Source organism: Amblyomma maculatum, chromosome 5 (genome assembly GCF_055883805.1).
Source record: "Amblyomma maculatum isolate TAMU_Amacu chromosome 5, ASM5588380v1, whole genome shotgun sequence".
NCBI classification, from domain to species: Eukaryota; Metazoa; Arthropoda; class Arachnida; order Ixodida; family Ixodidae; genus Amblyomma; species Amblyomma maculatum.
Genome location: NC_139348.1, coordinates 84,057,165 through 84,129,253, shown reverse-complemented (window position 1 = coordinate 84,129,253; position 72,089 = coordinate 84,057,165). Strand labels below are relative to the sequence as shown.

General features: G+C 43.9%; 1 protein-coding gene across 1 annotated transcript; it reads right to left on the bottom strand.

Moving 5' to 3' along the window:
• Positions 1 to 28,877: 28,877 nt before the first annotated feature.
• On the bottom strand, positions 28,878 to 61,080 carry LOC146188614 (uncharacterized). Its single transcript, XM_084605090.1, has 2 exons — positions 60,002 to 61,080; positions 28,878 to 29,021 (listed from the first exon to the last, which is right to left on the bottom strand). Exons 1-2 carry the CDS (start codon positions 61,076 to 61,078, stop codon positions 28,878 to 28,880), a joined length of 1,221 nt encoding a protein of 406 aa, XP_084461216.1. The 5' UTR covers positions 61,079 to 61,080.
• Positions 61,081 to 72,089: the final 11,009 nt, after the last annotated feature.

Below are 72,089 nucleotides of genomic sequence, written 5' to 3'. Positions count from 1 at the left end.
TCTACAGCTGGAAAAAAAGGTACACATGAGGTTTCTAACCGCAAATATTGAAACAGGGGTTTCCGAACGTGCTCACCGACTCTGTAAGTCCTATTTATTGTCTAAAGTGAATATTTAGTACTTGAAGCGAATAACCTCACTTCTCCACGTACAAAATAAAAATTTTCTGCGCTGTCCTAAGTGGCTGCCAGCAATGCACCACCGGTTTCCATCGTCTGTTTCTAATGGTTTATTTATAACCCTTGGCTCAAGCTATGGGGCGCAGCAGGTGTAATGTAGCTTGAATAAAACCTGCAAGAGATCATATATATGGGTAGATTTGTAAGGTTTACAGATTTCACTTACAAATTCTACAGGAATCGCGTCACTGCGGCCTTTCTTTAAAATTGACACGTAATAGCGCTATATTCGTGGCTAAAATAAAGTAATCAACGCATTAATTCAGCTTAGCAAATGCAGCTGTAACAGAAAGTGAGGGCTGGCTACACCTAAGGTGTGCCTAGCTTTCTAATTTTCTTAGATGGCACAACCGTTTGAAATATGGAATATTAAAAAAAGCCCTTGATATTCGCTTTCTCACAGCGTATTATGGCTGCCTTAGATAAGAAACATAATCCAGGTCCCATGGCCATCTTTCGTTTCCAATGAAATTCTTATATGTGGTGGGCAAGTATCTAGACACAAAAGAATTAACCTTAGTTTTTCAAGATACGCGTAGTTTCCTCGAAAAAAAAAAACAATTGTATGGTATATCTCTAGAGGTAGAAAACGCTGTTTTTGCCATTTCAAAATGTTGCAAGTTTGGATACCATGAGTTTGTCATCTGCTCTTTTTTACTCACTAAATATATGCAGGTTTTATATTTACAAACACTATTAGAAACCTATTTTGTTTTTGCAGTTGTGTTATTAAAAAATCGCAAACTTTTCTTCAGGAGCGATACGCTGCAAAAATATTAATTTTTAACCTTATGTACTGGCATATGATGCATTAGGTTGGTTGCACTAAATATGTTTTCACTTCCTGACGCATGTTCTTAATTCCAGGCAGTATCTGGAGCTCCAGACCACTAGGTGTGTTCTCCACAACGCATCAAAATTGCTCAGAATTCGAAAACAGCAGTAAATGGCAAATTTGCTGCATTTAAAAAAAGATTATCTTCGATTTTCATTCAAATCGCTCTCAAAAATCTTCAGTACCTCAAAAATATCACGGACTAAAAAGTGTTGCGTTATACTGTTTAAAAATATAACATTAAATATTAAACCGAGTGCTTGTGCTGATAATGGCCAAACTCAGCCTGCATTCTTGCAAGATCCAATAATATCTTGGCACAGAAACTATTTTTCTACATTATCTAGGTTCCATTCTTTATTTCTGAAAAAATTTGAAGCTCTAGATTTGTGTGTGTATCTGCATATTTTTTTGAAATTGGACAAAAGTAAGAAAATGGTAAAATAAGGAAAACTGATTAGAATTGAAGAAACGGCCGCAACATCAATTTTTATCAAAATCTGTGCAAACAATGCAAAGTACTTTGTTATTTTGAGTCAGTAAATATATTGAATTCTGCAAAATGTAATATTAGAAATATAAAAATGCTTGTTTTTGTTCTATAGATGTGCTTATATGGCTCCCCCTTATGGAATAGGCATCAAAACTTCAATTTAGTATTTGCTTAATTTAGTTACATTTTACCTTAAGTAAAATTTAAAACATTGTCAGCGCTTAACACCGTTTTTCTGCTTCTGGGACAAATACTTAATGTAGCTTAAAATGGTATTAATTCACTATTTCTGTCAATTTCATGGCAGAACGCAAGTGAAGGCTGAACTTTTTCTCTGTCCTGCATTCTTTTTTATTGCTAGGTGCAATAGTATTCAATCTAGGTTATTAATATATTATTCCATTTGTCAGCTTTGACCACCACTAACAATACTATATTTTTGAAGATGATTTTTCAATGTGTAATTTTTATAATTACAATCTTAAGCAAATCGCTTTCCAGCATAATACTTTTGGTGGCGTTACAGAGAACACACATAGCAGCTTAGAGCTCCAAATCCTGCCTTAAATTAACAATATGACCTGCGTAATAAACACACAATATTTTAGTGCAAACAACGCAATGCGTCACGCCAGTATGTAAGGTTGAGCATTAACATTTTTGTAGCGCGTTGGTCTTGAAGCAAAGTTTGCGATTTTTTACTAAATCAACTGCATCAATGAAACACACTTTTAATAGTTCTTATACAAGTAAACGTTACCCAAATGCGGTGAGTAAAAAACAGTGGATGACAAAATTTTACGCAACCAGCCGGCCTCCAAACGTGCAACTTTTTGAAACGACAAAAACGGCGTTTTCCAGCTTTAGTGATAGGCGTTTTTTTTTTTTTTCGAGAATACTACGCCGCATCTGGCAAACCTAAGGGTCATTCCTTTGTGTCGAGACATTACCCCACGACATATGAAAATTTAATTAAAAAAATGGTCATGGCACCACGATTACTGTTCCTGTCCGAGGACATCCATATTTGTTTTCATTTCGTCTCTTCAACAGGCTGGTTTAGCCAATGCGGTGAATAAAAATATCATCGCATATATTAAAGATTTTCGCGCTATATGTTATACCTAAAGCTACCTATATTGTCACAACTGTCATACATTATTTGTAGCTGAAACATCACAAAAGGGATTCGATTGCAAATTGTTCGCTAGTTAAATAGACGTGCGAGATGACACACGTATACTTTGTAGAATACAATTTAGGAAAGAGCAGATACAAACTACAGGCGAATAATGCTATGATATGGAGCATATGTATTACTCCGGTTAACAGTAAAAAAATCTACTTTTAACATATAATTATATTCGACAAACTATTGCATGCTCACATAGGAACACAATTAATGAGCTCATCCACGCATCTAATGTCTATGGGCATTAGACGTGTGGATGACTTCGTTTTATTCCAATTCGTGCGTCACTCAAAATAATTGAACGAGACAAAAATTAATGTCTACACAATTTTCAGTGAGTATACCACAAATTATACTAAGGTGCTTCATATATGTCACATCACCTAGCAAGTGAAATGGGATAACAGAAGTAATCAGACTCTAACCCTGATCAGCATTTCGCTTTTGCGCCATCTTTGTAAGTTTTTATAGGCAGGCTTTTCCACTGATTATCCTCTTATTTATACCCCTGCCACCCACAGGACACAAATCTTCTGGGGGTACCGAACTGTTGGTTTTCGCACCAGTGATACAACTTAATCGATCCATTTCTACGTAAAAAACACTCTCGATGCGCACCTAAAAAAAAAAAATGACAGCATATATGTGTAGGCGAAATCATTCACCGGCGATTTAATAATATGATTTGAACAATAAAATCAAAGGATCCCACTCGAAGTAACAAAAAAATGGTGGAGAGATAGGAATTGAAGCAATGAAAGGCGGTTGCTTTCTGCAAAAAGCCAATAGCAACAGGGCCACCGTCTATAAGAATAGGCAATAAAAATAAGGCATATTTAAAGGTGCATGCAGCAGTTACAGTGATGCAGTGCTACCTTGTTTTAGGCAGGCTTTTCCGCTGATTTTCTTTTCTTTATTGCCCTTCCAACCACAGGACACATATCTTCTGGGGGTTGTCGGTTTTCGCACCAGTGATACAACTCAATCGATCCACTTCTACGTAGAAAACGCTCCCGATGCGCATCTAAAAAAATGAAAGCATGTATGTGCAGGCTAAATCATTCACACATGATAAAACAATATGATTTGAACAATGAAATCAAATGATCACACCCAGAGCAACAAGAAAGTGGTGGAGAGATAGAAATTGAAGCAATGAAAGACGGTTGCTTACTGAACAAAGCCTATAGTAAGAGGTCCTGCGTCTATAAGAATAGGCAATAAATTAAGGCACGTTTATAGGTGCATGCAGCAGTTAAAGTGATGCAGTGTTACCTTTCTGTTTCACTGCAGTGATTGGTATAAATATTACAGCAATTGCTAGGCATCTCAGGTAACCCCATTGAAAACTTCATCCAAGGTACCGAGGAGCTGTGGCGTGTTATTTGCAGCTGTTAACGGAAAGACAGGCTATCCTATGAGTGCATGCGCATTCCCTCCTTTTTGTATACTTGAATAAAAGCGACTGAACAGTGAGTGTTGTAAGAGGTGCAGCGTCCCTAGGAATGGGGAACAAAATTAAGTTTTAGTAAACAGAGGTACAAAAAGAAGCAAATATGCCTGCAATAATAGCATGATGGCCTACCTTTTGATCAACAGCTGTAAACAACCTGTCACTGCCAGTCGGTTCTTTAGATAGGCTTATCAATGCCAGAGCTTAAAGCTAAGAGCAATATGAGTAATGTTTATTGCGGTCACGGCCGTAAACAATTCTAGCGGAACACTCCATTACTGTAACTATTCAACCGTCCATTTATACATATCGTTCATTAAAGAACCATGCACATCATATTAAGTTGCTCTTTTCTACTCCCAAATGATTTCCTATAGAATTAGAATACGTGGATCGCTGCTTCGGTTTCAGCATTCTTGCACGATGGCTATGGCGTGCACTTAATGCATACGGTACGGCACGTGAGGTAAAAAGAGCTGTAATTGACGAACAGGCGGACCTGACGTCCTGTCCCATTTCGCCTGAAAGTGCGCGCCGTCATCGAGCGCTTCGCGAGCAATATATTTCGGACGATATGGTTGCCTCATACCGGCCGTCAATGTTTTGTACATTGTGTCCCGCGTGCACGTTGTTTACTTTGCAGTGACAGGGACGCAGTGCACACACGGCTGATGTGCCTTTTTGCTTGTATTGTTATTTTCCCCCGCCCTCGAAGCGCGTCTGCGAAATCGCTCTCCTATTGTCGCCGCTTTCTGATAACGCCCTCACCTGAAGGCACGTGCTCAGAAGGGGGGCGTCGATTAAGAAAATTTTGAAAAGAGGCTCACTTGCGCTGTTCACGGCTTTCAATTCCTCAATATGATATTAACCATTATAAAAGTGGAGGTTCATTATGACTTAATTATAGCCTAGTCATCAAGCGGCATCACGCACATGTCTGCCCCACTGTAAAATTCGCTTGCACAGACGGCCCGAACAGTTTTCAAAACTTCGTCTGTACATCTGAAAAAAAAAAAACTGCCCTTAACTCTTAACAAAATCCAAAAACTGTGTGAACATGGCTTCCTGCGCGCAGAAGAGAGGCTGTCCAAAATATATGTACAAAGCCGGGCGCATAGTATCTGGTTACTAATTAATTGCGGCGCGCTGCACAGTCAAAAAACTGCGCAAATGGCTGCCTGCAGTGTTCTGTCACGTGTTGGTGGCATACACACCTGTTACGCACGGCTCCTCTATTTTCGGCGCAAATGCTATTCATATCGCAGCCAGAAAATAAGTCAACGCACTTGCTTGCATGTAACCCGGACGAAAATTCGCTTAGTTCTTGAAGTCATGCTTCGCGCAGTTGTTTCGAGGAGAATAAGGAAAGAGAACATTTGGGACTGGTAGGAGATTATATAGAACCAATTATGAAGCAATGGCATGCTGCAAAGATATATACTCACGGTCTAAGATGACGGCGTTCACTGAGTCCGATAATGCCGATGGTATCCCGCCGTTGCTGTAATCCGTACTCCGGCGACATTTCACAGCTCAGCTATTCATTGATATGTAGCAAGCACCAACCGGAGCACATGGACATGTATAGGCGCAAGAGAAAATTACGCACAGCACAATGAAAAAGAAAATTAATGAGGGAAGAAATTAAAGACAGGTTTAAGAAGCTGTCACAAGTCTTGTGGCGTCTCCAACAAGCTCTGAAATGAACGCTTCGGGAGGAGGCCGCACAGCAGCGCAGCTGGGAATGCTGTCTGTTGTGTCTTGCACGTAGACGCGTAGGCGAGGGGGAACAACGACCCGCTCAACCAGCGCGTGATTCCCGCCGCGGTGTTGTGTTCGCAAGGGCTGCGCGTGGGAACGAAGGACCAACGACCCTCTCAACATTCCATTCCTCCTTTACCCAGCCCTCTTCTGCTTGCACCGGCCAGCCGTGACTTCGGACCGTGCCGATGAGCGGCCGCCAGCGCGCACCGCTCGAGTCGAGTTCTAATAAATAGTTTTGTTTTGTGTGTTCGCAAACGCATTGTTTCTTCAAGCCAACCACGGACAAACATTTTCTAAAATAATAGAAAGCCTCCCCATCTACCATCCACATTCTTGCGTAAATCCATACAGCTGGTGCATCGACAAATGCGCACGTCCCCCCCCCCCCTTTCGCCACCTATGATCGAACAAAGGATGGTCGTTCGACCTTTCATATTTACTTCAAAATATTATATACTGTTGCGTGATGACTGATTAATAATGTCAAAGAGGCGGAGTTCCGAGCTTCTCTTCTATTCTGGCCAACTTTGGTTATAGATTATACAAATTATGCTCAAGTTAGCTAGCTGAAAATTATCCGACTAAATATATACATGTTTTTATTTGTATTCAGTTACTGTTCGCTTTTCGGGTATGAGTAGATGTTTTTATAAAAATTCTAAACATCGGCCCAGGAAACGAAAATTTTCCTAATTTGCAGGCCTTTATTTCCGAAAAGGTTCATGGTAGAGCAGCAATAATTCCACAATATGTTCTCAGCATAATTATCCGCAAACAGCTAAAGCTCATATTTTTATGACATTTGGATACAGAGATACGATCGCGCTAATTTACAGAAAACAGCGAACATTGAAAATTTTTAGGAAAACAAAAACAGTTTTCACATTGTTTAAACTTTTTCCACCTATTCTACACTACCTCAGCTTTCAAAACCATTAAAACACCTTGCATAATTTTGTTGCGCAAGTAATTATGGCCACATCGATAAAGCCTTTGTCCAATTATAGCGCACCGCGCTGTTCTGAACATTCTACGGAATTTGTGAATTGTTCAAGGTTTTTAAATTTTGCCATATAATTTTGTAACAGGGAGAAATATATTTACAAAAGAGGATTAAAGATATATACATTGAGGAGCAGCCAAGGAGCCAGGCTACGAGGGCCGCCCATTCGATGCACTTTTTTTTCTTAATCTTCCACACACGAGCGCGCCACTTCGTCCTCATCATTCTCCAGCTGTAACAATATTTCTTCGCTCATGTTTTGTCTCGACTTCGCAAATCGACGGTGACAGACACAGCAATGAATGATTCAGAATCAATTTTGTGCGCGTCGAGGTCCTGAAGCGCTGTGGCCTCAGGAAATACACAGACGTTTTTCGCAATCACCTTCACCTTAACGCGGATTGCACAAAAAGACGATAACGTTCAATGAGCAAGCAACGTATTCCAAATCATTTTAGTAGAATGAAAGAATTGGAAAGGGCATGGAAAACTGCCTCATTAAAACAGTGTTTGTAGGCTGCATTCGTTTTTTCGAATGACTCGACAGCGCACATTATTTTCATTCCTGTAGTTTTTTTTTATTCCTTTGCCACCGCCTAGCGCGGTTGGAATGGTCAAACTCTAAACTAATAGGCGGAAAAAACTTTTTTTTTGTTTATTGGCGATATATATGTTGTGCGCCATATAAATGTACCGGGGCCTTCATGCTCGCAGTCTGCACGAAAAACTGTCATTTTTTTTTACCACCGTGTGAATGCCCAAAACTAAAATGGTAACCTCGCGAGTCTTCCGGCTTTTCATTTTCCAGTGATTGCGTCTAGAAAGTACACACATCGTATTCGGTCCTTTCTCCAGGTAAACAGACGATGCTGCGGGTAGTTCCTTATGGATAATACAAAAGCACTAGAACAAAAACATCGCTGAGAAAATGGTCATTTGTTCCTTCAACTTGAGGCAACGTTTTCCTTCTCGGCAATGAAAAAGCTACCCTCTAATCACTAATTTAATGTTACATGAACATGCTATGGCGACACGATTTCGTTTTTATGCGGGTTCTCACTGACAACTGGATTTGTACTATAGGTTACGTATAGATGCAGGGATGTAATCGGCGTCCAATACAGGCATATTGGGTCGTGAGTGCTAGCCGGTCTGGGGTATACAAATATGGTCGCACGGTCGTGCTATCATTAGATATAATTGGGCGACAAACGTATGCGCCTGCGACGAAATCTGCATGCATGCCAATAGGCTAAAACCATAAACACATATAGCTGACCCCCAAAGGTGCGCCGCATATGAGCGCACCGAAAAGACGAATCCAGACAGTTGCAGCGGTACGTGCTTGAATGCGTTATAGTAATTGTCGTCCCGTACGTGGTACTTGGTGAGGTCCGAACGATCGGCTGAAATGTTGTCGGAATTAAATGCCGTGGTTTGGCGCCCAGCGCACGTGTATTCAACGATAAAAATGGAGAATTTGTTTTGATTGAATGGTCAACGGAAAATATTCACTTCGGCAGCCCATTAAAGCTGCGTTTTTAGGATGGCAATGACATTTGCGAGATCAGGGGAAAAAGTGGTCCATCGTGGGCAGTTTTCATACAGGGATAGCTAATACTGGAAAAACACAAGACAAATTGCAATGGTCCATTACAGCCAGTTTAAAACAACGGAACGGTCAACGTCGGAAGAACACAGGACACCTTGGTCCATTGTAGCCAGTTTTAAAAACTGAACGGGCAACGCCGGAAGAACACTGGACAACATGGTCCATCTTAGCCAGTTTTAAAAAGGAACGGCCAACGACGGCGGAACACAGGACAACTTGGTCCATTGTAGCCATCTTTAAAAAACTGAACATCCAATACTGGAAGAACAGAGGATAACATTGTCCATTGTAGCCATGTTTAAAAACCGGAACATCCAATGCCGGAAGAACACAGGACAACTTGGTCCATTGTAGCCAGTTTTAAAAAACGGAAAACCCAATGATGGAGGAAGGCAGGACAGCTTGGCCCATTATAGCCAGTTTTAAAACCCGTGCGACCATTATTGGAGGAACAACAGCAATCTCGGTCCAACATAGACATTCTGTATGTACGGCAGTGCCAATATCGGGAACTCACTGGACATCTTGGCCCAAGCTAGCCAGTGTTGGCTACTGGCAGCGCCAACACTGGGAGAGCACTGGCTAGACTGGGCCATTGTTGGACATTGTGTTGACTGGCATGTCCTATGTTGGGAGCATGCTGGTTAGGCTGGCCCAATGTAGGGCCACTGCTTGCCGTCGTACTTACAACATTGGCCCAATGCTTTGTGCTGCCTGGGTTATTGGTCGAAGATGCTATCGACCATGGAGGAAGGCATCTTGGATAAGCTCAGGCCCTCCGCCGCGGAGAAGAATGCTTTTATTGGTCGAAGATGCGATCGACCATTGACGGATATGTGACCAGTTGCGCACAATGTCAGCGCTACAAAAATATACAGCTGCTCCCGCTGGGCTGTTGCACCCTATGCCAACTCCCAGCGTGTCCTGTGACCAAGGTGGCAAACATCTGCTTTGGCAGCTTGCTGTATTGTCGTTTGCTTCAATTATCTTACTCGGTTCTGTTAACGGTGGCTATCCCATCAGCTACAACCCATTAAAGTTTCGCTGTTTCTGCTTCACTCAGTTATCTTGCGCCATGAACCACCGAGGATTCTGATAAGTAACTGGGGTCGTCAGTTCAAGGCGGGTGTAGTTCAGTTGCTGTAGAATCTATGTGACACGAATTTGCGTCACTTCACAACTTATCGCCCGCAAATACTCGGCCTAATAGAGCGCATAAACAGGGCGTTAGGAATTCGATTTTAATGTACGTAGCTACGGATCAGAAGAACTGGGACACCATCCTGCCTTTTGCCACATATACCTTTAATACAGCCACTCATGACACTACTGGTTATAGCCACTTCTTCTGTACGGCCGGCCACCACTCTACACTCTGAACACCATATCGCCGTTCTTCCTAAGCGATGAATCCTGCATCGCTTGAACCTTTTGTCTCGCTGAAGAATCTCCGCGACGGGCGCGCTTGCGGACCATTGCTTCGCAAGAACGCTTCATGGAACGCTGCGATAAACGCCATAGGCACGTTATCTACGCTCCAGGCGATGGTGCCTGGCTTTGGAGACCGCTATGACAGCGTGGCCTTAACCAGGAATTGTTGGCTCACTACGATGGGTCTTAAGTGATCAGTAACAGCATCATTGATGTGCCATACAAGCTTGCAAGCCTCACTGCGTAAGGCCGCCATTTAAAAAAGTCTGAACTATCACACGTTGCGAGCTTGAAGCCCTGCCACCCTCGCAACCTCGTAACTCGCCCGGCGGGCTTCGGCTGCACAGGAGGACATGTAACGTGCTGCAAAAAAAGAAGATGCTCTAGGGAAGAAGGAAGAAGTGGCACGGGGTGGGGTTGCCAGAGACGACTGACCGCTGACACGGTGTTCCCGACGCTCCGTTTTCCACAAAGACTTTCAGTGTAACAATATCATATAATGAATACAGTGCATCATTTTGTTAGATTGCACACTTTATTTAGGGACACCAGATTGTAGGACATCATTTACATCCAACCAAATTCCTTGAATGCCTTAAAAGCGAAAGCCCTGCTGTCCGTGACGGTCTCCAAGGATGCGTTTCCGAATCTTTCTCGAAAACATACCTGTTCCAATAAACATCCCAAATAAACGTTAGTGACAACGTACACATGGGCACCAAAGGACAAAAATTATATTCCAAGCTCAAAGCTCCGTTCACTAGATCAGTTCGTCTATATTATATGTAAATATTATATGTGCAGAATGACTCACTGCTTTTCATTCAAAGCTTATAGTTGCTGAAAGAAATCCAACCTAGTGTACCGAGGGATAAAGAAATGAGAGAATTACGATAATACAAGTATGCGCTTTGAGCAGAAAACGATTTTTTATTGGTCGTTTCGCCCCTAATTGTCCAGAGAATCACTGCGTTGCAAGGGCATGGCAAAATACCTCAGATCATTGACTCAATACGGTTTTCCTGAACAGAGTTCGCAGTTTCACTGGTTGGGCACGTTTGGAGAAAAAATTGTTGGAAGTGGATTTTCCGCTTATACTTGAATAGCATTGAATTCCGTCCCGTTAATGATCGTGGTTCTGTATCTTTTGAACGAAAATGATTAGAAGGCTGGGCCAAGATCAGTGGCTTTCCACGTACCGTACGTGTGAATGTTTCATGAATAAATGTCATCAGACAGTTGGAAATGTATTTATGAGGTATGAAGTTAAGAAACAGTTAAATATCAAGTCGGGCGGTGAAACTACATGAGCTAGTAAAGATGCTGGGAAAATTCATGTCGCTGCAGATCTGTTTAACAACTGCCTGCTCAAGGATCAATCTTTCTGCCATATACTGGATGTCTTCTAATGGTATACCTGCACTACGTTATCGTGCAGCCATCAGAGCACTACATATCGCTGTCAGTAAAAATACCCAGAAAAATGTAGTGCCGATTTTCTGCCGCGATATGGCTAGAAAACCGAAAGCTAATCTTGAAGAAATTGGATTTTTCCGATGCGTTATTAAAAGCTTGATTCGGGTCACAGCAAGTTGGGGCCTAACTTAAAACTCATTTTCACTTTGAACACGGAAGTTACAAATGGCAGCAAGCTACTAAAAGCAGAATGGTAATATTCTTCAAGAAGTCTCTAATTGTAGCTCGTTGCGTACAGGCCGTGCGCAGAGACCAAAGTCTACATTGGCTTGATAAAAAGATATGGAAAATACAGAATGTAAATTAAACAGAAAGGCCCAAGGCGTTAGTGAATTAAATGTTCACTCTCAGATTTATACATTTGACGATATGCCATTCGATCAGGAGTTTACATCGCATTTCAGAAACTCATCTCTTCTGTACTCGAAAAAATGTACTGCCAATTTCCTGCGGCAATATGACTAGAAAACTGAAAGCTAATCTTGATGAATTTTGGTTTTACCAACGCCTCATTAAACGCTTGATTCGATAACAAAAGATTCTGTTGCGATGTGTGAAGTTGAGTGAACACAACTGCTTCAGTTTCTTTCTCCCCCATATTCACAAACCACTATTTTTTGTTCACTTGTACAGAATCGCCAAAATGGAGCTCCGTGCTTGTACATTGTTAGGTAACCAGCAAAGGCAGCAATTGATCACAATTTTAAATCACCCTTTTGCAGGAGGATGTCGCTTGTGCTTTTGGGGACTGTTACATTGGTCACATAGCAGTATTACAACAGCAATTTTAGGCTCACTGACCTCTATACACTGCTTTGTCCTGCACGCGACCAAATAAACGTTTTCTGAGTGCTGTGAGCGGAGCGCAATCACTGTGTCAAATTGTCTTCAACAAAAGCCCCTCGTTTTTGTTCTACGCCCCTTTTAGCTGTGCGCAACCTGTTATGTCAGTACGTGTATTTAGGGCCCAGCCTTTCAAGCTGAAAAATATCTTAATTAGAAACGTTCTCTTCGGACTGCATAAATTAGAATAAAGGGGCATTTAAAATAACGGTTTGTTCTTTGCTAGAAGAAGCGATCCCTATGTATGATAATGGGAAACGTCGCTCAGAAAAGTCTGGGAAAAGTCTGAACGCTCGAAGAGCTCAACAATCTTGACCTTTTAGCATCAAACCATGGTCTCAAGACATTACAAGTATATTTCGTAAGCAACTGCACTGAACATACTGCGGTGGCATACAAGAGTGAATGTTTAAACTTTCCTAAATGTAGCTGAAAGTGTTTTTTAAATTTTTGTTTTAGTTCCCCAGAGTAGTTCAGGCAGCCAAGAAAATAAAAGATCTGTTTCATTCAAAAGAGGTAGTAAGCAAGCCCAAATATCTCGAGGAATGAGTGTTAGAGTGCCGTCGATCGGTGTTAGAAACCACCTATTGCTGAACATCTAATAGTTGCGTTATTCACAACTTATGCGCATAAATATTCTTTTCACCACAGTACAATAGCAGATTCATATAAAATTGAGGGCGTTGGGCCAGCACCGCAATTCTGCCTACCTCTATTGCATTTCAGGATGCGTTACAGGCTACATGCATCAATACTAATCATAGCTCAGCGAGACATGAACTTCGGACCCACAAAAAACTTACCCCTAAATTTCGAAGAAACTACGGCAAACAAACACTGACATACCAAGTTCCCACTCTTCTTAACATGCCCAATCATAATGTTGAATTCTCCGTTAGCAGCATCACGTTCAAACGCAACATTAAAGAATGCCAAATGGCAAACAATATTGAATTTTCGCCAAAGTAACAATTCAAGATTTCTGTATGTTTATCTTAATAGTTTGGTTGAGTTTTCTTGGTTGGAGAAAATGAATCAACCGCCTACGTTAGCAGCTTGTGACGGGATGGCCAATTATGATCCTATTGTATGTCTGCAACACGGTTTATTTTGGTTTTGTTGTGTACTTTTTTACTACTGTGGTTTCACGTCTGTTACAATTCTCTTGTGGCATATGAGTTTATTATTTTCGTTAGGTGGTATATGCCTAGATTGGTAATGTATTATTTCACTGGTCTGTCAAACTTTGCTTGGGCGCCAAGGCCAAGTCAGGTTTTTCAACATTTTGCCTCGGCTGCACCTTTCTGTACAAATAAAAGAAATAAAAAAAATATTACACAACCTTTAGTTCATACCATATTCCTTTACGCTTTTTCGCTCTGAATTTCATTATTGAGATATATAGTTATTCATGTATTGTCTGTGATTAAATTTGCACTTCGCGCTAATAATGACTTTAATGTGTCTTAACTGAGTCAATGCCAAAGGTATATAACACTCTTTAGGCAGTATATTTCTAGCGAATGGCGCACATTTAGGACCTGCACCTAGTATATAGCTACCTGTTGCTTCGTAAAATCACTGCCAATTGATTACTCTAAGACTGAATCTTATATGAACGTTTTCTACACAAAAGTGTTCTGCTTTGTAAAACATCGCAGGGCCATTCCAGTCAGTTTCCATGAAGTGTGAAGGATAGAAAAAGTAGGGAAGCGAGATGAATAAGAAGAATATTGAAATTAGAATATATTTGAATCAGAACTGGGAGTCCATAAAGTAGATTTGCTGTAATTACTCGATTGTCAAAGTCTCATATTTTATTCAGTATAACGAAAGAGATGACACACCACGTTAAGCTCTAAGCAGGTTAGTGGTGAAGACTGCGCCAAGTTTTGCATTTGTGCACAAGGGGTTTCATTCTCGTTTTCCTGGGCCTAATCATCCACACAAGAACCGCCTGACATCTTGTCAGGTCCGAAATGGTTAGCCGAACATGAATACATGTCTACGGGAGCTTTTTGTTCATGTATGTCAACTTCATAAAACGAGAATATTTTGCAGTGTATAGGGGGTTGCAGAGGCACGTATAATAAAGCGTACATGCTCAAGCTCTGCGAACCTGCCTGGGATATCCGTAATGTGCCTCTACGGCTGCTACCATTTTGATTGCTCAGAAGCATTCCATATGTACCTACCTAACAGTCGACGCCCTGAGAGCACATTTTCGACACATCACCCGGGTTACCTGTCATTATTTGGCCAGTCGTCCTATTAATGGGCCACATACATCGTTTACAGAGACCGTTGATGAGCATCGCGCTATTCTGCCGTCCCAGTTTACACCCGCATCTAGACCGTCCTCCCCACTATGGAACCTGCATCAACCATACGTGCTTCTTTCAATACAGCGCATCAGGAAGAAGGTCGAGCTATCGCCGACAGAACTAAAACAAATCACTCTTGAATACTTCCATGAGTACCATGTAAATCGTATGCACGTCTACACCGAAGGTTAAGTGAATGCCTTGAGCTCTTCAGGCTCCATGGTCATACCCGCAATTACTACATAAATAAAAGTTCGGAAAATTCGCCGTACTTCTTCAACAGCCGCAGAACTAACCTCTCTACGTGTCGCGATTAGGCATATTAGTCAGCAAAGCCCTCAACGATGGTCTATATTCAAAGATTCAAAAGCAGCTCTGCAAGCCTAAAAAGAGGCTTTTCGCCATGCAAACCATGAGCAACACGTCGCGGAAAGACGACGACTTCATCACTGTGCCATAAATGGATGACATGACATCACCTACCAATAGCTTCCAGGACACAGCGGCATAGCGGGCAATCTCCGGGCGGACGAGGTCGCACGAAGAGCCCAATAATACAGCGATTGTGTGTTGATTCCCTTTTCCAGGGCAGACGCAGCGGGCAGACTTCGCGCACTTGCGCGGGATCACACGCTCTCCTTGTGGAATTCTGACCAGTTTGCGAACAGCCGCTTAAAATCCCTGGACCCTGACCTGAAGCTCCCGCTTCCACCTGGCCTAACACGATGTGAAGGAACTTTGCTGTGCCGTCTGGTGGGTTGGTGTAGCATTTACAAACTCTTATTCTTTTGTGACAGGTATAGCAAATAGCCCTGCATGTACAAACTGAGGGTGCGACGAGACTATAGGCCACATTCCTTGTGAGTGCCCCATATAGAGCAAGGAAAGACAGTGTCTATTCCATGCGTTGGAGAGTCTAGATGGACGCTCACTGACTGAAATTAAGATCCTAGGTCCCTGGCCACGGCGATCATCTGCGGTGAGGGCCTCCCAGGCACTGCTCCGCTTTATGAAAAGCACAGGACTGATCGAAAGGCTATGATTTTTTATGTTACGTGATATGACTGCGACGTGACGTGATCTGACTGTACTGTCTTCACCCATCCCTCTCTCAACCACAACTTTCATACCTACGCCTCTCCCCCAGTGCAGGGTAGCAAACCAGTTTCTTTACCGGTTAACTTCCCTGCCTTTCCACCTCATCTTCCTTCTCCTCCTCCTTGCTGATACACGGTTACCTTAAAGCAGTTATTAAGTTTCTATCGTGTCTAGTAACTTTCACTTTCTTGATGCTGTAAATAAATATTTTGCGGAACATACACTCTTTGACCTGTCAACATCAGGACCATTCTACTTACCAATAGGTCGAGCATTGCGTTCTGAGCGACATCTGGAGCCTTTGCCACTGTGTACGTGTCATTGCTCTGTTGCAGAAGATAACGAACCATCCAGAAGCATTAAGTATTAGGTTCTGTCTTTGAAGAAGCTGTAACAGTTCACTTTAACTGGGCATGTAATGCATACCGACTAGTACATCTAAGGTCTGCGCTCTAAACTCTCTCATGTCGGCCTGGGGCTTCGATGACCTTTTTAAATTGTGTGACATGAACAAGCATGAGAAGTAATGCCTTACCCAAATATGTCCCTCTAATAAAGTTTGCGCACCAGTGAGTGATAATTAGGTGCTTCGAAGAAAACCGAGAAATAATGCAACTGGATAAAAGCGTGCCACTGCAATATTATATCTACACGAGATTTTGAACGAGTTTTTGGCAGTTTGGAAGTTCGGCAAACTACTGAGATGTCCTTCCCAATTCGAACCTTAGACCCTGTGCTCTTTTGCCTAGAACCTTTTACCAAGTGACAACACCTCCACTTGCTTTGCAAAGAACCTGATGCGTCTGTAAAGAGTTTTTATTTTTGCTTTTAAAATTTAAATATCCTATTCAGTAAAACAAACACACAGGCAACGCTTGGTGCACAGCGGTCGCTTTATCGCTGAGTTGACACACTGAAAGCCTGTAAAGGCATTTCAAACTTTCCCTGTATTACTAGAGCTCTGCCTTGAAGGTTCAATCGCCTGAGAGTTCAGATACAATAGCGAGCAAAGACTGTTTCCTACCTACTTTAAATTCACTTTCATAACAATGCATTTCTTATTTTAAGCTTTTGATAGTGTGCTTAAACAAGTAATGCAGCATGCTATAGTGTCATCTAAATACAGCTGGTGTGTACCGGTTATACACCTTTATCTTACCTTATTTCTAGCAGCTCTGTCGAGGCAGTCCAGAAGCTGAAAGATTTTGCAAACATGTTTTGGCATTAGCTTTCGATTATTACAAATTTTTGATGCATTAGTTTAAAATGCCACTAAGTATGCTCGCCATTATATACCTCCCATGTCATCCGCAATCACTCGCTTATATGTGAGCACTGCTGGATGGAAAGGACAGGGACGTCCATTTTGAACATTGAACGCGACATTCTTGATCGTTCTGATACGTCAATAGGATGTTACCAAGAAACTATCACCTGCCAGACGCAGACTCGATAATTATTGCTCACATTGCCAACACCGAAGCCCACAAAGTAAATGATTTAATTCTTGAAAAAGAGGGTCAATACGCAATCTCTTTCAACGAGTGTGCTAACATTTTACAAAAAGCCACTTTCGTACGTATTTTATTAGCTGAAAAAGAACGGCTGCCATATGGGTTAGCATTGAATCGCCCGTATCGTGTGCCGCGTCAAAAATAAACCTGGATCTTCAGTCCTCATGTAGTGCACATAGTACACGGTAGATTTTGTATATCTCTGGCTTCTTTAATAGGCCTGCAGATAAGTCTACGTAGATATTGCCCTTGCTGCAAAAAATATATTTTTAAGCAGATTTTATCCTGCCAAATTACTGGAGCGAATATTTTCTTGAAAATACCATGAATATTACCCCAATATAGTTTTATAATATTGATGAATATCGAATATCAACTTTGAACACACTGAAAAAGCAGCTCATGGTAATATTTCAAGGGTTCGTCCTCACGTTCTCAACGGCTACCAAATCCTCACCTGCGCATTCATTTTTTCAACTGTCATTCTTCACCACTTCCTATTTTTGACATGCTTAGGAACAAAGCAAATTCCGCTTTCGAAACACTGGCAGTTGATGGGGCCGTTTTACACCATCAAGGCACAGAGTTTTATGTAAACCTTGGAGCATGGACTAATTAGAAAATGTTGAAGTTTCGCATCATAATCTACCAGCAGTACTGACATTGATTAAGGTGGCTTCTCATATTTCACTAAATCCCTCTCCCGCTGTACTATTGTTCTGAGCGATGCTTACAAGTTTTATTTATTTTTGTTTCATTATGATCAGATAAACAGTCCTCAAAATGAGTAAAGATGCATTACGCAGAACAAATAAAAAATTACCAGTTCTCCAGCTTGGTTTGCCCTACGTAGAGCCATAGGCCTTTGCGTAATAGCGCAGGCATTCGACAGTGGCACTGTGAGTTTCACAATACGACTTTTTCGGCTCCAAGTCGATGACTAGCGAGAAGCTCTGCACTCTCTTTTTACAACGGAATCACTCGAGATCTAGACGTCACGCATCACGCAGATATCATTGTACTTAGTGTTTATCTGTACGAAACCACTTAATCTCAAGATTAAGAGAGAAGATGAAAAAAACAAGTCTGCTAAGCGCGGGCGCTGAATGATTCAAAACATATGAAAGATAACAGATAAAAAGTTTCATCAAACAACACCAGGACGTCACAGTTGCGTCTAATATACTAGTCGGCGCATAAATGTGACTCAAAAACGAGGGTCATGCGTCACAATATGGTGACATTGATTTTTCTTATGGTTCCTCTCTTAAGTGTTAGGTTCGCTTTGGCGCAAGGTGAAAAATTTGTGTGCATATGAAATTAGGTGTTCGCGTTCAATTGGGCTACGCACTCCAGAACGCGCTCTGCACATTCTCTAGCTATTTTTAAAATCCATCGAAAAAGACCATTTACATATTTTTAGATTGCCTTTCCAAGGCATTTATTCGTATGGCACTACCAAAGAGGTTAAAGTCTATATAACCTCCTTTAACAGAACGAGCAGTCTCCCGGCTGCGGTTGCCTGCCTGTGGGTCTTGGAGCAGATATTCGCTATTTAATTATCCCCCCCCCCCCCCCCGCCCCGGGCCCACCTCTCGTCGGGGGGCCGGGGGGAGGGGATTATTGGCTGCTAATGCATTACCAGCCAATAATCAACTGGAGCTTTTCGCCCTTTCTATCCATTCAGTAATGTTTGCTTCTCCAAAGACGGAGAGCGAGAATACCTTCTCCCTCTCCTAACAGTGGCGTAATGTGCGGGCTTATTCTCCATTTTCAATTCTACCTTGAAGATAGACGGTCCACCGTCCGAAACTGTTGGAATAAAATAGATAATCGGAAAAGTTGTGTGACATCCTGTTTGAATTCAACTCTGGCCTATTAGTAACAAGCAAACCATGTATATATATATATATATATATATATATATATATATATATATATATATATATATACTGAGAGAGAGAGAGAGAGAGCACAGCTGTGACGACAGTATCCATAATAGTCTACTTACCACCAATGTAGTGTTCGCTTGTATGCTTGACATGCACTTCTCACCAGTGGCGCAGATGTAGCGGAGGTACTGCTTGAAACATCATCGGAAAAAGTTTTCTTCGTGACAGCATTTTGCTTTAATAGGTTACTGTAGAGTTTTGGAACAAGATCTTAACCGCCTATCTGGTAAACACGAGCGATCCATGAGCAAGAGAAGCTTATTTCTGAAAGAGGCAACACGATGGTTTTTATGTGAAGAAACAACGAATGAGTGGGAGACGGATATCCTCAGATTAACTCACAGGTATTTGTAAAAAGAACACAATACTATTGGACATCTATCCTTAGTATTCACCAGCTAGGGGACTGTACGTGTACAAGTTTTGATAAATTGCTTGGTTGAATTTGTTCGAAGTCAAAATTTGAAGTTCCAGTTGAGCCAAAGCTTTTAGAAGCACTATAAATTTTGAAAATACAGATTTGCCTAAACTGAGATTATGTTCGGCACCAATTTTGGTCTAGTTCGAAAGAAGTTACGTCACATAATGCCCGCAGAGCGAAATATTATTGAGGCCCTTTTAATTCCGAAAGTAATTTGACACGAGTTAAATTAGGTTAACATTTTCTCAAATTTGGATGAAGTGAAATTTAGGAGATATAGAGGAGTAGAAATCCGAATGTGGCCAACGTAAAGTTCTAACTAGCAATCCGTTGTCCATAGTTAAATTGGATGGACCGATCTTGCTGAATAATAGAGGAAACCAAGTGTCAGGCCTTATGGCGGCCAAACATTTAAGGTAACCCACAATAATTTTGATGTAACCACTAAGTTTGTAATATTCGGATTGGGATGGATTAATTATTAGGTCAAATACGGACGAGCACAAATTCCCGAGTTCAAGGGGCAGTAAATTTTGACCATGACTCACTTAAATTTTGAAGCCACATTAGAATTGACAGTAACAAGGTTAAGTCATAGCATAATTTTGTACAAATTCAGACGAAGGTATACATATTGCCTTTTCAGTAGATAGGATAGGATAGGATAAGATAGGATAGGATAGGATAGGAAATACTTTAGTTCCTCTAGGAAGGTCTTGTGCTAGTAGCAAAAGAGGTCCATCTTCCGTCTTCTCACAGGGTCGGTGCCCCTAGTCCTGGGCTCCGCTGAGCATCGCTGCTCGCTGGGCGTGCTGTATTAGACCTAGTTGGCAATCCAAATCGCCGCAGGACAGCCGGCTCTCCCACTGTTCCGCACTCGGGTCTTTACGAAAGCTATCGTTATTTCTACATTGCCACGTGATGTGGTATAACGAAGGTTTGCAACCACACCATGGGCAGGTTTCCCATATTGTGACGGGTAAATTTTGCTTAGGATATGCAGGTTAGGGAATGTTCCTGTCTGCAGTCTTCGCCAGTACACTGCCTCTTGTTGTTTTAGATCCCGATGAGGCGGAGGATAGCGGATCCGCACCCCCTTATAGTAGTTCAGAATGTCTGAGTACGTAGGGCCGACTCGCTCGGGTAGATCGTCCGATTGGGAGGAAGCTCGGCTCGTGTACCCTCGAGCTACCTGATCGGCGCGTTCGTTCCCCGCTATGTCGGTGTGTCCTGGCACCCAGTAGATGTTGCGTTTGACTTTTGATGGGGTCGCGCTCTGGAGGAGCCTGAGCGCGGCGCGACCTATGCGGCCGTTCATGTAGTTACGGCACCCTTCTCTCGAATCTGTAAGAATGGTAAGGGACGTGTTGCTTCGATACCCGGCTACCACCGCAAGACTAACGGCCAGCTCCTCCCCTTCCGTTGCCGTGCATTCCCTGACTGAGGCGCTAGCTAGTTCCTTTAGGTTGGAATCAATAGCTACCGCCACTATGCTAATATGTGAGCTTCCTGTATACGGAGCCGCGTTCGTTTATACCGTTGTGGATCTTGTAGCCAAATTTATTTGTACATACTTCGCCCGGGCTGCTCTACGGGCCACATGCAAGTTGTGGTCCCTGTTCCGGGGAAGTGGGCTAATCTTTAGCGTCTGGCGTATTGCGTCCGATATGATCGCACTACGATTCTCGATTGCCGCAGTTGCATCTAGCCCCAGTCGCCTAAGAAGCGAGCGCCCCGTAGGAGTCTGCTGGAGCCTGACCATTTGCGCGACCAGTTGGGCTTCTTTTATCTCTTCGAAGGTGTTGTGAACGCCAAGAGCTAGTAGTTTTGCGTTAGAGGTGTTCATTGGTAGGTGCAGGGCTGTCTTGTAAGCTTTGCGGATGATGATATCTGCACTTTCCACTTCTCTTTTGTCGAGGTTGAAGTACGGGAGGACGTAGCCTACGCGACTGAGTACCAGGCTCTGAACCAGGCGCAGGGTATCCCCCTCTCGCATACCGCTCCGATTCTGCGACACACGCGTGATCATCCTGGCGACCTGAGTGGTGGATTGCTTGAGAAGGCCGAGCGTATGGCCGCATCGCTGATTGCTCTGAAGCTACATTCCTAAGACTCGTATCTTGTCTCGTTCGGGAAGTAGCTGTCCTTGAGGGAGACATTCAGGATCCCTTCTTTGTGTTTCCCTTTGTGTACTCGCAAGAGTTCGGATTTTTCTGTGGAGCATGCGAGACCTCGTGCACGGACATATTCTTCTACGCAGGTAGCCACTGCTTGCAGTCGTTCTTCTTTCTGGCCGAGCGACCCGGAGGTAACCCAAACCGCGAAGTCGTCAGCGTACATGGCGTGCTGTATGCCCCTTTTCAGTAGAGTCGAGTTCTGAATTTGCGAAGCTATATTTTTTACCACAGAGCTTGGAATATTCGTATATGTAAGACAGCGATTTTCGTCAAATATCCAAGAACTAAAATTTATGTCATTTAGTGGTGTCTAAGATATTGATTGGTGCACCTAAAATAGGAAGGCACCGCTTAGTGGTCAGATAAGTCTAGACCCAAATTTTTGGCTAATGCTAAAGAATTCTAAGCTCAAGGGTCAGAAGGGGACATCATTTGCGAGGGGCACACCTAAATCTTGATGTCAGCTCTGGTTTTTACTACAGTAAAGTTAGGTTGGAAACTAATTGTGCTCAAACGCGAAATAAGTCATATTACAGGGGGCCAGATGCCTTCATTTTTAGGACTGGATGGCTGAACTCTGAAATGGCCATAGTGATATTAGGTATGACTGCAATTTTGGGCAACTAGTATGACGCCAAGTTTTGATATTGCAAAGAAGGTGGCCACATAAGTTTTAGAAACACATTGACTGAGCTGCGAATAGTCAGATTTTATTGGGGCAAAGGTTTATATCTAATTCAAACTAAGTCAAATGCTGATACTCTATGCAGATCTAAATTTTATTCTGGTCTACCTATATTTCGAAGGAAGCGTTCAGTTAAAGGTAGGGAGAATATGTTGGAGGCCAGTTTTATTCAAATGCGGACGAACGATGTTTCGAAGCACCAAGTGAGCCATATTCTGAAAGTCGCCCATCAAAATTTCAGTCATCACAAATTTCCTGTTGTCAGATTTGTTAGACACCGATCTTCGTGAACTTTCGGCGCAGTTAAGTTTCAAGCGTCAAGGGCGGCAATATATTGGGACCGGTCAAACTAAATTTAGAAAACATCGAAGAATTGACAATAGGCGGATTAGGTTCGGCACGAAGTCTGGTCAAATAGGAAATAATTCCAATTTCAGCTCTCAGGAGGAGTGCAATTTCCTCGAAATCCAAGCATTTTTATTCACAGGTAAATTGATATAGTATTTAGATTGAACACCACTTCTGAGCAAGTGAAGACGTAATGAATTTTTGACGGTCCATGGAGTCAATTTTTGCATATTTCCCATTATACTAAGGTTACACTGAGTTGAGGATACTGAGATTAGCTTCTAGAAATTTTGGTTCAATTCTTAACAAGGCACTTTCGAGGTTGCAGGGGCAACATTTTCAGGAAAGCTTACCGAAGAGGTAGCTCACTTCTCAGTTAATGATCTGGAACTTGGTTACACACCAGTTTTGGTTAACATTCAATGAAGTGAAATTTGGTAGTCTAGGGGAACAGATTGAGGGTGTGGCCCGTTCCGATTTGGTGGTCACCATAGAGTTGGCAACGTCATAATAGAGTTACATCACATTTACTGAGATCAAATTTCAGGGTGCAGAGGGCAATATTTTGGGTGCCGTGACTGTCTGCGCACACCTGCGGACGCTTTCCGCAGTTGCTTTGTGCCCCAAATGCCTCACATGCTCCCGAAAAATAATTGCTACATCTGCTGTAGTGTCATATGACACCTGCGTTGGTTGATAAACGTAAAAAAAAGACAGGCAAACACTCCTTCGTTTTTCGAGGAAAGGAAAACAAGGATTGAATGTGGCGTCTGTGACAATTGCAGAATTTTTTTAAAGAGAATTTTTTGGTGAATGGCACCGTAGTGTGACACAATGGTAGGAAACTGATTTTGTTCACTATCTTGTTGATAAATGTTGATCTCTAACGATCTACACTTCTTTTTTCTATCTTTGATAAATTTCTGATGATTATTAGTAGCCAACAATGACCTATCAAAAGTAATGATGACGCAACAAGTGCGCCCGGTCCTCCTGAATTCCACTCACGTAACTTAGCGGAAGTCATAGCGCATTACTTAAAATGAAAGACCTCTTTATAATTTTAGGCGTGCGTTTGCTGCAGAGTGATACGTGCAAGCGAGCGTTGCTCTGACTCCGTGTTCTGTATGATACTTCACTGCACTGCCATTTGTAGCGAATATTGAGCCAAGTTCTTTATATTTGATTTACAGAAACTGTGAAAAATGCATATTATAGACTGACGTTGCGAATAACTTATTCTTTCTGCAAAACACCAGGTGTTTGGGATGATTGTTCACATAAGTGAACCGTGTGCATTGCCCTAATAACTGATATGCTCTGCATACCATTTTATCGATAATTGTTGACCTTGTGCGTCCTATCGCGCATTGCTTTGAGTTGAAACGTTTTCTAAATATTTGTAGGTAATTCTCGCATATTCAAGAATGTTTTAGTTGAATAAATATTATTATTATAGAACGCTTAGCCTGGCCTACTCGGCAGCACATCTGGCTCGCTATGAAACAGTCATGCGTTCGATTGCTTGCTGATATTTGAAAATGTGTTTTCTGTTATAGAAGGAAAAGTTTTTGGTATTACTGTAATTCCCTTGAAATATGCGGGCAGCCATTACTTCGCTTCATTTACTATTTCGACCCTCGTGTACATTTTCTTGAAACACATTGTGATTGAAATACACGTACGAGATCGCGAAGCGGAGAGCTCTAGCTGGTCCATCTGTATTTTTCTGACATGATAGCTGATGCCGACAGGCAATCGCTTTTTTTTCGCTTACTTGGAGCCTTGTGGTGTAGATTATGTGACGAAGCGTTAGATGTATTTGTATCGCGTTACGATAAGGCGTGGGCCAGCCTAAGCTACGTCACTCATGCCACTCAGCACAAGGCACGCCTCTTATCATTGCCTTCGCCGATCGCGCTGGCCGGGGCCTATATAACAGAGCACGGAATAACGGCTGGTGATTCGCCTTCCTGATGTCTGCCTGTCACTTCACCGTTCACAAAACTTTACAATATTTAGACAACAATTTCAAAAGAAGGAGAAAGCCTAATCGTTTATAAAAAAATTAGATTTAGTGACTTGAACAATATAGAGCTGAAGGAGTCGCCACCAAGAAAATATGATGCATCTTTGGTGCGCGAAAATTCCCGCATATTGAGCGCACAGCTGGTAGGTGGTCGCTGAGAAGGCCGAGCGCTAATTCTTCAATCGTTTGTGTAACCTAAGGAAATTGTATCAGAAAGTTAAATAGCTGGCGATTGGGGTGGCTCATTTTAGATGGGATGGTGGTATAAGAATCAACAACCCAAAGTTCATCGATTACGAGGGATGCACGCTGCTCCTACGCCAGGTGTGCAGGTAGATACGGCTTGTATAAAGTAGGGCTTTATATAGCGGGTGTAAATTAAGCAACAACTCGGTATCCTTAAAAGTGGAGCTTAAGAGTACGCATTGTTCGCAAAATGTTGTTTCCACCAAACAATACCTAAGTTTTGTGTTTTGGAGAAAGCAATAATTTAGGTATTACAAAATTAGAATTTTCGCAGTTATGTATTGAAACATTTGTTGCTATGAGTACAATGCCTTCTTCCCTTCCTTTCGGGCCAAAATAACTGTGCGACCTAGTAATTAAAAACTGTCATCTGTGTGAAAGAAAGGTATATTTGCGAAGTTAATATGTGTGAACTTTACAGTTTTTATTTTTATTCGGAATTGCTCGCTGAATGTATTTCTTCTGTAAACATTATTGGCGTTAGCCCCTTATATGTCAAAATACGTAACACAGAAGAGCGCAGAATATTTTACAAGCAGTAAAAAAAGTTGCTAACATAATCGGCACACTTTTTCTGCACTTGTATTTTACCTGCCAAATTTTTTTTCCTAACTTATTATTTAGTTTTGGTCATCCCTATTAGCCTATGTATTAGGTATAAGTCTGTAATCAATGTATTTTGTACCTACTTTTTTGACACTTCTACAGAGGCCCACTTTACCATTGGCAGTAATATGAAACCTCCTTGAGTGTTCAATAGGAAAAATTATCTTTTAAAAATTGGGAAAAGAGCCTAACGCAAATTTTAAAGCACGCAAAAGAGAGTGATAAGGAGACAACGGACGGGTGGTGGGCTTTATTGAGGGAAAATCATCTTCGAACTTTCGAATCTCCAGGTCGTTGTTTTCAAATCCTAATATTTACTTTTTGACTGCAAATGTTACTGGGTAGTATGCTCATGACAATGCAAAGCGATAAAGAATAAGCCTTGTTTATTTCTCGTTTTAAAATGTTTTATTCATGCATGAAAAGAAATAACGCCTTATTTGATTAGGGCCCGTATTCTGAGTTTGCGTCATTATCGAAAGTGTTGCTATATCACGTGACCTCGAGTCATCTCATTGGTCGAAACGAGGGAACTGCGTGTTGCCATTACGGACCGGAAGAGGTGGCTACATTATGCGGCGTTTCCACCAATCAGACGATACGAGGTCATGTGATATATCGACACACCGATAACGACGCAAACTCAGACTATGGACCTAGATATTTCGAGTGGCAGTTCAAAGCATTCAAGCTCTCAATTTAATATTTTTTTACGTAGATATTGAGAAATGATAGGGCATATAGTTTTAACACAGATTGTCAGCCTAGCGTAAACACAAAGGCCGCGCAGTAAAGTACACGAGCAGCCTCTGCCTCTACTATCGCACTTTGACGTCCACGTCGGGGATAGCAGGCTGCACCCATAAAATGGGCTTTTATGAACTTATTAATGTTTTTATATTACCCCCTTTTCAGGAACATGCTGTTTCTATTATATATTTATTATAGAGACTAGATAAGAACAAAATGACCTTTTTACCATTCTGAACTTTTTAGGGTCCACATTCTTGGCGATGGTAAATATTTCTTTATGGCAGTCCCTCATAACTGCACCAAATAATGCTTTGGCCCTCATCAGTCTCGGACCTTGAGCTGGAAAAGGAAAACGTGCAGAAATCCACTACACCATCAAATAACAGCAGGTGCCTTTTATATATATACGCGTGCTACATTGCGTCCTCAAACACAGGTTTATGGGTATAGCAAGCCGCTGTCAGCTGTGTTAACGGCATTTGCATTTCAGATTTAAAAACAGGGTAACTTTCGCTCTGAAGTAAACGTTTTACAGGCATGCATATCCCAGGCATACATCAACCTACGCATCTAACGCAAGATAATAATTCCCGCTGCTGCTCCCATTTAATTTTATTCCAATTAGGTAAGTCTATCAAATCAACAAACAGCGTTTTCATGCATAGCAGGAATTTGGTTGTCTTTGGGTAGTAGCGTGCCAAAATGGGACAGGCTACGTAAGACGCCATAGTGGAGTTTTCTGGAAATCCGAGCAGCTGGGATTATTTGACATGAGCTTAGGTTTCATATTATCGGCCGGCTTAGTTTTCTTCTGCACCGAAACGCGGTTATTGCGGCTTGTATAAACCACGCATCCTTGGGATCTTCAGACGAGTGTTTAGCGATTGGGACACGGTTTTGGTACTTAGAAGTTTCGAGCAGTAATAAAGAGAGAATGACATTTACCCACAGAAAAGAAAACTTGAGATTATGGATGATATTATCACGTGTTTGTGACCACATGCCGAAACTATCAAAAAAAGAGACTGGCTTGGACTGAATGAACTCGAGCTTATTTGCTACCGCAATAGATCTACGCTATTCGGCACCGGTTATAAGCGCACGCGTGCCCCTCGGTCGTCAATCTAAGAAAGACCGTCGCACTCATCAACTCTAAACTTAAAGGCGAGGAATAAACATCTAGATAAAGTTGCAGACAGTGACTTGCTTAACTTGAAACATTATATGAACACTCAAGTGGTAGGCATCTTCTAGACACATCTTAACGCATCGCGCGTGACACAGAGAATCATAAAGCCGCGTCTCGCGATTATGAGCATGAACAACGAATACAAAATTAATCCGTGCGCTAGAATCGCAATGATAGGACAGCATGCCGGCGGTTGCCGAAAAATAACAAGTAAACTATTCAAGAGTTCGTGGCATAACTGTCCGCTTGAAATGGCATCGGCTCAACTCCAACAAAACACAGAAAGGTAAACAAAAACCTCTAGTGCCTTTAGCGCGCGTAATAGAGTTTCAGTCGCACAATATGGCCGATGTCTCGGCACCACCAATGCCGCCGGTATAAGGTCTTGCCGTCGGAGAGGACTTCGTAATGAAGTTGTCTGAAGCGCCGAATGACTTTGTATGGGCTGAGGTACCACCGCATGCGTTTTGAAGCGACAAGCTTCACTACGAGGGTCGGAGCCGAGCTGCGCGTGAGCCGGAGCACAGACCTGATAGTTCTGCGCATGCGTAAAACCGAGTGACGTCACAGCCAAGGCCGGCTTCGCACCAGTATCGGCAGCAACCATCAGAAGCCGCAACTCCGAAACAGCTGAAGATGCTGCGATAGCGCTCGCTCGCGTAGGAACGAAAGCAAAATTCATATTTAGTGAAAACAAAACAGCCATCTACATTTACACAAAAGGTAGGATTGCACCAGAGGCGATGAGAATCCTGACCGGAAAACAGCTGCATAGAAAGGTCAGCCTAATATGGACTTAATAGTGACGCGCTTCTGTCCTGGTAACGAGGCGGCACGCGAGTTAGCCGGAGCTCTATACTTCTGGGTTACCGTGGAGCCGCCTGATTGCCAGAACATAAGAGAATGTCTATTACATTACACAGAAATAGTCGAAAATTATAGACAAACCAGATAGCTGGTGCCACCATGGATAAGCGTCTGAACAAAAAAGAGGCGGCCGCATGGCGGCGTCTACAGGCAGGAATTACATGCACCCCGTCTGGGCCTATCACGTCCAGAAAGACGAGAGACAGGACGATAAATGTAAGCAATGTTCTAGAGACGGACTCTATACCACGAATTTGAGAATGCACTAGCTCCCAAGGGGCTGAGACAAATATACTTAGTAGCGAAGCCTGGTAAACCCTCCTGCGGAGCGAGGACCCAACTCTTCAGAAGCAAGCCATCCGCCTGGAGGAAGAGGCAGAAAGGAACCTAGACCTCTTTGCCTATCGCTAATCGCAGGGGTCCCGGCCCCCGTCCCCTAGGCCTGCGTGTGTTGGTGATCGGATGCCGATACCAGCAAATGAGGAGAGTGGCGTTGCAGTGAACGAACACTTTCTTTAGGCTGACTTCCGCCTGAAAATGAACAAAGCGATTTGGCGATAACAGCAAGCCTGCTCGTCTTTCGTTGATCTCAGAACTCCTGTCGTAAGCGCCAACGCTCATTTTAATCGCGGAGGAGAGGAGGACGAGGAAGATGAGGAGGAAAGGCAGGGAGGTTAACCGGTAAAGGAACTGGTTTGCTACCCTGCACAGGGGGAGAGGGGTAGATGGGTATAAAAGTTGTGCGTGAGAGAGGGATGGGTTGATAGTACAGTTACATCACAGACATGTCACATCACATCACTTCACAGTCATATCACGTAACATAAAAATCATAGCCTTTCGATCAGTCCTGTGTTATTCATAATGCGGAGCAGTGTCTGGGAGGTCTTCACCACAGACGATCGCCGTGGTCAGAGACCTAGGATTTTAATTTCAGGTAGTGGGCGTCCATCTAGACGCTCCAGCGCACGGCATAGGCGCTGTCGTTCCTCGCACTCACAAAGAATGTGACCTATAGTCTCTTCGTACCAGCAGTTTTTGCATGTAGGGCTAGTTGCCATACCTATCACAAAAGAATAAGAGTTTGTAAATGCTACGCCAACCCACAGGCGGCACAGCAAGGTTTCTTCACATCGGGGGTAGGCCAGGTGGAAGCCGGAGCTTCAGGTCAGGGTCCAGGGATTTTAAGCGGCAGTTCGCAAACTGGTCAGAAGTCCACAAGGAGAGCGTTTGTTCTTGCGCAAGTGCGTGAAGCCTGCCCGCTGCGTCTGTCCTGGAAAATGGAATCAACACACAATCGCCGCCTTGGTGGGCTGTTCGTGCGACCTCGTCCGCCCGGAGATTGCCCGCTATGCCGCTGTGTCCTGGAAGCCATTGGTAGATGATGTCATGTCCTCCATTTATGGCATAGTGATGAAGTTGTCGTATTTCCGCGACGAGTTGCTCATGGGCTCCACGGCGAAGAGCCGCTTTTAAGGCTTGCAGAGCTGCTCTTGAATCTGTCAAAATAGGCCATCGTTGAGAGCTTTGCTGACTGATATGCCTAATAGCGACACGTAGAGCTGTTCTGCGGCTGTTGAAGAAGTACGGTGAATTGTCCTAACTTTTATTTCTTTAGTATGTGCGGGTAGGACCATGGAGCGTGAAGAACTCAAGGCATTCACTGAACCGTCGGTGTATATAGACGTGCATACGATTTGCATGGTACTCATGGAAGTATTCAAGAGTGATTTGTTTTAGTTCTGTCGGCGACAGCTCGACCTTCTTCCTGATACCGGTTATTGAAAGAACCACGTGTGGTTGATGCAGGCTCCACAGTGGAGAGGACGGTCTAGAAGCGGGTGTAAACTGGGACGGCAGAATAGCGCGATGCGCATCAACGGTCTCTGTAAACGATGTACGCTGGCTGGTAATAGGAATACTGGCCAAATGATGACAGGGAACCCCGGTGATGTGTCGGAAATGTGCCCTCAGGGCGTCAACTGTTAGATAGATAGATATTGGATGCTCCTGAGCAAATCAAAATGGTAGCACAGTAGAGGGACATTTCGGCAATTCAGAGCAGGTTCGCAGAGCTTGAGCTTGAACGCTCTGTAGAATTCCTAAGTTGGTTTTGCTGACATTTCCAAGTGCAGGTAAGCTGTACCGAATAAATCCCATAAATAATGCATGGTACAGCTAGAGCATCGACCGCACGGATGTTCCCCATGACGTTCCCCCAATAAAGGCAAGCATGTGAGTAATTCCTGTTAGCCTCTTTTTCATGAATGAAATATGTGGAATCCATGAAAGATTTCTGTCGATGATCACTCCCAGAAAGCGATGGCTGCTTTCGTAGGGTATTGCTTTACCATCAATGCGTACGGTGTAAGGTGACATGTTCTTGCGTGTAAATGCAATTAGCGAACACTTTTCAAGTGATATATGCAGACCTTGCAGATAGATATAGGACGCAACTATACTTGCTGCCTTTTGAAGCCTCGCTCTAACCTGATTCCCAGATACAGATGTCGACCGCATATATTGAAAGTTGCACCGACTGTGGTATTGAGTAAACAAGCCGGACAAGAGCAAGATTGAGGAGTGTCGGGCTTAGTACTCCACCCTGTGGGACTCCACGGGAAGTGAAATGAGGTGATGTTGGGCCATCCTCAGTCGGCATAAAGTGAGATCTGTTGGATAAAAAACTGCGTATCCCGCAAAAAAACACGACCGCCATGGTCAGCAGCTTCCAAGAGCGTCCAAAATGGCCTAATGAGTGACGTTGTCAAATGCGCACTCTATATCCAGGAACAACGCCGCGGGTAAGCGCTTCGAAATGTATTGGCGTTGTACAGATGATACCAGGTCCACCACGTTGTCAATTGAAGAGCGTCCAAGTCGAAATCCTCACATTATATCCGGATATATGCGGTAGTGCGCCAGGTAACACTCAATACGTGTAAGCAGCATTCTTTCCAGTACTTTACCAACGCAACTAGCCAGTGCAATTGGACGGTATGATGTCAAGTCCAGAGGCGATTTGCCAGATTTCCAGAGAAGAAAAACGACTGCACTTCCACTCGTCTGGAACTGTACCCTCACTCCATGATTTGTTGTAATATTCCAAAAGAGCGTGCCTAAGTTCTTCTCCAAGATTTCCAAGCGCAGTGTATGTTATACCGTCGGGACCCGGCGATGATGACCGTCTGCAAGAAGCCAGCGCAGCGTCAAGTTCTTCCACGGAGAAGGGAAGGTCCATTCGCGAATCCCGTGAAGCTGGAGCATCGTTGAAATGTAGCGTTGCCGTTGGAGTCGATTGGCCTGATACTCTAGCGCAGAAATCTTCTGCTACCTCGACCTCCCTACGTCTTTGATAGAGTGAGACAGATTTGAATGGGTAGAGCTGTTTAAGGGATGTTCAGAGACCACGAACGAAATTCCAGATGCGTGATAAAGGCTTGCGGGGATCAAGCGTTTCACAGAATGACCGCCAACGTTTTTCCTGCAGGGCTTGAACTCGGCGCTGAATTTTCGTTTGCAGGCGCCTCGCATCTCTGAGGTCGAGGCGAGACTTCGTGCGTCGGTAACTACGCTCTGCCCTCCGTCGTAATGCTCGCAGGCGCTGTAATTCCGTATCAAACTCTGTGTAGGTAGGCACTGGGGAGAAGAAAGACGTCGCGTTTATCATGGCCTTCTTAATTTTCTCTTCAATACTTGCAGACAGGCCTTCTGTGCAAGCATCTTCCATAAGTGCTTGAAATGCCGACCAATCGATGTGGCGTATTCGTGGGACAGACTTGGAAGTGGAAAGGCCATTAATGATCACATATGTAGGAACGTAGTCCTTCCGTGTGTTTCTATATCTACAAAGCATTGGACGTTGTTGGTAAGGCATCGAGGCACGTAAGCTAAATCAAGACAGCGGCTGTAAGTTGACGCTCGAATAAAGGTTGGTGTACCGTCATGAAGACATTGCAGGTCATGATCAGAGGCGAATGACACAAGTTTTTTTTTTACCTTGAGGTTAATTCGAACACTTCCCCACATCATGTGGTGAGCGTTAATGTCTCCTATAATGATCAAAGGGCCAGGTGTAATCGCCATCAAGTCGCTCAATCGTTTGGCGTAAAAATGACTTGATGGCGACATACACGCACCCACAAGTGTAAACGTGAGATTGCGCTTCTTCACTGTCAGGCAAACGTACTGGTTGTCGTTGCAGGGAGTAAGCGGATGGATTACATATGCGAGTTCTCGCCGAATAAAAATGATGACCTTGCAATTTCCTTGGTGCGTTGGAGATGCAAATGCCTCGTAGCCTGACAGTCGTAAGATCTTTGGTACATTCGGCTCACAAATAACGAGGATGGGAATGCGATTTGCATGAACATATTGTCGAATATCTGCAATTCGGGATTGAAGCCCACGGGCATTCCATTGAAAAATAGAGGCGTCCTTGAGTTTTTTTTTTTTCAATGTTAATGCTGGGGGAGCCATTGTGTCTACTACTGTAGAGCCGCTAGAACTGGTGTTAGCACGTCCAGTACATGTAGCGCATTCTGTGCTGCTGGTGTGTGCAGACTATATAGCACAGCGCGGATTGCATTCATCATGGTCGTGAGAATGGCAATTACCTGTAGGTCTTGGCCATGTTCCACATCATGACTTTTCTCTAGCTCGGCAGTAGGTGCGGGACATTCGGTTCGCGGCAAGTTTCCTGGCGCAGCGGACGTGGAAAGTTTTGGTAGCGGTGGCCAGTTAACGTCTGAGGCAGCACCTCCAGATTCACCACCCGTCGAGGTCCGTTGATTTACAACTGCAGGCATAGGAGTAGGACAAGATGCAGGAATGCTCGAGGCCTTGCTATCAAAATTAATTGCTTTCTAGATGATTTTCGGCGACGCGAACGACGCCGTCCCACCTTAGCAGCAGCCTCTCTGTGTGTAAAATGATCACGCACCATTTTCTTCAGCACTGCCCGTTCCGTGGCTTAGCGGGGGCAGTCCTTTAAGGAGGAGTCATGTGGACCGTGACAGTTGGCGCACGTCAGAACAATTACGCGGCAAATGTCGCCGCTATGCGACTCTAAGCATCTAGGACACACGATGGAATTTTTGCATTCTTGAGGCACACGTGAGCGGCAGGAGCCTTTAATATAAATCTGGGTGGATATTCCGCGACATTAAAGTTGTTAAAGCTGCATCCCGTTACAACTAGCATGAACAAATGAATAAAGACTCAATGAGTGTTCTATAATCACAATGGTAAGGCCGCATGTCGGCGGCTGTCAAATCGAAAAGTAACTATTTGAGTGGTTCACGGTACTATTATGGTACATGAGACGAAGCATGCCAAGTGATAATTTTTCTTGAGATAATTAAAAGTGTGCAAATTATTTTCGCATACTTTTCGCATACTCCAGTGCAACGTGCGCAGGATTCAGCAATAAAAGCTCAACACATGCATTGAACTTCCTTCACTTACACCAAAGGCTTAAAGTTGCTGCGAAAGCAATCGTATATATATATATATATATATATATATATATATATATATATATATATATATATATATATATATATATACTGCTTGCAAGGTATCGCGTGTGGCTTCTTGACAATGGCTGGTCGACTGAACTGATGTGCTCTCAATGGAAGCAGAAAGCATGCATTTTTCTTTTCAAGTGACAATATAGGTCTAGAAGTTTGCGGTTTGTTTCATGCACAACACAGTCGCTTTCAATAGCAGCCGATCTCCTCAAAAACGCAATCATTCGAATCATAAGCAGCAAACACTAATGAAGCACTCCTCACCTATATTAATGAGAATCGCTGGAAGGGGAAGTCCCTCCCGAGTGGCAACAATCTGAGATCACAACTGTCTCAAAGACCGGCAAACCTCCCGCAGTCTGCGTCCTGCGTGCAATGTAGCAAACTGTATTTGGGCATGCTGTAGAAGAAAATTCACCCATTGCAAAGGTGTGTTCAGGGCAATGACTTTTCCTCCGCAATACATGGATCTCGCCGTGGGTTTTCGGCGCAAGGTGCATTTCTTTGCATCATAAAAGAAGCCCCGGTTATAATTTACAATCAGTGCGAGCGTCTCCTGCTAGCGTTTAATTTAAAGGGGCAATAGACTACCGCGAACTACTGTCAAATAATGTGAAAGCCTTGCTAACAAACAAGGTAGCGACGATTTGCCATTGCGGACACAAGAACTGATTTCTTACGAATAACCACTTAGGTGCGCCACATAGAGTTGTAATTTCCGCTCTACTGCTCAATATTATATAAAAGGGTCTGGCCCGAGACCTGGAATAACATCTACAAATAATTTGCAGAATACACCACCATTTGAAAAACCAAAAGGTCCCGTGCCCAACGGTGAATGTCCTAGAGGAGAATATCAACAGGCTAGCTGAGCGGTTCTACGAATCAAATGCAAAAGACGTATTCTACCAATCCGATTCGGAATGGTTTATCTACATTTAATAAGCCAAGCATTACAACATGACAAGACTGAGTCTTGGGAATGTTCAAAGCACCGAAAATAACAAATCTACCACTCCTATTGAGTACAACCTGACTAGGGTAGCCGGTCACGAAACGTGCATCAGAGGGAAAGATGCTGCTTGCCCATTGAAAGTACTATCAGCGTGTAACAATCCGGACACGCATACCGCATACATACCATAAGCTAAACATTGCATAACTGAGTCAGACAGGCATGCATAACACAGCTGAACTTCTCAGTGAAGCGATATCCACCAGGCGAAAACAATGTGTTCTTATGAACTCGGCGCGTAACATGCTGATCTGCAATATTCGTAAGCAGTAAGGTTTCCACGCGATGTGAGGTCAAGCGTCTCTACACTTGTTAAATGATACGGATAGCGCTAGACGTGAAGGGAAGCTCAGAGGAAGAGTCCAGCTTGGGCTCTTCCTCTAGTCTCATAGGAGCCTTCTACAGCGATTCGGGCTCGCAGCGGTAACCCGATGAAGGAGCGACGCAGCAATTTGAGCAAGCACCCTCCTCAGCACTGAGTGGCCGGTGAACCGTCGTCAACGCGTCACCTATTCTCCATGCACTCTGCTTCACGTGACGTTTTTTCTGGCGTACTCTACACAGAAGTTTGCACGGTTACACCGGCAACAGTGATGTTTGTGGCTGCGTGGCTGAACCAATGAATGCGTACAAAAGACCTGCTGTGTAAAACTAAGCTTGGTTTCACCTAAGCAAAAACAGACAGTAGATCATTGGTAGGCGACGTGTTATCTGCTACTGTCGCTACCAATGAGAATGATATTTCAGTAGATGAATCCCCCCCTCCCCCTCCTGAATGTTGCATTATGAAGTGTATCATGTACGCTACACATTCTAACCTCGTGATATTTTATTTTGTGGGCTGATGGTGACAACAACCTTTTAAGTGCTATATCTTCCTTTCTTTGTGCAACATATTAAGATGCATAACCTAAGCGCAACACGTGTCATTCTGTCTATATACCTTGCACCGCCATTACGTCACGCGTGTGGAATCTTGTCTTGATATTTTTATGTCTAGTTGTTGAGAGTGGCTGGTCGCGTGTTCTTCGATTGTGCATGTATATAAGAAATGGGAACCGACAGCTTCCGACCTTCAGTATTATCTGCAAGTAAGTGGCACATCTATAGGTACAAGGATGGCCCCTAACAACTCCAACATCTTCATGCATCACATGGAGCCACTTCTAGCCTCCTGGATTCTTGGTTAAAGAATAACTGCGGAGAGATTTAGAGGTGGTACGGCTGGCTCACGCTACAGTCTCTCAACGCCACTTTTTTTTTTTCAGCAATAAAAGGTGAAGTCAGTGGGGGAGTGGTTCGAACGTTTCTGAATTGCACATATCGGTTCTACTGAGCCGTTCGGTGGTCCGCACTGTGACGATTGGCTAAAGAAAAACCAAATAGCACAGGCTTAGAGTTCACTCCACTCAGAGGATAGTATTCACCCCAACCTTCCTCTCTCTCCCGTTTTCTTTTCTTTTCTTCATTTTTCTCACAACCCAGCCAACCGTTCATTCTATACAGAATGCACAAAAGACAACCAAGGCAACTGGCGCTAATTGCAAGCTAAACTGCGTCTTTTTTATGCTATGCGCTAACTCTGAGTGCGAAGAAGTCTTACCTTCTAAAGCCTTCCCTCTTTAATACCCGCGCCTACACACGCCACATTCCCTACAACACCTGTTCGACTCTACGCTGACCGGGGAACCCACCCCGCACTGCGTTTGTCCGTTCTCTCTTGTCTAGTCTTGTTTCGAGTGTCCCCCAGTCTTCAACCTTCCAGATTTTTTCCCTCCACGTTTTCTTTTTTCAATTTGTTAAGAACTGTCCTTACTCGTGTCAACTTATTGCTTTCTTTGTTTTGTAGCAATGACTATAAAAAGGCAGTCCCAAGCGATGTAACACAGTCTTGATAAAGGTCGGGCTGCGTCCGCAATGTCGAAAACAAATCATTGTGTCTCTATGAAGTGTTTCCTCTCTTCAACTTTGAATTACGGCAGCCAACGGAAACTACTTCGTAATATATATATGTATATATATATATATATATATATATATATATATATATATATATTGTGGAAGAAGGCCAGGTCGAGACGGCAAGGCAAGGGATGCCGTGTCTGGCGTTTTACTCCGATGACAAAACCCAGGCGCGCGCCGGAGCCGGCGCCGCTGGACGATGATGATGGTATGTACAATTGAAAGAGGAAGATCATGGCATGTACAAATTAAAGAACGTTCACAGAAGGCTCACACAATCTGCCCGGGGGGTCGGAAGCGGCCAGCCTGGCCGCTCCTAACTAACCGAAACATCGCGGCGCACAAATCGTTTCAAGCGAGACACATGAACAATTTCAGTTCCACGGTGGCGTCGATCACCTGGGGGATTAACAGGCGTCACTTTGTAGTTCACTGGGGAAGTTTGGCTTATGACCTCATAGGGACCTACGTAACGGTGGTGGAATTTCTCACTAAGGCCAGGGGTGCGCAATGGTGTATAAAGCAGTACTTCGTCACTAGGACGAAAAGAGACCACTCGATGTGTAGAATCATAGCGAGTCTTCCGGTCTTCCTGGCACGCTGCCGTGTTGAGGCGGGCAAGATGACGGCATCTGGCCAAACGAGATAAAAATGGGCAAGTACTGACGTGGAGTAGTCGGGCGTAGAGAAGAAGGAAGCGTCGATAATTGTCGTGGGAGGACGGCCATAAACAAGGAAAAATGGAGAGTAACCGGTAGTTCGCTGTACTGCTGTATTATAGGCGAATGTGACGAATGGTAGAACAGAGTCCCAATTTCGATGATCTGGTGTGATGTACATGGATATCATGTCCGACAAGGTGCGATGAAATCGTCAGTGAGACCGTTAGTCTGGGGGTGGAAGCTTGAGGTTGTCTTATGAAGGGTGGATGACGCGTGAAGAACTTCGGCAACGACTTTCGAGAGGAAGGCTATACCGCGGTCAGTTATGAGCACCCGAGGAGCGCCATGACACAATACAATTGATTGCAAAAAGAAATTTGCTACTTCAGCGGAACCAGTCGGTACAGGTGCTGTCTCAGCGTAGCGTGTGCAGTGGTCGACAGCCGTTATAATCCAAATGGTTACCCCCATCGGAGAGAGGTAGGGGACCATATAATTCGATGCCGACTACGTCGAATGGCGTGGCGGAACAAGAAAGAGGTTGTAGAAGGCCAGCGGGCGAAGAAGTCAGCCGTTTGCGACGTTGGCACAGAGGGCAGGATGCGACGTATTTGGCAACGGTGGAAGATAAGCCAGGCCAAAAGAATAGTTTTCTCACGCGGTCGTAGGTTTTGTCAAAACCAAGGTGACCTGCAGTAGCGTCATCGTGGAGAGCCGCCAGTATACGTGGGCGAAGCACACGCGGCACTACTGGGATCCAGCGAGTTCCATCAGGGCAATACACATAGCGTAGTAGGATGCCATCTTCGAGCTTGAAATTGCGAAGCTGTCGGCGAAGCCTAGCATTGGGTGGGTCGAAACGCCGATAAGGCGGTCGATAACAGGACGGCAGTAGGCATCCGCTAATTGCTGCAAGCGGAGAGCGTGCTTGTTCTCAGAGAGAGAGAGAGAAAACTTTTAATGAGCATATAATCAGTAAATATTTGCAGGAGCTGGGTGGTCGGTGCCCCTAGTCCAGGGCTCCGCTGGCAGCAGCTGACTTGCGGACTAGCTGGATAATCCAGGCTTGCTGGTCCAGGTTGTCGCTGGTCAGGGCCGCCTCCCACTGCTCGTGTGTCGGGCATGGCACTATTAACGTTGGGTCAGGTTTGTCCTGTCATTCAGGTTTGTCCTGGTTTGTCCTCAGAGTCGTCAAAACAAACGGTTGTGATATACGTCGGGCAAAGAGACGGTCGGCTCTGGTCACAGGTGGTAATGCATTGGGAAGAAAAACAGCAAGTTGATTCCGAAAGGGGACAGCGAGAGAGAGCGTCGGCGTCTTGGTGTTGGCGACCAGATTTATAAGCGACGTCGAAATGGTATTCTTGCAGGCGCAGAATCCAGCGGCCAAGTCGGCCTGTCAAATTTTTGAGTGAAGACAACCAGCAAAGACCATGGTGGTCGGTCACAACTGTGAAATGCCGACCGTATAGGTAAGGGCGAAATTTTTGGACAGCCCAGAGGGCGGCAAGACACTCCTGCTCGGTAATGGTGTAGTTTTTCTCAGCTGGAGTCAAGGTCCGACTGGGAAAGGCAATCACTTTCTCACGCGATGTTGCATCTTGCTGCAGAAGTACAGCGCCAAGATCGTGAGCACTTGCATCGGTGTGCAGGATAGTTGGAGCGCTGTCACTGAAGTGGCCAAGAACAGGATCTGATGTAAAGGCCGGCTTTAGGTCATTAAAAGCAGTTTCTCAGGGTTCAGTCCACACGAAAGGGCTGCGTGCTTTAAGTTGCTCATGAAGTGGTGCTGCAATAGTTGCAAAATGCCTTATAAAACACCGGAAATAAGACGCGAGGCCGAGGAAACCGCGCAAATCTGTAGTCCGTTGTGGACGAGCAAAGTTCAAGACCGCGATGATTTTTTCAGAACCTGGGCCAATGCCGTCATGTCTGACAAGATGTCCCAATATTCTAATTTCCTTCTGTGCAAAGTGGCACTTCTTGGTGTTGAGCTGAAGGCCTGCCGAAGCGAGACAGGTGAGGACTTCATTCAGGTGCGTGAGGTGGTCATTAAAGGTTGCCGAAAAGATAACAATGTCATCCAAGTAACACAAACAGGTTCTCCATTTTAGGCCACGAAGCACAGTATCGATCAATCTTTCAAATGTCGCTGGTGCGTTACAAAGTCCGAAAGGCATAACATTAAATTCGTAAAGGCCATCGGGTGTTGCAAAAGCGGATTTTTCTTTGTCGTCCTCGTGCATAGGTATTTGCCAATAACCTGAGCGGAGGTCCAAGGTCGAGAAATCTTCGGAGGCTTGGAGAGAGTCAAGGGCGTCATCAATTCGCGGCGTCATATTCATCTTTGCGGGTAATTTTGTTGAGTGCGCGGTAATCAACACAAAAGCGTACCGAGCCGTCCTTTTTTAACTAGCACTACTGGGGAGGACCATGGGCTTGTTGAGGGACGAAGTATATTGCGATGGAGCATGTCATTTACATTTTCTTCAATTACTTTTCGTTCAAAGAGGGAAACCCGATAAGGTCGTCGACGAACGATAGAGTTACCTTCAGTAATGATGTGATGGTGCGCAACACTAGTCTGTCCGAGTGGTGTGAAAGTGGCATCAAAAATGGCTTGGTGGTGTCGAAGAAATGTCAGGAGTTCTTGGCGTTGGTTCGGCGTGAGTTTAGGATTAATAGTCTTTGCGAGAACAGAAAGAGAGTTGTCTGACGAAACACGTTGCTGAGGCGGAGTGGCGGTGAGCACCATCAGGGAAAAAGGTTGAACATCCACCATGCAATGCAGAGAAGTTCCTTTTGGGAGCACGAGGGATTCACGTGAAGTGTTAGTGGCCACTACTGTCGCTGAGCCGTTGTGGAACCGGACAAGACTTGACGGGAAGGCGATGCCGCGTGCAAGATGACTATATGATGGTGCTATAACTACGTCCCCATCAGTTATGTGGTCAGAAACGACAGTAAGCAGTTTTTCGCACTGAGGAGGCAAAACAGTATCAGCGGCGGCAACGAGGGGATGATGTCGTTCAGAAAAGTCAGATGAAAAATCGCTGTCTGTCATATGGATAACACGCTCACCCCAAGAAATTGATGCCGAAGCGGTTGACAAAAAATCCCATCCAAAAATAATCAGACGCGCACAAGGTGAGAGGACAGCAAACTGCACGTGATGGTGGATGCCGTCGATAACAACTCGTACGGTGAACTTTGCTGAAGGGCGCAAAGGGATGTCATTGGCTCCACGGAGTTCAGTCCCATCATATGGTGTTGTCACGTTTCGCAAACGGTAGCACAAATCAGCGTGAATGACAGAAATTGCAGCCCCTGTATCAATCAAAGCTTCGACCGGTAAACCTTCAGCGATAACAGCAATCACGTTATACGGGCGATCAGGAGGACTTTTAGTAAGTTCGCAGAGTGCAGTTTGACCTCCGGAAACTGCAAGACTTAGTTTTCCGGATGGCGGACAGGGAGAGTGGTTGCGGGGCGGAGAGGGGAAACTGAGCGGCGGTATGGGGAAAGGGACCGGCGTCGAGATACATGGGCATGGGCGCTATTTGGTTCAGATGAGGATACCGGCGGTGGAGAGGATCGACGAGGTGGGCTGGAAATAGGTCGCCGCTGATAATATGAGGGTACGTAACTTTCGAAGGCGTCGTAACCAAGCCGCTCGTTTTGAATGCGTCGACGACAGAAGCGGGATATATGCCCTCGGATTCCACAGTAGTAGCACACTGGGCGAGAGGGGCGCCAAGGTGCGTAATAGGGTGGCGTAGGCTGAGCCGTCGTAACGGCGTTGATGTGCTTGTAGGGCGGTGCCAATTGGGGCGGCGGAACAAAAGAGGGGGGTGATGCTGCGACGTGTGCGTAAGTCGATGCTGGGCGGGGTGCAGGAGGGTCGGACACCATAGGCCGAGTGACTGTTGCCAGCTCATCTTTGATGATGTTGCGGAGACCGGCATCATTAGAAGGTACCGAAGAATGATCGCACCCGTGTTGACAGACAGGCTTGAGGGCATGGAGCTCCTCCCGGATGATGGCTCGAATCAGTGCCCGCAGATCTAGGTCAGCAGAGGTCGGGCCAGTAGCAATGCCGGGCTGCAATCGGGAGGGCTGCAGCTTGTCGATACGTTGGAAGGTCGAAATAATGGCGTCAACAGTAGAAGGATTCTGGGCAATCAGGGTGTTATATGCCACTGAATTAATTCCTTTCACGATGTGGTGTACGCGTTTAGGTTCCGGAATGGTGGGACTAATACGCCGGAAAAGTGCAAATATATCCTCTATGTAAGACGGGTACGACTCACCAGGACCTTGGAGGCGAGAGGCAAGCTTATTCTTCGCGACCTCAGTCCGAACTGCTGGGTCCGCAAAATATTGGCGGAACTGCTCGTGTGGGCACAGTCGGAGGGGGTGGTGCAGCCGAGGTAGAGGGTGCTGCCGATTCGTGGGTACTCTCGGTAGTCATAACGATGGTGGCAGGCAGTAAACAGCGACCGGAACGTAGCTCCAGCGAGAGGCAGGGCATAAAACAGCAAGGGGATCAAGTCCTATCTCCACCACTTGTGGAAGAAGGCCAGGTCGAGACGGCAAGGTCGAGACGGCAAGGCAAGGGATGCCGTGTCTGGCGTTTTACTCCGATGACAAAACACAGGCGCGCGCCGGAGCCGCATAGCAACATTAGTGCGCTCCGGCTTCGCGGCGTCGTCTATCCGGATGCAAATTCTGTCCGTCGAATTAAGATTAGGGGGAAACAAGGAGCCACCCGGAGCTTACGCCAGTTCTCTCATCTCCCGCCCTCTCGGTCGCAGCTCCAGAAGAACGAGGCCAGAAGGGGAAAGATGAGAGCTCCTCGTGAATGAGAGAGAGAGGGTGCTCGCCCCATCGTGCGGGCGAGGGAGAGGTAAATGCCCACAATATGATTCGAGAACATAACGTACTTGGCCGCTTGAGGAAGTAGCCAACGAAGTGTACGTTTTATTTAAATGGGCAGCTTCATTGGACTCGACGTTTTGATCTGGGACCAATCACCGATCGAAACGTCGAATTGAATGAAACTGCCCATGGAAATGAAGCGGACACTTCGCTGTATATATATATATATATATATATATATATATATATATATATATATATATATATATATATATATATATATATATATATATATATATATATATATATATATAAACGTTCACTTCAATTGTGACCTGAAAACAGATAGCGGCCCCATTGCGCCAATTCTGAATAACACGTTGAACATTCCGGCGTGAGAAGTGGTCTATGCCCACTCGTGCGGGAACCATAGTGCCTCATCCTGCTCAAGACAATTTATCTAGCATATCTCCCATACTGATAATTAAACCAGTACACATCTGCATATTCCCGGATGGCACCTTCACCTGTCCGCTAGCAGATTCATGAGCGCGGAAGTTTCGCTTTTGTGAGAGCTTTAATACACTCAGCCTAATACAGGCCTGAACAGGGAGTCGTTATACGCTGAGCTGTGTGGCGCCAAAAGCTCTCATGGTTTTGTGCGCCATTGGTCTCCTCTCAGATATATCAGTGTCTATTTCGAAATGCAGGCTCTATAATAAAAAAGAGCTAAACTTCCCCTTCCGGCTTGGTTGTTGTGATACAGCTGGCTCTATGATTTCCGGATTAGAGAGGGCAAGCCCATGTACCGGTATTATATTACGAAGAAATTTCATCCTTTATTGAATTTTTTTTCAGCCCTGTAAGTTGCTATGCAGCGTATTACACATCTATTGATTCTCACAAGTGCCCAAAGTGACAAATTAGGCGCATCGCACACGTGTAGGAAATTGAGCGCCTAATTAACGTAGCAGTGCGGACAAAAATAAACGGAGCATGCTATTTCTTTCTGAATGTCTTCATGCATAGTGTAATTAAAACCCATAGTTGTGATATGTTAAAACCGGTAGTAGTCGCCAGTGCCCTTTCATTTGGATAGATCCTTTTTTAATTATCTGCAGTGCAGAAGGCGTGATTTTATTTTTATCGGGAAGGCATGGTGCATTTACGTATGTCCGTACATACACTTATCTACATGAAAAAATGACAAACACTGAGCACTTACTCGGTATAGGAGTATAGCAGCCGAAGCTGTCTTTCATTGCAAGTGCTGCCAGTGAGCACACAAAAGCAGTGTTCATCTTGAGAAGCAAAAACCTCCGGGAGTATTTTCGCCCACTTTTCATGATGATGTTTAAATATTTGTCCTTTCCCTGTCGCATAAAGTATCAAGCAACGCATAATTGTAAGGAGCGATGTCAGTATTTAGAAATATTAAATATCATGAACTACTGAAAATATTTTCGGCACTATTGGGAAACGTTTGCTACTTCCCTTTTCTGGAATGGACAATTATTTCTTCGCTGGTACAATGGTGCGATTGCGAAGATAAATGCACCTTCTACGCATGCCTGTCACGTGATGCCAAGGAATTCCGGGAAAGAAACATCAGTGTTTTACAACTACCGAAATGAAAGCAGATTTCAACTTAATCTTTGTGAAAATATAAAAATATGACTGGCAAAAAACATCTATGATTCATTAACATACTTGTTTGGGCTATTCGTTTGCATTGTTACTTTTTCTTACCGAATGGACATAATTTCCGATTCTACATCCCGACATTCTCTGTGGGCCTTCTGCCGCAAAGTGGAAGGTGAGGTATGCAAATACTGCTTGCCTGTCCCATCATCAAGAATTCAGCAGGCGATGCGTTGGATGAAACCCTTTACCAGCGCACGCTAAAGCAGAACTGTGACTGATCATCGCCGTTGTTTCCAAAAGACTGCTATTCTACGTAATTTTTGTGGAGCTGCCAGTCAACACCAATAAATATCCCAGCTTCAGTGATCAGATGAAAAAACCTTTCTCTTACACGGTGACGCCGTAGGATACAGGGTAACTGTTTAGGTCAGTTCTTACAAAACGACAACTAGTTGTTTCAGAGAAGGTCCAAAGTATCAAAACCAAGGATCCTGGGTTTAGATTTACTTAGCCCTGGGGCATTACTTAGGGATATGGGAGGTACTAAGTAAGAGGCAGACTACTTCATTTAGTTCGCTAATTAACAAAATCATTTACGTAGCTTCACTTTTTATTGTATAGCGCTTTGTTGCACTTTGCAGAACTCTAAGTCAGCTTCTTGTCTAAGTTATGAAACCGCGAAAGGTAGTTTTATTTTAAAAGTATTGTCCTGCTCATGAAAATCTCGACAAATATCACCGCTGATAGCAAGCTACACAATAACACAGTGAACGTGATACAGATCGCTCCGCCTAATGGTTAGTGATTCTGCGGGCAATTTCTGAGAACTGGTCAGGCGTGAGGCGGCTCAATATTTTTGCTTCGACAGCGACCTGAGCGATGTATCCGCCGCGTCGGTACGTTGTGTGGGCAGTCATTGCACTTGCAGGCCGGCGCCGAAACGCGCATTGGCCGAACTCCTATGTTGGACACGCCAGAGGGCGTGTCTTCAGAGCGTTTGTGAGTGAAACTGCCTATACTATACTATACTATACTATACTATACTATACTATACTATACTATACTATACTATACTATACTATACTATACTATACTATACTATACTATACTATACTATACTATACTATACTATACTATACTATAGTTCTCTAGAAAATCGATTTTTCTTTTTTTCGTTGTCTATGGAGCACGAGCTCAAGTTCTGGAAAGCAAACTTGAAGCATAAAATCTCATTAACCATTTCGGCTCTAGATATTTAATTTGGACATTTGAATTTTTTCCTGGGTTTTATTTTTATTTGTATGGCTTAATAACCACGCAGTAGAGATTTATTCCTCTGAGTGCAACTATTTCTGGGCTTAGAGACGTGGTGTCAAAATAGGACATCAGGGTCCAGTGGGGGTAAAATGAAAAACGAGGCGCTTTTTCTACCGCGAGTCACAATCAACAGAATGAAGATGTGGTTAATTTTGGAATGTGGAGCAGTCGTAAGGCCATTTGTCTGTTTTTATAATGTGCACTTTTTAACCTTAACAAATTCGCAGTTTTACGTAGACTACGAAAATTCCTTTTATCTGTAATGCAAGGCAGCGCCGCTTTCTGTGTTGACCAAAAAAAAAAGAGAGAAACAGCGCATTGACTAGCCCATTCCACCCTTGCTGTTATGAAAAACCGCAATAACCCTCCTAAAAAATACACAATTTTTGCCACCTTTGAGTGCACCTGCACGTTCTTCACGTGCTATTCTACACTAGCTGTTGTCCATGTATCAAACAAGCATCCCGACGATCCCTAGCGGTTTCCAAAGGGAGCGCGGCAGAAATGTTCATTGAAAGCTTAACTTCAAGGGTCAAATTCTTCTCAGTCTTATGTTAATCTGCTGCAGTTCCCAGATATCATTGTCAAAGCATGGTTCGATTCAAAAATGTCTAGCTTTCGGCAGTAAAAATTTCAATTTTAAATGTTTTGAAAAGAAACTATACTCTGCTGTCTGATTGCCGCAACGTAAAATTGATGTCAGGGGCGAAAGGGCTAATGTATTTCTTTATTTTCCCGACTACTTTTCTCCTAGAATCAGGCTTACACAACAGTCTTGGGTAACTTAATCCTTCACCCTTTTAACTGGTATATGCCGGCGCACGCAATGAATACGCAGAAGCTAAGATTAATTTGAAGTAGTCACTTCTTAAATTTTTGACCTTATAAAAATATCCCCTGGTGCATTATACGTGCAATAATATATATGAAGGTTGATCAGACGCGAGAAATTAGATTTTTCCCTCGGCAACTAAGAAAGTGGCAGCGCTCTGCTACAAGATTAGATGGTCTTCAATCCTGCACCCTTTTGTAATACTCTCTGTTTGAATCTTTGCTCCCTCAAAGGCTTTAGTGTTTTGAAACACGCAGTAGCAGTTTGTCAGTAGCCTACCGACGGTTTCACAATATTAGTTTTGCTATATTTGAACTTTTCCTCTTGCCCAAGACAGTTTTCCCTCAAGAAGAATCCTTCCTAACGTTTCCATAAGCAAATACCAATTCTTGTCTTCTATAAACAACGGTGGCGCTGCAGTCGCTGGCTGGGGGTAGGGGATCCGTATGTTTATACTTCTTTTCTTATTTCACTAACGTCTTTAGGAACGCAACCATTTATTTTTTTATCACCATAATTTTCTGGGAAGCCTGTTCTCGTGAAAGCGTTTAGTATAGCAGCTCATCGCCACCCAGCTTCGTGGTATTGCCAGTAGCGTATAGAGCATATTCGTTCCCTGACACGGTGACAATTATCAGGTGACTAGATTACATAAGGGCACGGAAATAATGTTTGATCCGCCCCATTGCTGTCTGCAAATGTTTCTAAAAGATAGTACATACTAGAACGGGCTAGGAAGGCACGAAATGACGCATCAAACAACATTTCTTTTCAACCACCGGGCAAAACAATGGTGGAAATCGCAATGCTGTATGGTTTGGAGTCGTATCGTGCTCGCTAGGATCCCATTAGGAATAATTCTTTCCTGGATCCTGCTGACATATCACAGAGTGCTCTTGCATGTGCATAGTCAGTGATAGTTGCTCATTGCTTCTAACTAGGACGTCCCAAAAAGATTCTGCGTTATTTCGTAGACAGATTTATTCTAAAATCTTGCGATAAATGAGTTTTGAAGGCCTAGGACGAACCCCAACAGAACTTATTACAGCGGTGTTTGTCGGGATTTCCCGAACTGCTTATGGAGTGCAAATGCTCCCTCGCACGCTGCTTTCCTAAGACATAGAGTGCTTGTTAAACCAGACATCATATATGTTTTCACCTTTACTAAAGTACTCACGTAACGCATTAAACAAACTGCATAAAGCAGCAGACGACCAACAAGTTTTAAAACCCGTACATATAGCGGCTGCCCACGTCGAATTCGGATGCGGCCGTTTGTGTTTTGGGCACTAGTCTTCTACCTTACGTGACTCTTTTGTTCCTTTTAACCACTCATAGATGTATGCTGGCCAGGATATATGGTGTAAACAAACTGCTAGAAACAAATGTGTCACCTGCGACACCATGTCAGCATCGCATGAAGGCTGCGTGATTGGAATCAACGCTCAAAAAAGAATACACCGCTGAGAGTGTTGATTGGCTTCCCAACATACATTGGTTGTGGCTTTTATTTAATGGCTCCATCCTAAACAATGAAGCACATTTTGTCAGACTGTGGGAATCACTGCTTAATAGTTTTCGAAGAGCTTTGTATGAGGGTAATTCAAGAGGTGCGAACAATATTGTCGAACACGTTTGTTTTCATGCTATTATATGAGACATACTAAGTCGGGTACACATAGCGAATGGCAGGCACCCTTTGCGCTGATAAGGTATGCTTTTTGAATGATAATTCGCATTTAAGAGGTCTCTTCGGAGGTGAACATAGTCACTCCTCAAAACGCTACCAGATCTGAGATGCACTGTGAAAAAAAAAATGTTTTGCAAAGTCGAGAGAATATGGAGACGTACAATGCACAGACGGTCGTGTTGGGTGTCCTCTACTGCTCCATAACTTGTGGATGAGGTCTCGGTAAGAGCAGCGTTGGCGACTACCCTACATCACCTCGGAGCTAATTTGTCTGCAGAAGGATATGCGTAACTAAAACCGTCGATTTTTTTTTCGGCCAACGGACCTGCTAGAAATAAAAAAATACTCTACCGAAAATCAACTTTCATGCCTCTCTTATTCTGATAGTTTGCCGTCTCCCGGCTTTATAGTACCGCTCATACCTGCTGGAACTTGAGATTCTTATTCCTCGCCGTAGGAAGGCTTCCAAAGAACACGTTTTGTTTCCACTTCTTTAGTAACTGCTCGCAACGCGAAAACAAAAATTCTTGACTCTGTGAGCCCAACCCGCGGTGCAAGCCGGTGTGTATGGATTGTTAGCTGCTCAGTTGTCTTTAACTGAACCTGACTGCGACGGAGTGCCAGATGCTGCTATAGCAAATAGTGCGCAATGATGCAGTACACTAATAGAGTACCTCTGTGCTTGCACCCCCTTGAGGGTGTCAAGTCTGGATCATTTGTCATTAACATCTAGGCCAAAAAGAAAGCATTTTTCACAGGAAAGATCACTTCCTTTTCCATATGGCTTTTTGTGAAATTTCCGCTCGGAATGTGCGTTCATCCACTCTCGTTCCCTAGATTTTTTTTTCGTTAAGATAGAGTTGATTAAGGCAAGTAAATAACTGTCCGGGAAAGTTTGGAATGAGCTCAGCAAATGTTTAGGAGCGCTCACATTTACTTATAGAATTCGGCGTTTCATGTTTCCACTCGAAAATAAACTTGCAATTCAGAAAAACGAATGCAAAGCCTAGCGTCTTATCCAAAAGCAGAAAAGAATGACCACGGTACTGGATTAGAAATTCTGCATTTCATATTTCTATACCATCACAGTATACCATCACAGTAAGGCGTGCCACAATTACAAAAGAACGTTGAAATGCTGAAAATCAATAAATGCGCGTAATGTGGAAAAAAAAGATGCAAGAACTGAAACCTAGTGTTGATATCTCAGAAGCCAAAAACAGACACAACTGTTAGAATGCCAGGAATGAGGTCCCGTCTGATGTCAGTGCGATATTGAACCGACCAGCGTTTCTGTTTTAGTTCCGCCTAAGGAGCGCTATCGTATTCTCGACACATTATGAACGTAGATCAACCAAAGGAAACCGTGAGAACGTTCCATGCTCTAAAGCGGCTGTGCAAATGGCGATTGTTAACTCCATAACGGTATGGTTAACAAAATGGAGATATCAGAGCGTATGTTTAGGCAACGAGAGCTGCGGGTCGCAGTGCAAAAGTAAACACAAATTTGTTTATTTTGGAAATCAAGAAGAAGAAATGAGCATGGGCAGGACCTGTAGTAGGAAGAGAGGAGGAGCGATGGTCACTTTAGCATACCTGAATTCAAGGGAAGGAAAGCGTAGCAGGGTGCGGCAGAAGGTTAGGTGCGCGGATGAGGTTAAGACGTTCGCAGGGGTCAAGTGAATATAGAAAACACAGGACCGGGTTAATGTGAGAATCATAGGAGAGACCTCCGCCCAGCGGTGAGTATAGTCAGGCGGATGAGGCTGACGAATGCCATAGACGGTGACGCCTACGAACCAAAATTCCCACTTCCAAAATGCGGAATTTTTTTTCCAGAATATTTATGGCGGCAGCGCTAGGCGCCTCGTAGTTGCATCAAATCCGCTGTTCCCAGAAAAGTTTTGAGCCGGTGATCTACAGAGTAAGAACAGTGATGCCCGCAGCCGTGCCTACGAAGGCGTATCATGTCTGCGTACTACAACCCTTATGAGTTTTACACTTTCTTGCTTAATTGGGAGTTTTCTTTTCGAAACGTGGTGATCGTAAAGAAAAAGATGAGTATCAGCAGCACCCGTACAACCAGTATACGGCGCGAAATACCCGCGCTGATCGCCTACTAGCTACTTGCAAGTTAACGTTGTGAACAAAGCTCATTTTAAGGCGAGAACCTTTAATAGCTCATGAGCGTTGGTCGCCACGTATGAGGTGCTAAATGCTTTAAAATGTTAAAAGTATGTTAAGAGTTAAAAGTTAAGAGTATGTAACGTAGTGGAGATAGACTGTCCTTCTCTACTTTCTCTCAAAGACAGAAAGAGAGAAAGAGGCTCTCTGGCGTGAGAAAGAAAGGAGGAAGAAGATGATAGTCTTTAACTACTTCCCTTTGTCCCTCTCTCTTTTTCTAGAGATGAAGTACAAGCAATTACTGCCACTTTCCGCTTTTGGTATCTGTAGTCCTTTTCCAGCGGTCGAGTGCAAGTTAATTTAGCCCTTTGCCTGTTGTTTCCTTCCTTCGGGTGTGTTTTTCAGTGAACTTTTGGTTCCCCTCCTAGGACTGCGTACAATCTATAGCCCAAGTAGTAGTTTTGTTTAGTTACCTTTCAAAACACTGTGTACTTTATAAGTTATTGGTCCTTTTTTTCGTCTATAGTGAGTGTCTTTGTTCGTCATTGGCTAGACAAACATGCAAGATATATTGGCTTCTGCTTTCGAAAAGGCCTTTTTTGATCTTTTCTCTCGTGTGAAATTTCAAGTGCGTTTTTGCAAGCTAATGAGTTTCCAACTGTGGCGAGTTCATCGGTGTCAAGACCAGGTGCGGGTGCTATGCTATGCTTTGGATCCAGGACAAGTGGCTGAGACTAAGATATGTGCCATTAAGCGTTTTGTGGTTAGCATGAGGAAGCTGTGGGGACACAGACCCTAAACTAAATGTGGCATAATACAGTTGAAAGTATAGCAGGAAAAGAAAGTGGGAGTAATTTTAGATGTTGTTGTGCGAGGTTACGTTAGCACTTGTGCTGTTGTTTTCTTCTTCCCGAGCGTGTTTTTCTTTTTTTGATCCGCTTGTTTTGCCTGTTCCTTTTTTTTGCTATTTATTATTTTTGGTTTGCAAGAAAGCAGAAAGTCAGAATTCTATAGCTTAATTTGCACGCTGGAAACCTGCTTCCTACTAATGTCAAACATTCCCTGTGAGTTGTTTTTTTTTGTCTTGAACGGTACCATCTCAATGCAAGACAAACCTAGTGAACGAGAGTACTAATAAACTCATCTAAAACAACAAAAAGTTCAAAGAAAGCTACAAGGAAAGTAAAATGTTCGTTTTAGTTTCCACCATTTACCCTCGAGCTTGTCAAGAGGCGTGAAAAATGTTATTTTTTGGAGCCGAGGTTAATGACAAATCATCCGCATTGGCAGCAGCAGGGCACAGGAAGCGCTGAGGTGCTTTATTAGTGTGCTCTAGCGTAGCTGACAGTTGGCAATAGTAGCGTCTGGCGCTCCCTCGCAGTCTCTTCCATGAAAGGCAAATGAGCGGCTATTGAGCTGCTGCGAAGCGATGGATAGCGATGAGTACTGAATCTTACGCTCACGCAGACAAGAATTTTGCTTTCACGGAGTGGGTGGGCAGTAAAGAAGTAGAAATAAATGTGTTGCTCGGACATCATTATGCCGAAAGGAATAAGAAATTGCAATGTTATAGACGGTAAGTGGAACACAGAAAAGCACCGTAAAAAAATCGGTCGCTTCTAGGTGTGTACCCCCTCCTCCCTGAAAATAAACGCAGAGTTTGTAATTGGGTAGCTCGATAAACTATACTAACCATCGCTTTGTTCACACATGAAACATAATAATACACTGTGAAGCCGACTGCCTATAAACATACGCCCACGGTAGGTTTAATTTCTTTTAGACTTCGTGCATTTAAAGTTGCATCTCTGATACTGTGCCTCCGTGGCTAGTGACTATGTGCTCCTCTGAATATACTGCAAAAACGAAAAACGTCATTTCAACCAGCCGAATTTAATACACCAAGAAATCAGCGCCTACTATTTGCTGGTGTACTAGCTGTCATTGCGAGTCATATTAACACATGTGCCAACATTTTCGCACATATTTTTCAAGTTTTTGCGAATATTTAATCCCACCGGTATTTGTGAAGGTCACGGCATGTTTGGACAACAGCTGCAAAGTACGATTTATTATTTTCGATGAAGTTTTAGCACATTCAACGTGGGTTTGGAAGCTCAACGCGACCTTAAAGGTGCATTGCTTGCTGAGTCTTGCTTCCAGTCGCACAGCCGTTGCGTGTATTCCAACATGCTATATAGATCAGAAATTGCATGCCACTACAATCGTTTACGTATATATCCTGGACAGCATACAAATTTTAAAGCAATTCAAGCCATGAAAGGATTCAAACATTAGAGCAGACTTGGGCAGAAGATTGAAATGGCAGCAAGCAGGGCGTCGGCAATTTCTACCTGTGTTGACATTGGTTTGTTCATCTGCTGCTGGTAATTTTTGCTGCTGGTAGTTTTGGTAATTTTTTTAACGACGCGTTAAGAAAAAAGATTCATAAGAAAAATTACACACAGAGGAATTTAACAGATGTTTTATTCGCCCAGTGCTAAGGTAAGTAGTGTCCATCTATTGCGCCATTCAAGCGTTTTTATTTTGCAATACACCACAAACACACACACCCGATCAAAATGCGCGACAGAATTTTGTGTCGTGAATATGTCGCGCGACACATATTTTTGTCGCGCGACAAGCGTCTCAGTCGTACATTTGGTCGTGCGACAGAGACTTGTGTCGCGGGTTCTGTCGCACGACAAAATTGCCTGTAGTGGGTTCTGTCGCCAAAAAGGTTTCTCTCTTGTCTTTTGTCTTGCGACGAACGTGTCCGTAGTGGGTTGTGTCGTGCGACAAACATTGTTCGTGTCCTTTGTCGTGCGACCAAGATGCTTTTCGCGTGTTGTGTCGCACGGAAGAAATATCTGTCGCGGGTTCTGTCTTGCGAGAGATACCTGCTTGGGATGTGTCGCATGACTAATTTCTGTCGCGGAATGTATGTCGCGCGACGCATTTCTTTCGAGAGATGTTTGTTATGGGACGCATTTTTTCGCTGATAATATGTGTCGCGCAAGAGATTTGTTTCACACAAACATTTAACTGAGTGTCTCCAAGCAGGCGCTGTCGGACTCAGACGGTCATTATACATTCAAAACTAATTTACCACAGTGTACCCAGGATAACATAACCGTTACATTTACCGCCGTTTCCATACTCGGAGGAGAAAACTTTATTGAGGAGAATTTGGTGTGTTTTTTCTTCGTGAGAGGACACTTCCCCTCAAACCGCCCCAGGGCTGGTCGTCGTTCGATGGCTCTCGGCGACCTCCTTGGCCCAGGCAGCGATGGCGTGTTGCCGGCCTGGATCAGTGCTAAGCAATAAAGCCTCCCACTGTTCCGAATCGGTAATCTATAGGCCCTCCGGGGGTTTCAAGGTTTCACATTTTTAAAAAAAAAACGTGCTATAGGTCTGCCCTCTGATCTTCGCAAAGGGAACATGATGGGCAGTACTCGCCAGGATACCATTGTGCTAATTTATGCGCACAAAAGCACGCATACTGCAACAATCAACAATTTCAAACTTCCCGCGGAAGGGCTGCATATACTTGCCATTTCTTAAAAGTTAAAGAAAACTAAAGCTTTATTTTGGCTCTCAGAAACCTTTCAAAAACCAGTTTAATTTTTGTGTTAATAATAAAATGGCCTCAAACAATTATTGCCGCGTTTGTATATATATTGTCACGAAGACAGGGATTTATGGGTATCGGCAACAGGGGCAGATACACACAGTCAATGCAGAGGTTCCCGGGAAACGGTAACACGAAGACACAAGCTCAAGAGTTCACAGTCCTAGCTAGCCGAAGCGCGCGAGAGTCTCCAACTTCTTCGTCGTTCAAGCGCTACCTCGAACCGTCAGGTGGCATTATTCCCCCCCTCGAAAAAAAAAACCACAAGCTCGCAGAAACAAAAACTGATCCGGATGGCAAATACGGCTTTCAGCGGGTAAAATACGGCTTCATGCGAAGCACATGCACCAGGTCAGACGAGCACTGACGACTAGAACTCGGTACAGTTCCGTCTGGAATAACCTCGTACGTAACTTCTGAGAGGCGACGCAACACTCTGTAGGGTCCGAAGTAACGATTGAGAAGTTTTTCTGACAGGCCTGGGCGCCGGACAGGTGTCCACACCCAGACTTTGTCGCCAGGCTGGAACACGACATAGCGATGGCGGTCGTTATATCGGCGTGCATCTGTTGCTTGCTGTTTTGTAATGTGATTACGGGCGAGTTGGCGAGCTTCCTCAGCGTAGTTGGTGAATTCTTCTGCGTCAGCGGTAAGCAGCTGGTCGTCAGCCGCACATGGCAGCATAGCGTCGAGCATGGTCTGTACATCGCGTCCGTATACTAGGCGAAACGGAGTGAATCGAGTTGTTTCTTGGACGGCCGTGTTATATGCAAATGTGACATAAGGCAATATCTCGTCCCATGTTTTATGCCGGACAATATATATCGTCTGCGCCTTCTCCTTGCCTTCTCACGAGTCACTTCTCCACAGTTACCGAACTAACCAGCTGTTTGCAAATGGCCGTTTGCTTGGTTGAATCTCGGTGGGCTAGTTCGCGCTCTATGTTCTCTGCCGTATTTTACTTCTACCTGCGTGTCAGGTCGGCATCAGCTTCTTTCCTAGTCCCAGCGAGCGTCGTTAACTAACAGCGGGGGATCCGTCGTCGTCTCGAGTTTTACTGTGTCGTGTCGGTATGCGGTCGGAGGCAGGGGTGAATACATCGACAGGTAAGCCTTCCTCCACTTCTGTATGCATTCAAGCGGCTCTTATTTAGACATGTCACCGTTGTGAATTCAGTTATTGATATTTGAGGTTTGAAAATCAGTGCAAATAAATATGCTGACACATATTCTACGACTTGCGCGGATAAAAAGTTTCATGAGTAACTTACAGGACAAAGTGTGCAATATAAACACCGCGGACCCCAAGGGTCCATCAACAGATTTGCGGGGTTCGTTCGCGCGATAGCTGTAAAACAAATCATGCGTAACTACGCCACAAAGTGTGCAATAGAAACAGTGCTTACCCCAAGGGTTCATCTAGAGATTTGTGGCGCCCGTTCGCGCGATACCTGTGAAAAAAAATCATGGGCAACGACGGGACGTATTTCGCGCAATATAAACAACCCCCTCCTCCTCCCCTCCCTTTCGTGAAAAACAAATCATGAGACGGTGCGCAATATCAGCACCACGGACCCCAAGCAGGGGTCTACCAAGCTATATGCGGAGTCCGCGACCCCCCCCCCCCCCCCCCATTCACACACAAAGAATGGTTGCGCGATAGCTGTGGTTCGGTAAACGCAGTTCTACTGGGTTTTGCAGTGAGTTTAGTTTCACAAAGTCAAAGGACCGCAAGTGGAGTGCAGAAGCAGGGAGTGCACGCAAGAGAGAGGAAAAATCGCCCTACGCCCTACACTTGCTCTGGCTGCACTGTCTCACGGGGCTGCAGTGCAAATCGTCTTGGTGGTCCGACGAGCGTGCGGCGAGCGTGCGGCGAGATTTTGGAGGTAGTTGAATCACTGTAGCGGCACGCATACCAGCGCCGACGCGAAACGATTCTTTCATTAATTTTTGTTTATCAATTGACTGGTTTTTCGCCTGACAACAATTCTTTTCAAAACACAATTCGTTCATTATTCTTTTTTAGCAACTGACTAGCCTTTTGCCTGACAATGATGATTTCATTAATTTTTTTAGAATTGCCTGGCCTTTTGCCTGACAACGATGCTTTAATTTTTTTTAGCAATTGACTGGCCTTTCGCATTGCAACGATGCTTTCAATAATTTGTTTAGCAATCGACTGGCCTTTTGCCTGACAACAATGCTTTCATACGATTGTCAGGGCAACTAATTAATCTGCAGAAACTAAGCTCTTGTGTTGTGTTGCGTTGTGTTTTGTGGCACATAGGCAGCTAAGGCCATCATGCGCCAAGCTCGGGGTTTGCGTATCTGTTTGGTGAAAGGAAGCGAGCGATTATTTTAATACACTAGAGTAGGTTTAGGATGTTGGCATCTTTTAAGAAATCAATGAGAGAAGACGTTTTAATCAGTGAATTTTCTCCTAAGAGTAAGCTAGGATGTGAGGGAATGTAGTTGTCATAGAACTGTCGGAAATGCTTTTTTCTAAGTTGATCGAGTTTTATACAGGATATTAGGATGTGGTTTATGGTGACCACCTCTCCGCAGTGTTCGCAAATGGGTTTGTCTTTCTTTGCTAGGATGAAGTTATGAGTCAGGTGGGTGTGTCCGATACGAAGGCGGCATAAGATTACTTCAATAAAACGTTCTTGATGGCTGCATGTTTTCCATTCTTCTATAACTGGCTTTACTAGGTGTAGCTTGTTATTAACTTCGTTATCCCAGGCAGCCTGCCATTTTTGTCTCAGTGTTCTTTGCATGAATTTTATGGCGTCATTATGTGGAATTTTCACCTTCTGTACTTGAGCATTGGAGGCGGCCGCGGCACATGCATCAGCCCTCTCATTACCGCTGATTCCAACGTGGCTTGGCACCCAGCAAAATTTAATATTAAGTCCTTGTGTTTTTGCTATCACTACATAATGGACTATGTCCCCTACTAAAGGTTCTATAGCATTTTTTTGATGTAGTGATGCGAGTATGCTCAGAGAGTCTGTATAGATGATACTGTTTTTGATGTTTTTGTTGACTATTTTATCTATTGCTAGGGATAAGGCGTAGCATTCGGCAGTAAATATTGAGGCACACTGTGGTAACTTTACTGTTGTTTCCTGTTTGTCTTCTATTACTGCACTGCCTACATGAAATATTGTCTTTGAACCATCTGTATAAAATGCCTTGTGATCACTGTATTTCTGATTTAATGCCAAGAACTCTTGTATTATGTGTTCGTGCGGTGTTTGTGATTTGCGAAATTGAGTTAATGTGAAGTCACACACAGCAGTGAAGTTGTACCAAGGTGGCAGTGGGTCAGGTCTCCGTGCAATATCAGGAAGTGCATCCAGCAAGTTGAGTTCCCGGCACTGCTCTTCAAAACGGAGTATGAGAGGTCTGATGGATCGAGGTTTATTGATGTACAGTGTTCTTGAGGGGCAGTTTGTAAGTATGGAGTAACAAATATGTTTCGGTAACGAGCGAATTTTCAGAACATATGAAAGTGTAAGCATGGTTCTCCTGTATTTTAGTGGCGGTTCGTTTGCTTCTACATACAGACTTGTCACCGGCGATGTCCTGTATGCACCAGTTGAAAGACGCAGACCAAGGTTATGTACTCGGTCCAGCCGTTTAAGGTATGACGGTCTCGCTGACCCATAGACCACGCACCGGTAATCTAAACAGGAGCGTACCACTGAGCGATAGATATGGAGAAGACATGTCCTATCAGAGCTCCAGTGTCCCCTCGAGAGTACTTTAAGGATGTTGAGAGCTCGAGAGGCTTTGACTTTCAGGCTGCTTATGTGTGGGAGGAATGTGAGCTTCTTGTCAAACGTTAGTCCTAAAAATTTGTGTTCTTGCTTTATCGGGAGTATGGTTTCATTTAGGTGCAGGGTGGGATTGAGCTGCAGGCCTCTCCTCAGAGAGAAAAGAACGGCAACTGTTTTCTGAGGCGAGAACCTAAATCCATTTTTATCTGCCCAATTACTCAGTTTCTTTAATGCTAGTTGTATCTGTCGTTCACACGTCGATAGGCTGAATGATGTGCATGCGATTTGGAGGTCATCAACATAAAGTGAGTACATAACAGACTGTGGGATTACTTTGGCTATGGAATTCGTTTTTACAATGAAAAGTGTAGTACTTAATATGCATCCTTGCGGTACTCCGTTCTCTTGTGTAAAGTTCCTCGAGAGTGTAGGACCGAGGCGTACTTGGAACGAGCGGTCGGACAAAATATCTTTTAAGCAGTTCAACATTCTGCCGCGGATTCCAAGATCTGCCAGATCGCGAAGTATCCCAAATCGCCAGGTGGTGTCGTACGCTTTTTCCATATCAAAGAAAACTGCGAGACAGTGCTGTTTATGTATGAAGGCTTCTCGGACTGTGTTTTCAAGTCGAACTAGATGATCCAGTGTTGAACAAGCTCTTCTGAAGCCGCACTGGTGGATGTCAAGGAGTTCACGAGCTTCAAGAATGAACATCAACCTGGTATTGACTATGCTTTCGAATGATTTGGCAAGGCAGCCAGTTAGGGCTATTGGCCTGTAACTAGTAGGAGAGTTTGGCAGTTTTCCAGGCTTCAGGAATGGTACAATGACAGCCTTCTTCCAAGCATCAGGCATTTTGCCTGACACCCAGATTTTGTTAAAAAATTTCAGGAGTGCTTCTACTGCAGGTTCGGACAGATGGGCTAGCATTTCATAGTGTATCTCATCGGGGCCTGGTGCAGTTTTCTTGCCATTAGTTAATACTCTATGGAGTTCCTGAACTGTAATTAAGTTATTGTAGGGCTCGTTGGTATAACCATTTGTAGGAAGTCTCTGTTTTTCTGCTGTGTTTTTATACTTTAAGAAGGAGTCTGTGTAATGTAGGGAACTAGAAACATGAGAGAAGTGTTCTCCCAATAGGTCAGCCTGCTCGAGTATACTTGTTTGTGCATCAGGGGGTGTAAGGAAAGGAACTGCAAAAGGAGAGAATTTGCCATCGAGTTTGCGGACTTGCTCCCACATTTTCTTTACTGTGACGGAACTGTTTATTGAAGACACATAACCTTGCCAATATCTTTTTTCAGCATCACGTCGAATATTTCGAGCCTTAGCCCTTGCCTTTTTATATTTAATTAGATTTTCCTGTGTAGGGTATCGACGAAAAATTCCCCAGGCTTTGTTCTGCTTCTTTTTGGCCTCTCTACATTCCTTTGTATACCATATCTTTCCATTCCTTCGTACTATTCCCGAAGTCTGGGGGATGGCTAAATGGGCAGCGGCAATGATACATTCCGTGAACTTTTCATTTTGCTCGTTGACATCGAGGCTGTCCGAAAAGAGTTTTTCTAGAGCGGCATGTTTTTGGAAGAGTGCCCAGTCGGCTAGATACAGTTTCCAACGCCGTGGTTTAGTAAAGGCGATTAATGGGGACGATGTTGACTGATAATGATGGGAAGATGATCGCTTCCATAAGGGTTGTCAATAGCATTCCATCTAAAATCAGTGAACAGACTTGGTGAACAAAAGGACAAATAAATGCAACTCATTTTTCCAGTGCTTGAAGAACAGTAAGTGTGTTTGCCCGTGTTCAGGAGGCAAACATTGTTGTTGAGAATAAAATCTTCTAAAATCCGACCTCTGGCGTCCGTTTTTTCGCTTCCCCAAAAGGATGAGTGAGCATTAAAATCCCCTACTAAAATATATGGCTCCGGTAGTTGCATTAAAATTGCTTGTAAATCATTAAGTGTGATAGTGAAATGAGGTTCGATGTATAAAGAACATATTGTTATTGTTTTAAAATGCACCACGGTGACTGCAACAGCTTCAATTGTGGTTTTAAGGTTGATTCCTCGTGTCGCAACGCCACCTTGGACCACAATAGCAGTGCCTCCGGAGAGCCTGCTTGAATTCTGTCGGTCACAACGGAAGACTTGATATTTTTTAAGAAAGTTTTTGTTCTGTGGTCCGAGATTGGTCTCCTGGAGACACAACGCAACTGGAGAAAATGAATTTAAAATGTCAATTATATCAGTGTAGTTGTGTAAGAGCCCGCGACAGTTCCAGTGAACTAGAAATGGCATGGTGGCGGGTTAGTTGGGGATAGGGTTGAAAATCTATGTTGTTGGGTCTTTTGGACCCGTTATTGGGACTTTGTCCCTTCTTTTACGCTCGAGAGAGCTTTGCCGCCGCTGCTGCGGAGGCGAGGGGGGCGATGTGTCCATCACATCTTCAGGTATGCTGGACCTTCGTGCAGAAGGCACGGATACACTTGTTTTTGACCTCGCCCCTTGGGGCAAGGCCTTTAGGCCTGCTGACCTGGGGGTCGGCGTGACCTGTTTTGGGGATAGTGGAGTAGCACTAGCTACCTCCACAGGGGGCGCGGATGGCCCTGCACCACGGTCACTAGACGTGACCTGGGCAGATGCCGAGGTCTGCGATGACGCTGCGCCCTGTTGCGTCATCACAGAGTAAGTTGGATTCTGCACCAACGAAAGCCGCTTTCTTGCCTCTCCGAAAGTAATATTCTCCGTGACTTTCAAGGTTACAATCTCTTTTTCCTTTTTCCATGTAGGGCAAGATCGTGAGTAGGCTGGATGATTGCCTTCACAGTTTACGCAAACGTTTGCTTCGGTGTGACAGTTGTCAGTGCTATGTTCGTTGGAGGCACATTTTGCGCAGGTGAGGCGGCCTCGGCAGCTCTGGGAGCTGTGGCCATATCTTTGGCAATTGTAGCAGCGGCGTGGGTTGGGAATGTACGGTCTGAGCTTGAGTTTATGGTAGCCTACTTCAACTGAGTCAGGAAGGGTGCTCAGTGCAAATGTTAGCACAATGTGTTTAGTTTGAATCTCGTTATTGTCTCTCCTAATTTTGATTCGATAGACATTGGTTACATTTTGGTCTCTTAGTCCTTCTAGTAGTTCCTCCTCAGTCACGTATTTGAGATCATTATCTGAAATGACTCCACGAACTGTATTGAGTGACCTGTGGGGGCTGATTGAGACAGGGATGTCCCCGAACGACGTAACGGTTGTTAGCTTTTCACTCTGATGGTTATACAGCACTTCTAGGAGGAGGTCACCATTTGGTAGTTTCTTAATTTTGTAGCCCTGAACTATGGTAGCTGTGAGCGTCTTTGTCACTAGGAATGGCGAGATCTGACGGGCAGTTTTTTCTGGGTGTTCCGAGTGCACGACATGGAAGTGGGGAAAGCTGTTGACATGTTTCGTAAAGAACTTGTTTGTCACATCGGTGCGCCCTCTCTTACTGGGAGGGCGATCAGTTTTAGAAATAAAAGAGGCCATGTAATTCAATTTTTGTTCGGTCATGATGCCAGCCACCCACCATGGAGTCCAACAAGGGGACGAGACAGGAGCTTGAGCAAGCACCCTGCCCACGCCAGCTGTACATCTTAACTATTACCTAATATGGTGCAACACAGGGTGGTTACTCCACACAAGGTTAACCCTCGCCACCGGGAAGTAAGGAAAAACTAAGAAGAGAGTAGAGGACAGGAGAGCTTTAGGACAGACGATAGGAAAGCGAAAGATGGGGGGGAGGATAGGAAAGGGCGACTGCCGATTTCCCCCAGGTGGGTCAGCCTGGAGGTGCCGTCTATGGGAAGCGTGGGCCAAAGTGGTGTGTTGCCTCCGCCGAGGGGCCTTAAAGGCCCAAACACTCGGTATCAGCTCAACCACCAGGATCCCCTTTTCCCCAGACACGACGATGCCACGCACGGCTAAGCGTGGGTGCTCGGGGTCCGTGGTGTCGCACAAAACACACAAACACCAGCTTTAACAGGTGCCCCCTGCGGGGCTAAGCTCTTGTGTAACTGCTAAGCAGCAGAGAAGTGCCACTGCTTTACTTGCTTTAACAAGGTGCAGAGGTGTAAACTGAATTCTTTTCTTGAATTGCTACTACACTGTCCTCACATTTCAAAAGCTGTTTCCCACTGACAAGGTTAAAGTTGCTCCTTGAGAGCTGTCATATTTATGTCTTTCATAACCGCTTTGGGAAATGTGCATCTAATGGTGCCGCAGGTTTTTGCCTTAATACAAATATCTTGGTTATAAAAGGAAATATTTGGTACAGAGCATATTTGCTGACATCTCATGTATGGCAATCAGTGCTATCTGACTCACCATTTCCTTTCAGTGCGCTTTTCAATTTACTTTTCAGTCCCTCTAAGGTGCCCGCTTACTGTGGAGGAGTGTAAAATTGTCCCAGTTGTTTTGAAAAATTGCAAGCACTCAAGCCATGGCAATTAAAACGCAAATGTAAGAATCCAAATAGCATACACCTAAGTTGCAAGGAGAGAATAATTTAGAATGCTGTGTCAGAGATAGTTGCTGGAAATGAAACCATCTGATGCGCTCCTTTAACTTTCAGTACCAAGCCAGCCTTCAGCTGATACAAGCCATAGTTCCCCCAGAAGCACTGCACTGGTCATACTTCCACTGTAGCCACCGGGTGTGAGCTTTTTCTTTTACAGATATTATCATGTTCTTCACAAATATGCATAACGTTCGTAAAGTGCCTTCCTGCTGTAAATCTAAGGATTCAAATGCGTGAATCGACTGCATGCTAAATGAATAACCACTCAGACTAGCGTAGTGGCTTTAGGGCCATGCTTGTGTATCCTGACTTTTCAGTGTCCTTTAAAATTCATTTGTCAGTGTCTCTGAAGTGTCCTCTTACAGAGGTGGAAGGCAAAAAAGTACCAGTGGTCTCCAGAAATAAGAAAAATCTTAAGATGAGGGGAATGTTTTACTTCGTCCCCGCTTGAACTGCATAAACCTTTGTTGCAGTGTGTGGCAAAATTTCGAAAGTGTCAGAGATACTTGTTAGAAATAAAACAATTCGCTGTATTTTTTTAACTTTCAGTCTCGAACCAGCCTTCAGCTAGTACAAACCATAGGTCCCACAGCAGCACTGTACCACTTCTACCTCTGCCACAGCCATCAGGTAGGAAATGTTTATGCTTTTCAGATATTTGCATGTTCTTACAGGCACAGAATTTTTATTAATCTTGCTAAAATCATAAGAACATAAATGCTTTAGCCTTGTATATACTATCTAGTATATGGTATGTATTGTCAGCTGAAAAACTAAATTGGCCACCACTCATTGCCACAGAGCATCAGTAGGGCTACACTGTTGTTTAGTGTCGCTTGCTTGCGGCCAAAGTGCCATGAGTTATGAAAAGTTTCGCTCTCACTCTTGCATGGGTGATTGCCAGACAAAAGTTTCTAGCGTGGCATTCGGTAGCTCTGCTGTTCATGGTTGTAATGAAGAGAAGTGTATATTGCACTGTGGCAAAGCAGTGGGACATCCGTGATCTATCAAACTGCTGAAAGAACGAGGTACTGTGGCCAGGTATGCTGGAAAACTACCCGAGATGCAGCATCGGTGGCTTCCGTAATGTGCACTTCAACCCTGTACAGCAAGAGATGACGTGCTTTGCTGCAGTGCTACTTCTTATTAGATCCTGTTTTTATTATTGCCTCTGCAAATGGGCTTGATATTCTGTTCAGTGACTCCTCTTAGCACTGTTTAAATTAGGTGGCGTGACATATTTTTGGGAGCATGTAGATCTCGTATGGTAAGTTTTAAAGTTTCTGGATGAAACCAAATAGAGAATCTCATCTGTTATCACAAAAGTACCCTCAGTCCAGTAAAAAGTTACCGTCAGACTCAATGCCCAGTTTGCTGAAACAAGTCATTGTTTTTGATAGAAGCAATTGTCACACTAGGTAGACTGTTATGCCTGGTTCACACTGCAGAAACATTTGGTCAACCTTTGTCTGGCAACAGCACATTTATATAGCTTTGACAATCATCTCGCCACTTTAACAATAGCTGTCAGGAAATATGTACCTGTCACCCAGCTACATAGTGGAAATTTCTACGGGAACACTTGGCGAGCTCCTTGTCTAACTGAAAAAAAAAACTTTGAAAATGATCCCTTACTGTTCCTCAAGAAAAGCCACTCGTACGATCCCATACTGCCTGCGTGCTCATTTCTAGGGTCAAATACTGTGCATGGAGGAGGAAGGAAAACATGCGGCACCAGCACAGCTGGTTTCATTGGCAGCCTGTCTGCTTGCAAGGCGCCATACTACAGCATGCAGCACAGCGATGAAGAAGAGTTTTCTTTAAGTGCTGTCTTGATGCATGGAAACTGTTAAAAAACGGTCAGTTACCTTTAATTACATGCTGTGGTGGTGTGTTGATGCCGGAAGTTTTGCTCAGCTGGGGAAAAAGTCAAATAATGCTGACGGATGCTGTCTGCATTTAGTTTTCGTTGCCCGAGGCAACACCCAGGCAACGTGCCTTGTTTCTCAGCTCTTTGGAAACAAGTTTGTTGTGAAAAAAATTCTGGCTTGCTGGCAAATGTGTTTTGTTCATGCCGCTGTTGTGTTCCTCCAGTTTGAACTGGGTTTTGGTAGCAGATACTATTATGTATCACCTTTAATTTTTCATGATGAAGGATATGTTTGTGATTCATATTCCTAACAATCTCATCATGACATTTGCATAAGGGACAATGTGTCCAGCCATTAAACTAAAGCTGTTGTCAGGGGACTCACTGAAAAAAAATGTTGAACTTATTGCAGACACAATGCTGAAGAGAGTATTAAAGAACACGTGAGCATGTTAATGGCTGATGCAATGCCTTAGGTCGTGTTGCCCAAACTGGCAGGATGGGATGTATGTGACTACCAATTATAACTTCAAGGTATTGAAAAAAATAAACAGGAAAAACATCTCATAATTTCGGCCGTCCGATTGCTCTGCGACAGCACGATGCGCTTTCTCACTGGTGGTGTACGCTCTTCTGTGTCATGACCATCAACATCAGGACAGCTGGATAGCACACAAGAATATTATCAAGCTTGGGAGGCAGCCTTGAGAAGGGAAGGTGAAGTTTGTCATCACTTTTTTTTTATCGAAAGCTTGCCATGAGGCATATTATAGAAACTGATGTAAATTATTTTTCGTAAGGAACCGGAGCAGGCTTCCACTCTTATTGTTGTCGGCGAGCCATTTAGAGAAGTCCTCTTCCCTTGTGGTTAGTTCCACTTCCCGCAGAATCTGTGTCCTTGATGCCTTTGTCCCTGCATAAGTTTACAGCAGGTGGTGAATGCTCACTTCTTCAGCTGGTGTGGAACACTTTCGGCATGTGGAACACTTGGGGCATGTGGTTGGTTCGATGTCGCTTGAGATTGCCATCAGCATGTTACCGACAGGGTAAGGGCCGCCCCAGCTCTTATCCTTCTAAGGGAAACCTCCTCCAATCTCGTTAAGTTACGAGGGAGGGGGAATGTACACGGGGTTATGAGGGCGCGTGTACTTCTCCTTAAAGAAGATGCTAAGATGGGAACTTGAGTCACTGGCACAAGCCAGTGGTGCGATGTAATAGTGTCGAGTTGCAGTCTCACTGCATTGAGCAATAGTTCTTTACTTTTCTGGCTCTTGCTACTGTTTCACCAATACACTGTCATAAATTAGTTCAGGAGTAGCTGTTCTGGACATGGTGAAACGAATTTTCCACAAAACGATCGAAGATTTTTCAAAATATTTTTAATTAAAAGGTACATTTTACAGGAATGCATTTGTTTCTTTTAGCACTGGTATCTCTAGGGTCACCCGCACCTGGTGCAAAGGAGCGGCACCCTTTCCCCCTCCCCATGTTTTAAGCATCAAATCGTAACTTCCTCCTCAGTCCTCAGGGTATCCTTTGAGTTCAAGTTTGCTTTTGCACCCAACCACGCAGAGCAAGTAAAGTGTTTTTTTTTTCTTTTCAACCCTTAGACGCAGCGATATTGCTCCACAAATGACAATTTATTAAAACATTACGTCAAAAGAACATATTTCCAAAAAAGGTAGAAACACTAGCATGTTTAAGTTGCGAGGACATTCACTGACCTAACTAAGCGGCTTAATTAAGATAGGTGATTGCCCACAATGAGAAGTATTGGAAGTCCACTTGTACCTCGAAAAGGTGCAGACTGATTTCCGCATCTAGACTGCAAAGTTACCAATGCTTATTGGTGCCATATCAACATAAAATGTTGAGCGCCAAATGGCCTTTTGGAGCTGGGAGACAGTGGGCATCCCCAGGCAAAAGTTTGTTAATGCTTTCAGTTGAATTTGTCGTTTTAAGAATGACTTTGCCTTTCTCAGAGAGAATAATGCACTACGTCAGCACCCTTGGGTACATTCACTCTCAATTCTCTTTAAAAGCACCTGGCCTTTCTAAAAGTGCCCTCCTTCTCATTTTTTTTTTGTAGTCAGGACGTCATGATCTGACTTGCCATTTCACTCGACAACAGTTATTCTGTGCCTTTCGGCGTTTTGAAATTGTGAGGCGGATGGGACTGGATCGAGGAGCGAGAAAGGCGCAGGAGATAAATGAACAAGACAACTGACGGAGAGATACTGCCAGCAATGCCCGCTTGGGAAAGGAGACTGAACTGCTTATAAAGAAAAAGAGGCATGGCAGTACGCTGCTGACTGGTGTCGTCTAACATGCTTTTGTGCGGGGGTTTCTGATAGGTAACGGATTAATGCTGGTGTTTTATGGGCGCACCCACGTGCATAGGCCAAGTTCAACATTAATTTGGCATGGAGTCTCTGGCAAAAACTAAGGCCTGTGTTTTCAAGAACTCCAAACAAAACAATTAGTTTACGAGCAGGTCGCATTCTCCAGTCAGTATCTTAGCCGTACCAATACTCGCTTTTACACAATAATTCATTTTGCTCCCCACCACTTCCTTTCTCTCACTGCCCAGCTGCACCCTTTTAGCTCTGCATTCTGTGCGGAGCACACCTCACGCACCCCTCTCATGAGCCACTGTCTTTTATATATCATAATTGATGTTATGACTTATCTTGAATATTTCCTTCAAAGTTGTTCTGTTCATGCTAGCTGTCCTCTCACTGCTAAAATTTTCTTTTACTCCAGCTAAAGAAAAACATTTTTTTCGTACTACAATGTGCTGTGCTGTTGTTGCACATTTAAAAAACCTTTTTATGGGTAGAACATTTCTGTATGCAAAACAATAATTGTTGTTTTTGTTTCAATAACAGTGAACCACCGTGAGTGCCAAGGCCTCTTTGGGTGATGCTGCAGTCTCACAACAGGCAGGAAAGCAGTCAATATTTCTGCTCATTATACCGAAAAAAATATTGAAGAGGTTTTATGGTAATCTTGGCTGGTCTTCAGCACTTTCGCATCAGTATTTATTTCTTGGCAGTGAAAAATAAACATAACTCGAGTGTAACTTCATGAGTTTGAGCGTTTAATACAAATTCAGTCTTCCTGATTTATTGAGCTTTGGCACGCCACTGGCCACAAGTCACTTCTGCTGAGATGTTGTGTGATGGTGATGTGGGCAGCCTTTCGAGCTGCACATTCTGTCTTCAAGGCTAGCTCTCTGGGCAGTCAATGTAGTTCTCTACTGCACTGTGCAGCTGTCTCATTGATATTTATTTTGCATATTTATTGTCATTTGACAAGATTGTCAATCATATACATCCTCCTGTGCTAGCTGCATCCACTTGACCTCTGCGAACTTCTTAATCTCATCCACCCACCTAACTTTCTGCTGCCCCTGCTAAGCTTCCCTTCCCTTGGAATCCAGTTGGTTATGCTAAGCGTCCATTGGTTATCCTCACCTCACACTACACGTCCTGCCCATGCTCATTTCTTCTGGGCACTTTGCTATTTGCTAAATCAGTAATTTGTTATTTTTGCCTCTATCATTAGCACATATGCATCAGCATGCAGTAGTAAACTACTGCATTGTGTGAAAGCACAAGACCCAGATGTAAAGCCCTTTTTAACAACCGCTACAAATTACTCGGCTTAGGGATGGCAGCTCTGATGCCGCTCTGTTCCAAGGGTCAAATTGATGGGTGGACTGCGATCTCACCCTCCCATTCCAGATGAGCTACTCTAGGTTGCAGAAGTGCTTGGCTGCTATAATTTGTTCACAAGTAGCAGTTCATGATTCTCATCATTTGTTCAATTATTTTTGCTGGTAAACATTTCTCATATTTCTCAAGCAAGGAGCCAGCAACAGGAACGCTAGCTACTGCAATGCAGTCAGCAAAGTATGTGCCTGTAGGCAGGAAAAAACTCCTAACACCTCTCGTCTATCCTTTACACCACTGAGTTGCCGAGCATCGCACCGCTCAAAGCTAGTTTTTATGAATGCCCAAGGCTGTATTGACTGGTGTGGAACTAAATGTCTCTATTAACACCATTGAGTTATATACACGTTTGCTAGAAACATGTACAGTCCAAGTTGACTGAATTTCTGAGTTAACATGATCAGTATAAATGAGAGCTCACTACCTGACCTCAAGGAAGTGTGGTGGAACAAAGACAAACACAATGAATGAAGCACAACACAGGCGTACACTACCAACTGTAATACAAAACAGAATGCAAACTTCGTCTTTAACGCCCAAGCACAACTTCCTTCTCTACACACAAGTACTTGACATTCGCGCACCTCTTCTTTCCTAAGCATATATGTCTGGCCAAAAGTAAATGTCCGCAACCCTCACATCCCAGGTATCGTTAAAGAAGTGAATACAATACAAAGCCTATCACTCACATCATCCAAACAAAACTGCCATAACTTCCGCCCATTGAGACACAAACTAAAAAACTCACCACTCATCTGGAGCTGCCACAAATTGCGTTCACTCACAATACATCTAAAAGGCAAATCCAATTTGTGAGTCTTAACAGGGAAAAAAATACATCAAGGCAACCCTTGCAATCACTGATCACCTTGGCCGATCTGGTCAGCTGCAGTTCATTACATACTGCGATGGCTTTTGATCTACTAGCTTTGTTCTATACAAGCACACAATTCTTAATTTCCTAGGTCACCTGTTAGTATTGGCTAGCCGGAACTACTTCAAAGCCCCCAGGGTTGTGTGGTGCATGAGGGATATATTGGATGGGCTGAATAGTACCCCAAGGACTTCTCGGAAGATGGATCTAGTACTGCAATCTAAATAATGTTTTTAGATGATAACCTTCGTCTTCTTCAAACGGAAAAAGGGGGCTTCAAAGGGGTTCTGGCTGGGCGACGCTGAAGAATTTTAGGAACAAATAAGAATTTTCTGCTTGTGCAGAAGAAAGCTAGTGGAGCAAATGTCATCATGTTATGTAATGAACTGCAGCTGAGCAGATTGGCCAAAGCGATCAGCGACTGCAAGAAGGGTTGCCTTGATGTGTTTTTTTAAGACTCATGAACTGAACTCTCCTTTTAGATGTATTGTGAGTGAACGTGATTCATGGCAGCTGCAGATGTCTGGTAATGTTTTAGTTTGCGTCTAAGTGGCAAAAGCTGTAACTGTCTTGCCCGGACAATGTGAGGGGTGAACTTTTTTATTTCGCAAACTTTATTTGAAAAATTATGTAAAGCATTTTCTATAGTATTTGCCGTATGGCAAGTTTGGAAATAAAAAAAAGTCCACCCCTCACCTTGGATGGGAGGGTTACTAACATCTATTGTTGGCCAGGTATATCTGCGTAATTGGGAAAGAAGAGTTGTTTTAATGTGATGTACTTGGGTGTAAAAGTGAAAGCTGGGATTCCGTTTTGGGTTATAATTGGTAGTGTGTGCTTGAGTAGTGTTTCTCTTTTCGTGTTTGTCGTCATTGCACCGCTGTTCTGGGTATCATGCTACATTTCGTCCCACAAGCTGTTCAAGTAAGTGCATTTTGCTTAAACAAATGCTGCAGTTTTTCTTCATAATTGAACATTACAGCAGTTCAGTGCATGCGAAATTTGTTCTATCTTAGAGTAAACAGATGGCTCCCTGATTCTACAAGGGTCTGCAGAGCTAGATCCCATTTAGCTCACAGTTTTGGTACTATATAGACAAACGTCAGCCAGTGACGTCAGTGGAGATGCGGTGGCACTGGTGACAGCAGTGACTTTCGGGGTGTAGGCAAAAACCCGAGCCGTCTGTTTTGTTTTCAAGCATAGTTCTGGATATTCCTGCAAGCTGTGGTGCGGTCAGTTACACCACAAGGCACAAGAAAGAAATTGGCACCTGTTTTCATATGTTTCTTACTATCTGATAAAGATGATTGAGTGCAAAGGGCAGCATGAGCACTACAAGTAGACCCTTCAGCGACGAATTGCTTTTGCAGCTAACGTGCGTTGCCCATCTGCCCTGCAACTTGATCAGGTAGTTCACAACTCTTAATTCTCGCACCTACGTTTTGGCCGCACAACGAAGAGCGCAATAGCAAACACCTGCAGTTTGTGGACGTTTTGTTTTATATACTGTCCATTCATAAGAAGTTTAATCAAAACTCCTTGACAAACCATTCACCTGCAGTGCCCATGTGTTCGTTCAGAAAAGGACACAAAAGCTGCTGTGAAGGCAGCTGTAGTTATCGCAAGCGGTTACTCCAGCCCGATATTGCCGAAACAGGCGTGGTCTTCTGATGTAGCTTTTCTGTTCTCACTTTCACGAGTTTCAATGAGTGACTTCATAACCAGTCCTATAAAGCGATTGAACATCATTAATATCCCGGCAAAGTTATGCAGTGCTATTTCTCAGATCAATAAATTTTCTGAAGGTCATCAGGAACCTGCAGAACGAATTAAATATTCACGTAAAACCTAGCTCTGATCGAGCAGTATATTTATGTATGATACATATGGTATATGGAGTTTAATGCCCCAAAGTGGATTCGGCTATGAGGGTTGCAAAATAAGCAGTAAAAAATGACTCGAATTTGAAGAAAAATGTTCCAAGTATGATAAACAAAATAGCAGATCGCTCACATTTTGCTGCAAGCACTCATGGAGAACATCGCAGTTGTGCTCATGCACCTCTCCTATATAGCGAAAAGAACAAAATAAGAGCACTCTTAAAAGCCTTCATGTGTATTTAACCTGTGAATGACATTGATGCATCTATACAAGGAAACAGGCGTGACACTTTTTTTATCGACCGGGATGAAAGCGTGGCAGCGCACTATTAGATAATATTGCAAAGAACTATACGATGAATTTCTCTCTTAAGTTTCAGGTACATAGGGCTAGAAATATGATTCCTAGTTCCCTATAGTTGCCGGGAATAATTGTTCTTTAGAGTGAATTGGTGCTTAGAGCAGCGGAAAGTCTATCAAAAAGAGTCTTCATATGAAAGCACACTTCCAGTCAATCATATCATTGTCCTCCTTTAATGCGCTAGCAACAGACCCAGAAGTTTACCAGTGTTGACCTTTTTCATATACATTTTTACTTAATCAGTTACTACAGCCACCCATGCACTGTAGTCACGCACTGTTGAAGGCATGGCGAAGGATGCCATTTCAGCTCTTTGCCGGGTAATTCCAGCAGTAATCGGCTTCAGAAGTGTTGAACTACTCTCCAGGAATAAACCAAAACATTTCTATCACAAGCGGCGGTTGGCGCTTTGGAACTGAGCGACGCTTTCGTAATTGGTCTACTCATGAAACTACATTTGCGAATCCTAATCTGCCATAGTAAAAGAATGATATGGTTAACTTTTGCAAAGCGTTATTCGCAGAGCTAGTACAAGCAGGGCGGTTGAGCCCAATTTGCACCGGCGGCAGCTGGCCTGGCTTGAGTAGAAACTTCCTTGTCATGGTTATCGCTAGCAGCAATTTGCCACTGGTCAACGATTCTCAAGAGTGGTTCAATTTTGGTAAACTACTCAGTATTCCAGAACCGAACAAATTTTGCTCGCTTCATTTCTGACATTGGCACTAGCGATACGCTGTTTTGTTCGCGTACGGTTTGCGGCAGGAGGGGCGACCGCAGTGATTTTTACGGTGATCGAGGAGGTGCTGCCCTTGTGTGGTGCTTGACCACGCTGTTGGCGCCTCGTCGGACGACACCCTGGGAACCATTTATAAATAGGATGTTTGTAAATGCAGCTTCATTCCGCCAATCACGGCGTCGCTTCGGCTGTTGTACTTAATGGGCAATAGCTGTTGTAACCGAGAACGGCAGTGAGCTGTGTAACAGCAGCGAACTGCGATTGGCAGTTAACCATGGCTAAGTTCAGTAACCGTGGTTAAGCCAGCTGAGTAACTAGGGTATAAGAGAAAGTTTGAGTAGCAGAGCAGTTTCAGAGAGGAGGAAATTGTAAGCGGTGAATAGAGAAGAATTTGTTTGGAAGATATGGTTAGTTTGCTTGAAGCAGGGCAGATGGCGGCAGGTAAAGCAAAACAGTGACAATTGAAAATCAGTGGGGCTGTACTTTGTATGAATCCATTTCGGAGTTAAAGGTATAGATAGGAGAC

Coding starts and splice junctions, on each gene's coding strand:
- LOC146188614 (XM_084605090.1), bottom strand. CDS start 61,078: ATGGCCTCTTTTATTTCTAAAACTGATCGCCCTCCCAGTAAGAGAGGG. Junction 29,022..60,001: donor GGTCCAGCATACCTGAAGAT/GTGATGGACACA, acceptor GTTCATTTTCAG/GCGGAAGTCAGCCTAAAGAA.